Source organism: Bidens hawaiensis, unplaced genomic scaffold (assembly GCF_021521415.1).
Source record: "Bidens hawaiensis isolate Kalapana, Puna unplaced genomic scaffold, B.hawaiensis_p1.1 tig00032912_1, whole genome shotgun sequence".
Taxonomy (NCBI): Eukaryota; Viridiplantae; Streptophyta; class Magnoliopsida; order Asterales; family Asteraceae; genus Bidens; species Bidens hawaiensis.
In genome coordinates, this window is record NW_027495640.1 from 4673 (window position 1) to 76761 (window position 72089).

At 36.3% G+C, this 72089-nt stretch overlaps 4 protein-coding genes and 1 pseudogene across 5 annotated transcripts; 1 reads left to right on the plus strand and 4 right to left on the minus strand.

Annotated features, from left to right (window-relative positions):
- Positions 1–3362: 3362 nt before the first annotated feature.
- On the plus strand, positions 3363–4280 carry LOC143584318 (protein indeterminate-domain 14-like; annotated as a pseudogene).
- A 7902-nt stretch (positions 4281–12182) lies between these two features.
- Positions 12183–14766, minus strand: LOC143584319 (uncharacterized). 2 transcript variants are annotated; one of them, XM_077066399.1, is made up of 5 exons: positions 14254–14766; positions 13974–14122; positions 13818–13875; positions 13621–13695; positions 12183–12697 (listed from the first exon to the last, which is right to left on the minus strand). In XM_077066399.1, the coding sequence occupies exons 1-5, from the start codon at positions 14369–14371 to the stop codon at positions 12417–12419; spliced, it is 681 nt and encodes a 226-aa protein (XP_076922514.1). In that variant the 5' UTR covers positions 14372–14766; the 3' UTR covers positions 12183–12416. The 2 variants fall into 2 exon arrangements, with proteins under 2 accessions (XP_076922514.1, XP_076922515.1); XM_077066400.1 differs by having other exon boundaries at positions 12192–12681; positions 13608–13695; positions 14254–14746.
- Positions 14767–24525: 9759 nt separating this feature from the next.
- On the minus strand, positions 24526–29319 carry LOC143584315 (protein NRT1/ PTR FAMILY 8.3-like). Its single transcript, XM_077066396.1, has 5 exons — positions 29065–29319; positions 27811–27913; positions 27515–27732; positions 26372–26928; positions 24526–25499 (listed from the first exon to the last, which is right to left on the minus strand). The coding sequence occupies exons 1-5, from the start codon at positions 29116–29118 to the stop codon at positions 24677–24679; spliced, it is 1755 nt and encodes a 584-aa protein (XP_076922511.1). The 5' UTR covers positions 29119–29319; the 3' UTR covers positions 24526–24676.
- Positions 29320–33973: 4654 nt separating this feature from the next.
- On the minus strand, positions 33974–39580 carry LOC143584316 (protein argonaute 2-like). The gene is made up of 3 exons (XM_077066397.1): positions 39126–39580; positions 36899–38093; positions 33974–35749 (listed from the first exon to the last, which is right to left on the minus strand). The coding sequence occupies exons 1-3, from the start codon at positions 39520–39522 to the stop codon at positions 34315–34317; spliced, it is 3027 nt and encodes a 1008-aa protein (XP_076922512.1). The 5' UTR covers positions 39523–39580; the 3' UTR covers positions 33974–34314.
- An 18889-nt stretch (positions 39581–58469) lies between these two features.
- Positions 58470–58943, minus strand: LOC143584323 (protein argonaute 2-like). Its single transcript, XM_077066405.1, has one exon. It carries the CDS (start codon positions 58941–58943, stop codon positions 58470–58472), a length of 474 nt encoding a protein of 157 aa, XP_076922520.1.
- Between the last annotated feature and the right edge of the window lie 13146 nt (positions 58944–72089).

Here is a 72089-nt window from a genome sequence, read left to right on the forward strand (position 1 = left end):
TGTTTTTTAGCTATACTAAATGTATAGAATGGAATGACATGCTAGTCTCCACATTTCATTTCTATTCTAGAGAAGCAATGATGTGTTTGACTATTTTAGATGGTTGTGAGAGCATTCCAACCTGTATTTTTGTTAAAAATTATTTTTTTCTCTAATTTTTAATCATTTTTTAAAAAACAATTATTCCTATTTCTATTTCAATTATTATATAATACTTTATTATATATATATATATATATATATATGGGATGGTTCAAGAGAGAAATGATATTATTGCAAGAAATATAAGATATGAATATGGATCACTAGTTTTGTTTTAAGTTTTAAATGCTTAAAGCTAAATAAAGAAAGTATTAATTATTCTTTTTCTTCAATTAATATAACTAATAAACTATAATACTTATTTATTTAATTAATATAACTAATTAAATTATTACAATTAGAAAATATTAAGAACTTACTTATTTTTATAACTTACTTTTTGTTTCTTGAATTTTTATCCTACACACGTATAATTTATTTATACATTAAAATTTCTTTCTATCCAAAACTAATTTCTTCCAACTCAATATATTAATATTCATCAACACATACTTACATTATGATGAATAATACCAAAAAATAATTTTACATGTGCTTGCATTAGATATCAACAAAAAACATACAACCTACACAAAAACGTATAATCTACACTTGTTCTAAGAATAAGACGGCATATAACCTACACACGGAAAACATTTAACCTACACACAAAATTCATCATCAATAAAATACACACGCACACGAAAACATATAACCTACACACAAAAAACATATAACCTACACATGGAAATTTTAACTTTGTGTAGATTATCTACACTTGTTCAAAATAAGTGCAGGTTATAAAACTTTGTGTAGGTTATATAACTTTGTATAGGTTGTATATTTATTTAACTTTGTGTAGCTTATATGTTTTTATTGCTCAAAACAAGTGTAGGTTATATAACTTTGTGTAGGTTGTATATATATCGAACTTAAATACGTTGATATATGCTAATATATTGAGTGGAAATTATTTTTTTAATATAAAGAAATAGTATTATATGAATAAATTGTATTTATGTTGAATAAAATGAAGAATGTGTAAATAAAAAATAAAACTAAATTAGTGTTTTTATCTTTTTAATTATTATAGTTAAATTAGTTAGATATATTAATTAGAGATATTTATTATGATTATATTAGTTGTATTAATTGGAAAGAGAGAATGTATTTATTGTTGCATTTACATCTTTTTTATTTATTTTGAAATATTTAAAACCTAAAATAAAACTGGTGGCTCAAATTCATTTCTCTCATTTCTTGTAATAATTTGATTTCTTTATTGAACTTAAACCTATATATATATATATATATATATATATATATATATATATATATATATATATATATATATATATTTCACTTACAAAGTTTGAGAAAAACACATGATAAAGAATGAACATGAGTTCTTAAGATATAGAAAATGAAATCGTAAATTTTCACTCAATTATAAAGATTTGAGTTCTCTAAAACTAACTTTCACTAAATTTTCAACTCATGTTAGTATGGAGTGAAGACTTGGGCTAGAGACAACAAGGTCTCAAGTTCGAAATTGATCTCAACCGAGTTTTACTACAATAGGCTTTAGACGATGTGTTTGTCACGGAACATGAGACGACGGGCTTGAACTACCTAACACAGTGTGCTATCATGGACGTATGAGGTCGCCTTTTGCAATTAGATTGCCTCAAATAGATGAGCTACAATCATGATATATAGACTCCCTATGAGGGCTTTAAGAAAACAATTGTGAATTTATAAACTTGTTTTTATAAATAATTATTGGTCAATAATAATTTTATCTTTAAAAATCTCTGTTAACGGTCCAACCTTTCGACTATATTTCTCTATTATCGGCCAATACATAAAAGGTGATATTATTTATTTCCAACTTACATAAATATTCTGATGACGTGTTCATTTTTTATTTTATTTTTGTTTCAACTACGAAAATGAAATAGAGAAATGAGTAGTATATTTATTATTAGACTCGAATCGAGGAAGACTTGGGAATAATGATTACACCCCTCACTCACTGTGCCTGCATCTGTGAATCTGATCTCACAATCCTTCACCATCATGCCTTTCCTCTTTCAATCCTCCTTTTTCCTTACACAAATCTTTTTATTTATCAAATTAAAGTACATGCTGCACAAAAAGAACCAGAAAATCACTAGGGAATATATTTTTCACGTTATCTATAATCATCATATGTGAATCCTTAATGGCATATCCCATACATATAGGTTTATGTTATAGGTTAATTAATTACATTAATCTCATTGTCTTATATGAATTACATGAATGTACAATTGCGAAATCACGTTTTGCTAGTGTTTTATGTTAAGGCTATGTGCCGTGGGAGCTAAACCACGCCATATCCACGTCATTAGGTCGATCATAATTAGTAATTTTGGTGTATACATACGAGTGTATATATGAAGATTAGTACACTAACTAGCCATAACGGGTCTAATGGCGTGTTAATGAGTTGGTTTGCCCAAACTCTCTTTGAGTAATTTTGGTGTTAAACACATGTGCCCTTTATGCCATGGGCGACAAGGTGGGGAATTATCATGTGCTAGCGACATGGTGTTTATTAGTTCACTAATAAGCCTTAGTGTGGAATTAACATGTGCTAGTGAGATGTTGTTTAAATTACAAAAGAATTCTAGGTTCCTGAGATTGATCTAAATGTTTGTATTTTGGATCAATCCGTATTCAAAGAGCTTGAAATACAACTTGAATACTCGGATCTTAGGTCGTAGGTTGGAATGAGCACGAACGTTTAAGTGTATGTGTGTTTGAAGGTGTATATGAAAGAAAAAAAATGCAAGGCCTAGGGTATAGGGACTATAGGCTCTCAAGAAGTTATGATTAAGCTGAAGTGTATAGAATAATGAAAACTCCGTCTCTTAGTATATTAACGGTATATTATAGATCAACTATTTATTTGAGTTAATGGATATATATATATATATATATATATATATATATATATACATATATAAAGCTAACTTAATATGAATATAATTAGAATAATTACAAAATAAATAATCTTAAGATATTAATATCTCCTTAACAAAATCTGTCCTTAACTCAAGAAACTATCTTTTTCTATGATTTATTATATTTTGTTTGCTAGTTGCTAACCCTACACGAGAAAGCTTTGAATTCTTCATTTGATTAGATATTTTGTCGTATAGCCATTGATCTTTGTCTCCATATAATCATCTTTATGCATATAAAATCTTTTGTCTACTTTTAATGACAATTGTAAGCTGTTTTTAGTGTTTTTTGTTTTGACTCATTTGGCATACTTTGTAGAGTTGAGAGTTTTATTGAGCACCAAGATGCTTGCACCATTCGGCGAGCCCATCCGGACCTACCAACGTTCCAGCAGGCGTGTTCCTCAAGAACTGCGTCAAGCACAAGTCCGTCAAGTGACACGAATTTGAGCACCGTACCTTCATTGTTGCGGCGAGTGCCACAAATCCCACTTTGTGATCAAACTCCTTTGTTAAAAACTCAAGAGACTCAAAACAATTTGGAACTTCAATTATTACCTTCATCATCATTATTATTATGTGAACGACACAACGATGATCATCGAACAGATTTTGAAGCTTTCAATTGGGACGAGCTACTCGAAAGAAGAAGAAAATATAAAGATGATATTGGCTGAAAAGAAGTATGCACAAGAAGCTAGACAACAAGCAAAGAGGCAAATTGAAATTGCGGAACTAGAGTTTGCAAACGAGAAACAGATTAGAGTACAAGCGCAAGCGGAGTTGGAAAGGGCGAAAATGTTAAGAGAACAAGCTACAAAGAAAGTTAGTTCCACCATTTCGGAGATCACTTGTTATTCTTGCAAGCAACGGTTTCAGTCGACAACTAATACTGGTGTAGTGATTACAACCGATGAGATGTCATCGGTTGTAACAGGCGAAGGAGATTAGTTAGTACCGTGAATTTGGTGATAATCCTTTGTATTGTAGTGATCTCCTTTTTATTTTTGTTATTTTGCAATTGTTTTCTATGTGATATTGATCATGTCTTTTTTTACCTTTGGTCTTTGGAAAAAAATATATATGTACACATATGTATGTGACTATGTGTGTGTATTGATTTTGGTACTGTAATATTGCATCGGAAAGTCTACAATTTATGTAGATTTTGAGACTAATCTATATTGTTGGTTTGAAAGGTAATCAGATTTAATAATTTATGGTGATTCTTGTTATTTATTTAAAAGGCGGTATCAATGTTGTAAAAGTATAGATGACGTACTTCCCGAGTAATCGATACAAGGTATGACGACGAGGCAACTTACTTTAACCCTTCCTGGTTACTAATACTAATAATTGATCAAGGTAGTCAACTTTAGTCAAAATTAGTTCTAGTCAGTCAACATTGGCTGATTTTGACTTAAAAAAATAACATAATTTGTATTTTTATAGTATTAAAGAACAGATTTCATTTTTTTAGTTAATGATTAACAATTTTTTGAATAATTTAGTATTTAAAATGTACTTCTCTTATTTATATCGATATTCACCTATTATTTTTGTAAATATTAATAAACTTATGATATATGACACACACACACACGCACATATATATATATATAATATCCAAAAAATAATTTCCTTATATTTACAACATCCGAGTACTCCGAGTACACCCAACTCTCCAATCCACCGTCTATGATCCTCCTAGCAACTTTGCAGCCTTGAGCGGTATTATATAAGAAGGCAAACTAGCAAAGACTAGTTCTCCGACAAAACATTATAAAGAAACATAAAACTGTAAGTCTAGTACATCAAACTTACAACCATTTCTCTAATCAATCCCAATATTTTTTGACCTTGCCATGATTCATGTAAGTTGAGGTTTCTGCCTTAATAAGATATTATCTGAATCTTAAGACTTGTGTCTTTTAAGGAAGATATAGGAATCAAATATGCATGGTAATGTTTGCATTCTCCAATGAAGTATAAACAATGAAACATCAAGCAACCTTGGAATGCTTTAAATCATGATGCTAATAAGATGGTTCACATTAATATAGTTTTTTAATTACTTATTCAATGTAAAGGGTATATATAAATCATGATATATACACCAAAATAAATAAATAAATACATAACAAAAGAAAAAAAAAACACCAACAACTTATAAGGATATGTAAGGAATTAGCTGTACATATTTTAAAGACTTAACATATGATAGGGCAATATTGTGACTTTATATGTAAAATTGTTTAGCACGTGCTAGCAAGAAAACAGCAATGGCGAAAGAGAGAGTACTATTACACCAAATTGTTAATGCTAGGACTGGAACACCAATCAACCTAATATACAAAAGCATTTTAATATGTATTTTTACTTAGAAAAAAAGCAAGGTCGGTAGAGTACAATCCGGTTAGTCTTTGCCCTGGAATAAAATTATGATCTCTTTATATCACTACTATAAAATTTATCATTTGCGGAGTCAATGCGATCTCAAAACAATCATTATTCAGTTGATTCGACGTTGATAAATATGACTACCTGTTTATTGGTTAGATATTGATATGGATATAAATATAAATACCGATAATGATTTTTCAGATATTGTTTCCGTATCGAGATGGTATACATATAGATTGGGATTATACTAGAAGTCTAATTGTGCTTAACACTACTAGAAAATAGGGGTCACTAACGGAGGTATCCATTGAAATCGTCGATGTATGATGTTTCCAACGGACACTAGATGAATTTTACTGACTGTTCACTAACGACAATTTTACTGTTGGATTTTTGAAGCCAAAAATTTGACAATTCACCAGCGGATAGGCATCGGTAAGTAATCTTCTATTTTTCTAATAAAATCTGAACATTTATATATCTATATATAGGATTGATTTCTTTTAAGAACCGCTTTGAGTTTTAAGAACTCGAAAGAACTCAACGTAACAAATTTTTTTTTTGAATTTTTTTTACACATGTGTAATACGTAAGTGTAAGTAATGTACAAAAAATTACAGTATTTTTTTACACACCGAATCCACTTATTACACATGTGTAACCAACATTTAAACTTATGTAATCATAGAAAATACTTATTCTCTCTCCTGATTCATTTTTTAATTAAATTTAATCTCAGCCACATATTTTATTTTATTTAATTAAATGTGTGGTCCATATTGAGTTCTCAAAGTTCTAACAACTCAAGAGGTTCTCAAATTATCCCTCCCCTCTATATATATATAATTTTTTTTTTAATTTGCTGCAATATAAATATAAAATTTGAAATTTTAAGTTTTTTTTTTAATTTGCTTAAATAAATCTGAAATTTTCTATTTTTTTAATTTATTATGATAAAATCACAAATAAATCCGCAAATTATATTTATTTTCTTGAATCTAATTACAAATTATGAAAAAGAAAAACATAAAAAATCTGAAAATTTAGTACAAACTATGCCATGAAATGTAGAATTTAAAATTAAAAAACAAGTTTACAATAATTATACTCAAGTGACAAAGTTATTCGAGCTCGGTTTACGCACATTGCTAGTGACGAAGTTGTATTTGTTCGATTTTAGCACACATGTGCTGACAAAAGACTCTCGAGTATGGTACCATTAGTCCCGATGTCTTTCAAAGCACGGTATTTACTATTTGGAGACTCCATCTCTGGAGAAGCTAAATATAAACCTCGGTTTTGGTCCTCTAGTCTCATACATGTCACCAAAGTTTTCATGATTGAAGCAAATGTGCAACTGGGTAGAGGTCTGACCACGTTAAACCTGTTATATTAGAATCGATACACACAAATCACTAGGGTGTTATCTTCAATCTGTATTTTAACTCAATTTGCATCCATTTTATTTAGTGTACAACAAAGGTTAAGTTATTGTTGAATAAATAAAAGCAAATGTTAACAAAATTAAAACACTTAGTTACCAACAGTCTTATGTGTTGTGAAAAGAGAATAATGATCCAAGTGAAAATGTTTTTCATGACTATCTTAAACCTCAATAAATTACCATAAAACTTTATCATTTGAAATTTTATAAAGAAAATAAAGGTCCATCATGCCTGACGTTTCCAGGTTAATCCACACGAGCAGCTATCAAGTAACCAATATTACAGTCTTTGAGATGGCTAGAATAATATGGCCGGTAGAATAAGATATAATCATCTCTACTAATCTCACACGATCGAGTAACTATTATGATTACCGTCAGTAAGTGTCGAAATCTCAATGAGGTGATATATAGTTCATAAACCATACTCATCATCACTTGCATAGATAGTTCATGTTAACATTATAAATCTGATTAGTTGATCTAAACATTACAAATCAAACCCAAATAACTAGTTGAGTAGTTGATCAATAATTGTAAAAATGTCATTCCCTTAAATAGCAAATTGCTGGTTATGTTAAAAATAGAAGCTGTTACCACATTTCCCAACATAAAACATGTTGAATAGTTTACCATGTAATCTTATATAAATATAACTTTAACTCAAAAAATAACACAAAAGTATATTAATAAACGTTACATATGAACAACGATTGAGTTAAATAGGAGTTTGTATTTTGTATACGAAATTAATCAATTACAAAAGATGTAAAGAAAATAAGAAACCAACCTTGCACTTGTAGGATACAATATTGGTTTATTAACAAATCGTTGTTTACTGTATTTTACTCATTTCCACACTATCCGCAAGTTAAAGTCACTTTTAAAAAATACGGGCCGAAAAAATGTAAAAAAATCCTTTTGAGTCTAATACCGGTTTGTTGGTTTAAACTGGTATATAAAAAAAATGGTGGTACGATGTTCTAGCAAACTGGCAAAAAATACTGGACTCTAAATATCGGTTGCCTTATCAAAATTTGGTATAACCGGTTTAACCGGCTAGTACAAACCGGTTTTTATAACACTGATCCTAATTTTTAAACTTAATTCTCGTTTGCAAACCGATGGTGCTTGTATTTCTATATTTTCACATACACGTGAGGTTATGCTGTGTAAATACAACCATTTAACTAATTTGTTTATATATATTTTTATTTTATACTTAAACGTTAACCTATATGTATATGTAAGTTGTAGAATAGTATAAGATTAAATCTCATGGTCGGTGTCGCAAGGGTCTTTTTGAATATTTTTTGTTCTAACTATGTCAATTGACGAATTTATTTTTTGGATTTAGTTTAGGTACCGTGACGAACCTAATCGATACCGACCGAATTCGCGCCCACTCGCCACCGCAACGCTTTGGTTATACCAACACAAGGGTTAAATATGTCAATTGACTAATTTACTTTTTGGGTTTAGCGCCGGGTACCATAACAAATAATGATACCAACTGAATTTGTGTCGCTTTGATCATAAGATGTACTTATATTTATACTGCTTTGGGCGTTTATAGATTTATTATTTGGATTTAATGCTGGTGTCATAACGAATTTAACAAGTATCAACTAAATTCACGTCGCTGTTTCTTCTCAACGTAAAGGGTTTTATTACCTAGTTTAAAAATACAACCTATATAAAAGGAACGCAGACTTTGCGGTCATAAACGTTTTTAAGTGTGAAAACATCATGATTCTTAAATTAACTAATATTAATTAATTATTAAGTGTGAAAATTCTAAAATCAAATCAGCCCAAAATAAGTCACCGGAAAAAAAATCTATCCCTAGGCCCAGTTGTTGCCCAAAGGCCCAAATTAAACACGTCTTTTAAACATCATTCATCATTTTGTGATTATACTTTTAGCTCCGGTAAAAATTAGTTTCGGTGAATTGTTCGTAGGAAAGGAAGTGGCTTCATGTAAGTGCCTTTTTAACAAACAAAAAAACATGAACAATTTTTTATTTTTAAATTTAACTAACGAGCGTGAGGATTTATCTCATTCGTTCATTTGCATTCGTAAACGCTTGCTCAAGTTTATGTCTATTAAATAATCGTTAACTCATTACACATATTATTTTAAAATTTCGTTTTACAAAATTTTCATATTTTAGAACCCCTTTAGCCCATTATATGTCCAGATTAAAAAGGTTGACTTGAAGATTTGGAGTTTTATAGACATATAGCTCAGCCCATTTGTTCAAACCCACTTCAATATTTAAACAGTCAAACATGGGCCTACAGACAACCAGCTCGTTTATGCCTGTTGGGTTTTTTTTTCTTTTTTTTTTTTTTTGTAATCATAAACTAAGCAACATGACAGTAGTATTGAATATTAGTTCATTATCGATTGTACATTAAGGCTCTTTCCCATTTTCTGTAGTCGCAAATTATCCGCAACACAATAGAAAACTTGTAGGTGATTTGAAGTCACGAAGATGGTGTTCAGCGTTCTGTACTTATTTACTTAAAGTTACTTTCGAAATTTCGGATGTAACTATGATGGTTATGTTTGGTTATTCACATTTACTTTTAACTAGTGCTCGTTTTTGTTTGTTTATATTCATTTTTGCTTGTTTTCTGTTTTCCGTAATAATTTAGTGTTGTATACTTACTATCATGTATATATAATAAGTTTTGTATTTTATAAATTATAATCATATTTTCTTTGACCCACCTAAAGCTGTTACATTTTAGATATATATAAAAGCTTGTTTCGGGTATGAAAAGTCATGATAGCTATGGCACAAGAATGAGTTCCTTACATATGTATGTTTCTGACCGATATTATATGACATAAACAATTAACATCAACAATATCGTGGGTTGGACTCGTGATAATATTTTAATGATTGGGATGTATCTTATCATGTGATATCCTAGAAAGGTAAATGAAACATACACAAAATACAAATTTGTAATGGGTGATGGATAACCATCAACAATCCTTGTGTTGTATCATGTGGACATCAAATAATATTTTTATAATGATGATATTTTGGGTTATTCATAATAACTTTTTTTTTGTGCTATAATTTATAAAAAATAAATAATACTTGTGCATTGCCAATTACCATCATTAATTGTAAATTATTTCTTTGTTACACCATAATGAAAGAAATTACAAATAAATATTTTAATATAGAGATTATAGTGTAAATATTTTATATTTTTTTTGTATTGTGTTAAGTAACTATACATGAACAATACATAAACCTTAATTTTGGGTATTCCATAATAATCAACATGGTATAATCGGCTAGCACCTAGATCGGATATTTTTTTTCTCTTTAACACCCGCCGATTTATCCAGGGTTCTGATTCTCCTCTGTGTCAATCTAGTGTCCTAATCTTCCAAACGGCAACATATTGTAACCCGTTCTAACGTTGAAGCTAAATATCAAAGCACCCCAAATGTTGTTGCTGAAGCAGTCTGGCTTCGTAATCTACTTCTTGAGTTACATTGACGTTACTTATATTTTGTGTCAATGTTAATGTTGTGGAAATAGATTTTCACTTTGTAAGAGGAATCCTGTTGCCATTGGCCATGTTCGTATGTTACATGTTTAGGGAACCTTACGCTAGGACTATAAGGAGTGTGTTACATAATAGTAAATCTAAAATGAACTTACCTGTTTTTTGCCCAAAAAATTGTGTACGTATTATAAATTTACCCATTTTCAACAATAAAAAATAAAATTTTGAATTCGCTTTGACATGTTTTTAATCCAAAAAAAACAATTGAACCTTAACATGATCTTCCAAAGTATTTTCAACGGAATGCTTCGATCTATTAATTAAACCCACTTGAAATAGTAGTAACTAGTAAGTACTCCTTAACCATATCTACCATCTTAAAATCCTTCACCTATCAATTAGTTTTACTTATAATTTAAACATTTATGTATCTTGTCCCGTCTTTCGCTGACTTTTTATTATTTATAAAGCTCTTTTTGTCTTAAGAAAATAATTTTGAACAGTTAAAAGAAAATATAACATCGCTTTTGGGACAATTCTGTCCTTATTTTAGATGGCAGGAGGGCCATGTATTTGAGTGGTGTTTTTTTTTTCACTTTTACCATCTGAATGATCCTATATGTGACGTAAGATTTAATTATAAGTAACGATATTAAAGATTTAAATCTATAATTCTATATTCTTTTGACCGTAAAAACCACATAAACTCACATTATTTAATATACCCTCTTTACATGCATACCTATATATTGCATACAAACATATACTAACCAATAATGTTGGAAGCCTAAATCGAAATTAAATTTTATGGTCTTTTCTAAACAATTATGTTGAAAAACATAAAAAAATGTTGATAATCGGTCTTGAACTTGTGACCTACCCTAAGCAACACAAATGTTAACTACCAGAACTATAGTTATTTATTATTTCTAATCCACCGATTAAATATAATATATAATATATTTTTATAATTTGGATGTCTTAATTAAGTATGGGTCTAAAGATTTATTTTCGTGTGCCGGCCCTTTACATATAAATTACATACATGCATGCTTACATATACAAGGGTGGCTCGTGGGACAGCAAAAACAAGTTAGGACTTTATGCTCATACAAGGCCTCCAAATCCAAAAAAAACTTTATATATAGATATATTATAATGGGTAAATTAAACTCGAAGTAATGTATTGGTGTGGTGGCAGGTTTGGCTGTTACTAAAGTATAGGCTATGAGTTCAAAACTTGTAATATACAAAAAAAATTCTTAATAATTGTTATGAAAATGCCACAAAATTTTGTTTCGATTTAGGCCTCCACATTCGTTGAGCCGGCCCTGTTAACATACATATACATACATAATTTCAAGAGAGAGAAATAAATTAACATAAATTCCATCATTTTCTATATTTCAAAAGTTTAATACTAATTTAATTAAAATAAATAATCTATATTGTTGTACCTACTCTCCTATCGTATGTATTTCACCTATCTTTGTGCGTGTGTGTTTCACATTCAAACTTTATGATTTGAGAAAAAAAAATTGTTTTTATTGAGATGTGGACGTATGAACACATCTCCTACAGGAATATCCATCTTAATTAGTAGCATGTTCACCATCTTCACCAAGTCCAGTCGTTATCTCTTAACCCAATTGTCTTCATATGCTCACATGTGAAGAGATAACATATTGTCTTAATCATTTGTAAGATCAAGTACAAGAATATGTATATGAATATGAACCCCAGAACTAGGACCATATAACAATGTATGATGTTTGTGGGGCTAGCCTGCTTGATAAAGGCACATGTTCAATTTAAAAATATCGATGTAAGTAGAGTAGAAATAATACTTGTCGTTCAAAAAACCAGATATCGATAGATATTATACTTTATACAAGATACAAACATATATACAAATTGGGCATACATATACCTAACATATGAACCTTAGTTTTTGGTCCTAATAATAGTGATTGTGCCTCTCTCATGTGTTTGGATCCTTGTAAGAGCTACCACAACCTTTCCCGAGAGACCCGGTTTGTCTAACGAAACCAACGATCGACACGCAAAGTCTCCCACTGGATGCCGGAGTGGCCTCGTCGGCGGCATTAGGATTCTTTCATTGATGTCTTTTAGTGTCATATCCCCTTTGAATCCACCAGGCTTCACCAATGCAAATGGATACACCACTCTTGTTATCACCTTCTTTTTTCTCTCTTCAATTTCACCTATTATTATTATTATTATCATATCAAAATGGTTACTACTTACTAGTAAATAATTATTAAACTTTTCTGATGGTTAACAAAAGTGGGTAACTTTAACCGTGGTTAGATTTTATTCAAATGCATTACAAAACAAAATTTAAAATAATGTCATTGTCATATTTATATAATATTCATATTAATTAAAATTACCAAATCCGTTTACTTTTCTCTACAATTTTTAAATGTTGTCATCACCTTTTTTAAGTTGTTAAAACCTTTTGACTATTTGTAACATAATTAAATTATTAACAATTTAAGTAAGATTTGGGTGTAACTTATTTGCTTCTATCAATAATGACCATGATATTGTTTCATTATATTAAATTAAAAAACAAACAAACACACACATATATATATATATACATATTTATATATAGGATGAGTATCATTACAGAACTGCTAAATTATTTAAGAACTTGAAGGAACCCTTGAAAACTAACGTTTTTTATAAAAAATTTTGTATGTTAATGTTCTTTGAGAGTTGTTTTATCATTTTTATATATCTATATTTACGATTACAATTTTGAAAATTAGTTTTTATACATATCTATGTTTTGTTTTACACCTATGTAAATTTGTGAGTACATAAATTTTACATATATGTAAACTTGTGATTATTATATGTAATAAAAATTTTTATATAAAATATGATAAAACTACTCTTAAATAATGTTAATATATAAAAAAACTTAAAAAATTGTTTGGTTGTTAAGAGTTCCTAAGAGTTTTAACTTTTTTAGAGTTCTTAAATGATACCAACCCTTTATATATATATATATTTATGTATATAATTTTTAGGTAACAAAATAAAGAAATTCAATGACTTTTAATTGTTCTCCAAATAACTTTTGAGTGGTCAAATATTTGCTACTTTTTGAATGTACCTGTGACATGGTCTGGTGAGTGGGTGTTGATTGAACTCTTGCTTTGTGTGGATGAAGATGAGTTTTCTCCACTTACTACAATAACAATAATATATATATATATATATATATTTATATATATATATATATATAAATATAGGTTAAAGAAAATGATAATTCAACAATATTAACTTATTTTGTTAAACTAATAATCATACCTGTAAATGCACCAAAATTCCCAAAGTCTTGATCAGTATGACTGAAATCCCAGTCACTCTATAGAATTTAACATCAAGACATAAACTTTAGTTAACATTCATCATATAAAGACAGTAATTAAGTTATGAAAGTTAAAAGTTGATTAAAAAGGTTACCGGAAATGAAGGAGGAGATGAATTATGGTTCATTAGACGAAGTCGTTTCGGTCTAAATTCATATAAAGCATCCTCTAAGTAGCCAGATGAGTGATCCGAATCAAATAATGACTCGTCGTAGAATGGTGGATTGTTGTTTATCTCCATACCTGCACCAGCCATGCATTTTTTCAGAACGACAGCTATATTATAAAAAAAAAAAAAAAAAAAAAAAACAGACAGACAGTGACCATGCATTACTTTTTTTAGAACGACGACTATATTACTCTATTATAGTTACCGTGAAAGGTGTCCGTGTTGAGACATGAAAGATTATGAATATCCAAACACAAGGAAGGACCATGACTAATATTATTATTAAGATCACTAAAGTAAGCAATGGAGTGAAGATCACCCATTTTCTTGGGGTGAAGTGAGTGGATGATGATAATATGATGAATAATATGCAAATGTGTAAGTGTGTATATAAGTAGAGGTTGTGTTGCTAGTGAAGTTGTACTTTGTGCATGTTTAGTTGTGTGCCGTTAGCACTGTTTTCAAGGAACACAAAGGCAAAAGTAAAAGAGTGAAATAAAGAGAGTAAAGTGAGGAAGAAGTTGTCAGTGAACTGAGAGAGAGGAAAAAGAAAAAAGTATAGGGGGTTTATTGGGATAATCAAAATGTTGGGGGACTACTTTTGATCTTTTTGGGAAGGATGTGGGAGACGAAATAATTGCAGTGGTTATGATATTAATGATGTGTTGTTGGAGTTGAATAAGGTAAATCCAATATGCAAAGTGCAAAAAAGTAATGTTGACAAAGAACATGCTTACCAGACAAAATTCAAATTCTCTCTCTTTTTTTCTTTCCGATTTTGTTTTTAGTATAAGTATAGGTTATATTTAATATTAATGTAATTAGAAAGAAAATGTTAAACATAATTATTAATATATAGTAATCACATAAAATCTCATCTAGTCCAACCATATGTGTCTAATTGTACATACATTCACCTTAGTATCTTTATCTCTACTATCATCAGCTTTCACGTTTATGTCTTTTTGGTGACCCATCAATCGGTTTCTTATAATTTATCCAGTCGAACTACAACCCGACATAATTCTTATTTTAGTCTTATATATTGGGAACATATAACATCTTTCCACTTACACTAACACGTTTGAAGACTAGGCTACATCATTATCTATTTCTCTATTACTCGAGACAAACCATCGAAACTACCTGAACTTGACTATATGTGGGGACTACTTGGCCTTCAATAGTGTAGTGATTAGGGTGTCCTCCCGCTTACTCAATTAAAGTTACAATAAATGTACTATATTTTAGAGTGATTTATCATTAAATCTTTGTGTTCTATGGTTGCTCGTCACTCTTTTGATCTCTCGCTAATTCTCTAAAGTAATTATGCAAAGAATTTAGGGGCGTGAAAAAATTAGTCAAATTAGATCCGAAACGAACCCAAATTCTTCAAAGTTCCAAACTATAATATTTGAAAATTCATAAATTTAAAATGTTATTAGAAAAGTATTGAATAATAAATATTATAAAGTATATGCTTGACTTGTGAGTTATAAACCCAAAGTCTAGGCATCCAAAAGATAATAATAATAATAATAATAATAATAATAATAATAATAATAATAATAATAATAATAATAATAATAATAATAATAATAAGTTATAAACATTATTAAGTATATCAAAATGTTTTTAAACTTTTCTTTTGAAATTTTAGTATCTTTGTATTAATCCCAAAATTCGGATTCAGATTCTAATATTGAAATCTACTATTCGAAATGTTCGAACATTCGAATTTTAACACCCTAAATGAACTTGTGATACTTAAAGTAAAACATATATACTTAGAAACGAAGTTAAAATGAAGTCAAAGTCAAACAATTTAGTCTATGTAATGATTACATATGTTGGTAAAAAAAATGCGAATTATCGATTCTAGTTTAGTCACGTTGGTATACCACTGATGATTAAAGGAAGATAGTGTTAATTTACGTGGATGGTATTCATTGTAGGAGAATGTCATGTTTCATCATAGTCATCAAAAACATCCTTGAATGTCATAACATATTCTTCCATTGAAACTACGCAAACACTACTTAATTCTTTAGGATTTTCTCATAGGGAGTCTCAGGTTTGAATCACGCCTAATTTACCGTCTACGCCGTTAGAAATAAGCAGCATCACTAGGTTCGAATCACGGCTCATTTACACCCTCAGAAATATTAGCAACGTCATTGTAAGGGGTGTTGCATATTGTTGATGGTCACACAATTTTACTTATATTAAGATAAGAATGTTTTCACTATGTTAACGTTTTCACTATGTTAACTTTATTAACTTGGTGGACAAAGCTAACAACATAATGCAACTAGGTAGCACAACATTGCTTGGTTGTACTACATGTTTTCTATATTTTCAAAAACAGAAATATCTTAAAGGAGAAGACCAAAATAGTATGATGTCAATGTGATGTTATGTTATTCAAATATACATTAAGATTTGTTTGTCGCCGGTGTACGTTTGAAAATAATAATATAAAATTGTAAAGGAGAAGACAAAGGGCGACAACAACACTACAACTCTAAAATAATAATCATTCATCTGCTGACGTGACTCTAAGTGCTTTGAGTATTTGAGGGTTTTCTTCCAGAACCTTCTTATATCTATATCGAGAAACATGCAACATAACGTTTAAGCATTGTATGATGTCAATGTGATGTTATTCAAATTTACATTAAGTTATTGAGGCTCGAACAACATGTAGACAATGTTTTAAAAAGCGGTATTTTACTTGTACCGATTGGGCTAAAAAATGGTACAACCGGTTGAACCAGGTTATACTGGGAGGTTCAACCGGTTGAATAGTTTACCTTATAATTTCCTATAAATGTAACTTCAATAAAAAAATAGCCCAAAACTAAATGATTCCTATTACAAAAATAATCCAAAAGTTAATCCATATTAAAAATAATAATGCAAAAGCACTCAATTTAAAAAAATAGTCCCAAAGTTTATACGTTTGAATGTTAATTTTTGGGTTAAAAGTAATTTTGAAAAAAATATTGGTCACAAATATCAAAAATTTCTCGGGCTTAAAACCGGTTTGCCGGTAAAAACCGGTATTTTAGACAAAAACCGCCGGTACGATGTTCTAGCAAACCGGTTAAAAATACCGAACTCAAAATATCAGCTTATTGTGTTAAATCCGGTTTAATCGGCCGGTTTGAACCGGTTTTTAAAACACTGCATGTAGATGCTATTGAATTAATAAGATTAGAGCATGTAAACACCAACAATGTGTAGGCATAGGAATACATGTCTTAGGGAAACAAGGTAACTTAAAGGTATTCAATTGGTTATTACGGGATGTGACGAATCTCCATGGTGACACAGCAAAGGTCAATTAGAGGTCAGAATGAGTAGCCGACACATAAACCATCCGCTAGTCGTGCTCTCACTATATGGTAAGTTAAGAACATTGCGTACAAACATCGTGTAGTTGGTATGTCACTCACCATATACAGATTGACTGACGATACAACTCCTATAGATACTCCACAAAAAGAACATCATGGTACCCGAAAATTAAATCGACGGGTGAAAGAAAAACGTCTTATACTCGAGTAATAGTAATATGGGACTTGTAAGTCACTTAATCCCGTATATAAACATTTTATTTGAAATAGTTACATGACTATAGAAACAAATAGTATTCTTCTTGATTTTCTCTTAACTAAAAACATAATATTACCGTAACATTTTTGTTTCACATATTATAAATCCATGTTCAAATAAATGAACATACCAAGTAAAATTTCATCTATAGCAATACTATTGGTAATTAACTAATTTTGTATCCAAATTCTAATGTTGGTTTTTTTACACCTATTGTAATTTAATAATTTCGTATACAATGTATAAACTTTCTAGTTGACTCGATCATTGTTCATGTGTACTATTTGGTTCATTTGTGATATTTATTAATACACGTATGAGTTATTTTTTGAGTTAAAGTTATATTATATGAAATTACAAGATAAACTATTTAACCTGGTTATTGTTTAACCAAATCATCACGAGTAAAATATTGATTTTTAAAACATTGTTGTGAGTTGTGAGAAAAAAAGAGCGATATTAGTTTGACTAGTGATATAATACATTTGACTAGGTCACTTTACTTTATAATTGTTGAAGACTTGAAGGTGAATGATTAGAGGGGTGGTGTACTCTACTGGAACATTTTGTTCACTTTGTTGTGAGAATTGGTAGTGTGGGCCAGGCTTTCTTTTATTGTGGTGGGGCCAAATCTTCAGGACATATAGTGGGTGTGGGCCCAGGGCCCCCTCCTATATGCATGCTGGACTTGTTGAGAATTCTGGAAACAAAATCAAAGTTGATGGTCTTCGGTTGGTGCATGTGGGCCCACACCTTCCTAATTCAAATTAAACCTTTAGTCTAGTGACTATTGAGTAGAGGTGAAAAAAACCCGAACCCGGAATCGACCCGAAATAAATACCCGGAACCGGCTTTTTTAATACCCGGGTTTTTTATACCCGGACCCGTACCCGACCCTACCTGTAGGGTACGGATAGAGCATGCATTTTGGCACTAAAACCCGAACCCGAACCGAACCCGATTTGTAGCCGGTAATACCCGAAAACCCGATTTGTACCCGGTAATACCCAAACCCGAAACCGGGGTTTTTCCAATACCCGAAACCGGGTATTTCAAATACCCGATGTATACCCGAAAAATACCTTAAAAATACCCGAATAATACCCCTAAAAAGTGTAAACTTTTAAAAAATCCAATCTATACCAAAAAAATACCAGAAAAAACCCGTAAATAGGGTTTTTCCAATACCCCATAATAGGGTATTCAAATACCCGGTGCTATACCCGACCCGAACCCGATGCATAGAGTATGGTTTTTTAGAGACAATACCCTACCCGAACCCGGCCCGATTACTACCAATACCCGATCATACCCGTACTCAGTCATACCCGAACCTGGTTCTATACCCGAACCCGGGTATTTAAAAAACCCGATTTGTGCACCTCTACTACTGAGTACCGACTAGTGGTGTACACAGTGGCGGATCCAAACATTTAACTCAGTGGGGGTAAAAAATAATCAATAAAATAAATTACATGAAATTATAAAAACGAACTACATTAAATATAGCAAAACAAAATACATCTTAATTGCTTAAAAAATATTTCACAATTGTGGTTTCAACAGGTAAAACTAATTCTCCAAATGAACTTCATATTCATGAATCATCTGCATGTTTGTTTAACAATTAACATCTTTTTAATTGATCATTAAAAAGAAAGAATGAGTTTGTTTATCACTTTATAGGATCGGGAGAAATATATAGAATATTGAGCTAATTAAAACAAAAGGCATAAGGGGTCTTAATTGATTTTTTATTATTTTTTTTACTAAAATTACCACTACAAAACTTAATATAGTCTCATTAAATTAAATCTTAGTGGGTGACTAACCCCTACTGGGCTTGTCTTCGATCCGCCTATGGGTGTACATATTTGCTAACCTACTACTTGTTATAAGAGCACACGGAGTCGTTTCCATGGAGAGCCGTGTAGAAGTCGACGCCTGGCGAGAACACCACCCCCGGGTACCTTTTCACCGGAGAGTCCGTGGAGTATACCCTGTTTAGTTTCAATGGGATTCAGGACCACTCTGTGTGCTCTACGCTTTAGTAAACTTGTGAAGTTTAGTTCAAGTTGAAATAATAAATAAGTCATGGCTCAAACTTTACGTACCGAGTTCACTAGTTTCACGAGTCTATACCAAACTTATTAATATTATTGATATTTTTTTGTAATAGTTTAAACTTATGTAATAAATATATCACTAAATAATAATAATTTGTATAATAGATGTATAAATACATAACAAGTATTATTATATATAGTTATGATAAAAAAAGTTAATAATTTATTTTAGTTCATATATAAATTTATAATTATAACTAATGAAGAATATAACATTTAACCGATGTGCAATGCTAAGCTTGAACAAATTACTCACAAGCCAAACTTAAACTCTAATAAATAAAATGAATTGAACTAGATCTTGGAGGCCTATACTCCACACGTTTACGCCTCTAACAATGACTCCCTCTAAATCTTTATTGCGCAAAGTATACTTACACAAGAATAATTAAAATATCAATTCATTAAGGGTTGTACTTTTGCAAAAAAAATTATTGCTTACGTTTTCATATTTTAAGTGATCAACCCAAAATTTTACTTTATAAGAGCATAATGTTTGAAAGGCGGCTGTCTATTGCTAAATATTACAAAATTTTCGGTTCGGTTTGGGTTAGTTCAAATCGGGTGGTCGGTGAACCTGAGGATTAGTCCATGAAGGAGGCGGTTGGAAATCGGTCAAAAGCTTATGGATAAAAATATAGAGATAAGATAAAGAGTAGAAAGTTTAAGAACATCAAAGCATTCTCATCTCTTCTTTCATTTTCATTTTCAAATCTAAATTTACACCAAAACACATTATACTTTTCTCTTATTTTCATTAAATAATATTTTTATATTTTTATCATTACATTTTCTCTTTCCTCCACTTACAACTATTTTTAAAATATATTTAAAAATTATAAGAGATGAACAATAGCTTTTCTAATTTACAGAAAAAATACTGATTCTCTCTTTAATCTACACACAACAGCCTAAACTACTTCATACATTATAAAAACAACAGTCATTTAATTTAATTTACAGGATGTGAATGCTCTGAATAGTAATTATTCAAAGCAAGATCATTGTGTGGTATTAAAATATCATATTAAAAAAATGAGTAATAATAACGAATATTATATAATTTTAGTATACATAAAATTAAGTCATACATAAAAATAATCAATACCAAAATTAAAAAAAAAAAAATTTGTTTCTCAATTGTCCTATCCGTTTGTCTCAAAACAATTGTTACCATGTGGTCAATTAATAAATTAAACCCTTTCTCAAATTTTGATTTCACAGCTTCCGTTATCAAATAGAACTTTTTTTAACGGTTAATTTAAATATTTGACAGGCCATTTGCTTATCCGATCATATTTATTCCCTTAAGATAAAATAAATATTGATTGTTCTCATCTACTCTTACTTTTTAATCTGCCTACATTTTATTTCTTGAGAGTTAATATATTTTAGTGTGTTGTTGATCGAAGTCTCCAACAACAATCACCAACTCTTGATATTTTAGTTTTTGCTAACAAAAAAAATTAAAGTAATGGCGGAGAAGGGGCTTATTATAGACCCAATTGTCAATCTAAAAACGAGAATATAAGAATTGAATACAATTGGAATAATTGGATTCATATTAAAGTTATTATTATTATTTTACTTTGGTTTGATTTGATTTGGTTTGGTCTGGTTTGGAGCGCTCTCCTTAATCGATTGCCTTATTAGATGCGGTTTCACAACTCACAAGGGGCATTTGGATTTAAATTAAAACAACTTAGTAGCAAGAATCGGAAATGCAATATATATTTAGAGACTAGAATCAAGTGGATTGAAAATCCTTTGTTGTATAGGTAATGTTGTTTTCTAAATGCCGTATTTCGAAAAAATAAACAAACTAAATTTTATGGTTTTTTTTAGTAATATAAAAGTTTGATGCATTTAACGAAATATAAGACTCGGTACAAAATCAACAATTGTAGCTTTTCTAACACTTTAACACAAATTTAATTACGAAATTGTCAGGCTCCCGTTGCTCAAAGCCTTGACTTTCCTTCCAGATTTGCGTTGATCAAACACTCATATATCAATATATCAGATTCACTTCACTTCACTTCATGTGGTTTTTGAACTTTCACTTCTTATTTGATCGCAATTAGATTTTACAAACTTAGTTAATAATGTTTATTAAACTTTTAAAGTTTTTAAACGTTTTAGAACTACTTTCTATGTAATTTGAAATAATATTGTCAAATACTATTATACTAAAATAACTAAACACTTTGAAAGAAAACAAAAATATTATTAGAAAACTACGCCATCTTTAAAATTTTTAATTAGCATAAATACCACGTGGCATATTATTATACTGAAGTCTAGTTATTGTCTAGGAGTTAGATGGCATGTCTGGACTTGCATAACCTAAAGCTAACATTATTAGAAAATCCATGTCAAATAATTAACTAATCAATAACATAGGTCATGTTTTTTTTACGGCAATGTATTATAAAAATTATAATTTATCTTGCTTTTATCTATAGAAACGAGTTTGCAACTATTTTGTCCGATTAATGGATTTTAAATTTGTTTTAAGATCAACTCGTTTCTTGCTTTCCATATACACCATAGCGTCACCAAAGTGATTGCTGGTATTGGTTTCGACTGCCAAATTCCATTCACGGTCGGAAATGTGACAAGTAGGTGCTCGATACATTTTGACGCCCCCATTAAAATTTACACGACAAAGTGAAAGCATGTACATGTATATTCCTTTTAGATAACTTCAATCTTGTCTGTAACCGATTTAAGACGACTCCAACCAGATACATTTACTTAGATCGGTAACTAATTAACTCACAAGTGCGACTCATAAGCCGTATGCATAATAGATTTCCCAATTGAGGTCCTAAGATAGTTGACCCAACAATTTCCGAATGTATCCCCTAAACAAATCAACTTAGGAGCTGTTTGTTTACATCTGAATGGAACCATTCAAATGTAAACATCTGATTCATTCAGATTTCAGACTGTTTGGTTTCAAACAGGAAAACAAAAACATCTGAATGGTTAAAATTAGGTCTAAATCTTTCAGACATATTGTTGTTGCTGAATGGAACATAGGCTCATTCAGATCTGAATGAACCAAACAACCCATTATCTTTTCCCATCCGAAGTTATATACTTATGTAGTTATATGTCCCATGTAAGTTTTGCAAACCACAAAACTCTAATATCGATCAAACACCAGTGTCACATCAGTTAGTTTTAGTAAAGTTATACCAGATACTCAAGTCATACACATGATATGACGAACATGTTATATGACCCATATAACTTGTTAGTGATGTGTGGATAGCAGCAGTGGCGGAGCCAGGATCCTTTTGCTATGGGTTCGGGATTTTTTGGTGCTCGCTATTTTTCCGGCGTCAAAAGTTTTCGGGCCCAACTAGGTCGGGTCGGGTCGCTCATTCAGTAAGATAAATAAAATGCAATATCATTATTATAACAAAATTACATCGTCAACATTCAATAAAATACATAGTCATATTAAATATAAAAGAAAGAGTTGACCGACCGTTGTTTGGCTGAAGTCCGACATGTGAGGGTTGCGGCAGAGAGGCGTTTGTTGAAGCCTTTAGGCGAACTGGCAAAGGCAATGAGATGAGGCGAGGGCCGCACTCATCTGTTCGGTAGAAACATAAACTGATCCGTCGTTTTTGTATTTTTTTTGTAGTCATGTATTATCTTTTAGAATCTTAATTGGGTTAGGCTTATTTGATTAGTTCTATGAATAAGTTTGGGCTTTTTTTTATAATCTATACATGTGTTATTGGCCCGTTTATAATGATAGTAAATTTTATTGTTTTTTAATACGCTTTTTATATGTTATAAAATAAATATTCATTACTATAATCTTTTTTAACTAAATTTATAACAATCAATGGGTTCGAATATATATTTTTGAAAAGATACCGGGTTCGCTCGCTGAAAAAGAATGAGTTCACTTGTTAATTCGATATTATAAGTTAGATATAAAACCGAAAAAAAACCGGGTTCGGTCGAACCCGGTTGACTATATGTGGCTCCGCCACTGGATAGCAGTGTCGTAAAAGTCGGATTCCAATGCCGACTATTCGGTCCTCGGGCCCCTATCTTGGAGACATTTTTCAAGTTGGTCTGGATTAGTCGGAGGCGGTCAAAAGTCATGCTAGGATTCTCTAAAAGTCGGCAGAAAAATCAGACTAGGTGGTCAAAAGTCGGTCTGGTACCTTTTTGACTTGAATTTTGCTTATATTAACATCTAAATAATATTCAAATATTAATTTTCTTAATATTTGCCATTTCCGAGTACTCTCGAGTACTTTTAACTCCCCTGTCAACCGCCTAAACGACTTTTACAACCGCCTAAGCGACCTTTACAACCATGGCGGATAGTATGTCAATGATACCCATATAGCCTTCCCTTTTACTATTCAAAGTTTGTAAGAATTTCAATTTGTAGAATAACAAGAACCCACTAATTTATTATTGAATAAAACACTTTTCATTTCAAATAAAAGGATCCAACTACAATAAAGAGGCAGGTAAGCGGGTAACAAACTGCGCCGTCATCCTCTTTTGAATGACAAAACCGATCCTACTGAAAATAAATTTATCGTTCTTCGGCGTCGTTGAGTTACTGTGCACGACCCGCTTAACTCTTTTTAGAAACGTAGCAGCATCGGAAGCAAGAGACCCAAATGTATCAAAAGCAAAAGAAATGAAAGCGTGTTGATTCTCCACTAATTTATTCAAACTTAAAAGACTCCAAAACTTATTACTATCCAAAGTAGATGTCAAAACATAATAATCAAACTTTGTGTAAATCATAATATCATATGCACTTTTCAAAGTCAAACAAAAGAGAGAGCAATGTGCTAAAGTACAATATCAACAAATTATATAGCAACATTAATCTAATCAAGAAGCAGCCTTAGACTTATAAACCTTAGCACACACAATATAAACAAACATATTCAAGCAACTAAGCCCAGCCAAAAGCCAAAAGAAGTAATCAAGATGACCCTCGTTCAAATTATCCGGTATCCACCCGGGCTTCCCGCCTCGTGCACTAAAATAAGTAACGACCGTCAAAATAAACGAACTCAAGTAATTCCCCAGCGCAGTAGTCAGCAACGAAAGCGCGCTGCACAAACTACGCATAGCGTCAGGCGACTGGTCATAAAAAAACTCGAGCTGCCCAATAAAGAAAAACACCTCAGCAGCGCCTAAAAAGAAATACTGAGGCGCTTGCCAGAACACGCTTATCGGTACTGCAACGTTTTGGTTAACCAAATTAGAAGAATTTGCAACGTTGAGTCGCTTTATTTCTACCAAAGCTGCAGCTGCCATGCAAAATATTGATAGAAACAAACCTATACCCATTCGTTGCAGCTCTGAAAAGCCGCGCCCATTGCCAGTGAACTTTCTAGCGAATGGGACGATGAGTCTGTCGTAAACTGGGACCCAGAATATGACACTGAAGACATCGAAGGCTGAAAGTGTGGCTGCGGGTAGGGTGAATGACCCGATTGTTGTGTCCATTGCCATACCTTGTTCTACGAATAATGTTGACATTTGTGCATACACTGCAGAAAACACGATTCCCGTTGCCCAAATTGGGAACATTCGGATCAAGATTTTGAGTTCTTCGACTTGTGTTACGGTGCATAGTTTCCATGAGTCTGAGTAGCTTCTGGTTTCGTGCTCGGTAGATGTCGCTACCGCAGCTTTATCGAGATACCTGCAAAGAGAAGTTAAAAAATTAGTGACGCAAAGCGGAAGCAAGAAAATAAAGAAAAAAAATAATTCTCAATGAAATAAATGATTAAAATACTGAACTTAAAACTAAAACTAAGAATTTAAATTATGCTAATCGGTGAAAAAACGCGTAAAATAAAGAAAAGGTTCGAATATTGCGAAAATTCGGGAAAAAGTGTTTATTGGCGAAATTAGAGGCCCAAATGATGGAATTTGGGCCTGACAACTGGGCCATCAGGGTCCGGCTCGTTGAGACTTTTTCCGTTGACCGGTAATATAGTGAACAAGCCGAATCGCTCGCGAGTTACTCGGGATAAGATTGACAAAAAGCTTGAAAAGAGTTGAGCCTTATCAAACTCGACCCGAGCCGAGCCTCAAATAAAGCTTTTTTATTTACCTAGCCCGAGCTCGAACTTGAATTTTTTTTATATCAATTCTTTTGGACTTCTATGCATTAATTTTAAACTGCACAACCGAGCTCGAGCCGAGCTTAGGTTTGTATTAAGGTTTTGCTCAAAATATATAATATAATTGAAAATGTATACAAATTAATTAAAGGTTTTTCTTATAATATATAAAATAATTAAAAATGTATACCAATTAATTACTAAATAATAAACAAGCTGAGCCGGAGCCAAGCTCGAGCTATAGAAAAAGAGCTCGAAAAGATCCAAGCACGGGCTCGGCTTGGTTTGTCGGCACCCCTAACTGGTAATGGGCCGTCCGGCTGTGTAATTTCATTCGTAGCCAAGTTGGTCTAGTTAAGAGTCCGCTAACTCTTGAATCAGCTCCTTGTCAATTAAAGCATTACAGAATATACAAATGATTTGTGAATATCCGAGTTAAGAAAATTACTTGAGCTCATCAGTATGCAGGATTTTCCGACTACCACCAATTGCCGACACTTTATCGGTGGTTTCAAACAAAAGCGAGCTATCATCCGGGACCGAAATATTTCTCTTATGAAATGATGCAACTAAAACTTGGCACATTCGGGTAATCGGGCTACCCCCGGGTTTCTGAAACCTATAAAGCGGCGTTCCTATAAAGAAACTAACGATAGCAACGCCCATAAAGAATGCAGGAATCGCGAACCCCAATCCCCACCCTTTATTTTCTTGAATCCAAACAATAAAAGTACCCGACACCAACGCCCCGATATTTATTGAAAAATAGAACCAGTTGAAAAAAGACCCCTTTTTCACACGCTCGTTTGCATCCGTGTCATCAAACTGATCTGCACCAAACGATGAAACACACGGTTTTATCCCACCGGTTCCAAGTGCAATCAAGTAAAGCCCGGTAAACAAAAACGCATATTGTATAGGGGTAGCCTCAGGACAAACTGTGTCTATGCATTCGACCGGTTTTAAAAACGGGACAGAAGCAGACAGTGTCAATGTGCCCATTCCCTGTGAACAATAAGATTAATAATTATTTTAAAAAAATAAAAAGAATTTTATTATTATGGACTTATGGTATATTGGTTTTTATTAATCTTAATTATCATATTTCGGTCGTTGCCAGTCCCAACTAACGAATTGGTTGCTGACGGTCCCATCTTTTAACATATTTGTTACTAGCGGTCAGCGACTAACAGAATCCTAACGCCGTTACTTGCAGATCGCTAGAAAAAACGATTTTGGCTAGAAAAGTCACACTTTTGTCGAAAAACTCAACTTGAACACCGCCCCCCCACCCCACCAACCAACCACGTGGTGGTTGGTTGGTGGTGAGTCAGTTGGCGGTGGGCGGTTTTCAGGTTGAGTTTTTCGATGAAAGTGTGACATTTTCTGGCCAAAATCGTTATTCCAGCAACCTGCAAGTAACAGCGTTAGGATTCTGTTAGTCGCGGACTGTTGGCAACAAATACGTTAAAAGATGAGACAGTCAGCAGCCAATTCGTTAGTCGGGACCGGCAGCGACCAAAAGATGATAGTCGAGATTAATAAAAAACCAATATACCAAAGTTAAAAGATATGATCATGAAATCATTACAATGAAATATATAACAGAGAAGACAGCAATAGTCCAATATCTTCCCCAATAAGCATCTGCTAACAAGGCACCAATAAGCGGAGTGAGGTAACAAGTTCCTTGCCACGTCGTAACAGTGGCTGCAGCCGCAGCGTTTCCTTGATGCAACTTTTTGGTGAGGTAACTAACAAGATTAGTAGCTATGCCATAATAAGCTAAACGCTCACAACACTCGTTACCTGTTTTCAACTCAAAACCGTTAAAAAACCGAAACTGGCAAATATAGATGTTGTGAAACTAATAGTTGTGAAGAGTACCGAGAATAAACGGGCAGGCTTTCCAAGTCCCGGTATTGCTTTTCAAAACGGGTTGTCCTTTAATATCGACTGACCCGTCTCCTGTATACAGGCTGCTCTCATTCTACACAAACATGTAAACCTGAACTTAGTATTATATTAATATGTGTGACATTAATATATGCAAATAACGCGTCGTATGTTTGTATGGGTCGAACAAACAAGGATCGGGCTAATTATTAGAAGAACATAAGCGATCACATTCACTGTGATTTATATAAATGTTGTGTTTGTTTTTATATCAAATGCATTTGTTAAAAAATGTGAATGTTACTGATCCTTTGATATCAATAGTATCTACTATAATACATATTATTGCATTTTAAAACTCCAGTGAATATAACTATATAATAATTAGCGGATATTAATCAGGTAATTAACAGAGTGGTTATAAACTTGTGTTAAATTCATGTATCAGTATACTTTTGCGGCAAATAATGGCATCAATTTATCAATACTGTGAAGTAAAGCATAATAAAAGGGTTTAAATGACCAAAATGTCCATTTGACTGGTCAATGTCGACAATTTGACCAACCAATTCCTAAAATGTCCACCCTAAAATTCGTCGACCAGATCACTTTTTAAACATTTCTCGCTGGGATTTTTATCCAACTGGATTCAACCAGTTGTCCAATATATCTCGTCGGAAGCCAAAGAAACCTAGTCTGAGTCGGAAGCCTAAATAATTCCGAGTCCGAAGGTTGTTTCTAAAAAAAACTCATCGACCGAATCACTTTTTAATCATTTTGATGGGATTTTTAACCTACCAAATTCTGCCACTTGTCTAAATAATCTCGTCGGAAGCCATATAAATTTTGTAGGAAGCCAAAATAAATCTCGTCGGAGGCCTAAATAATCCGGTCGGCTACGACGAGTTTCTACAAATAAAAAACTAGCGACCCGACGATTTTGACCAAAATATTTTCAGAGCCCAAATATTTTCAGGGCCCAAAAATTTTCAACCTTAAATGGCAAAACCGAAAAAATCCAAATCCAAAAAACCCAAAACCCAAAAAAACTGAAACCGAACGGTTTTCAAAACTTCAAAACCAAACCGTGTACACCCCTAATAAAAACTAATACTTGGATCATAAATCAACAAACATAAAGTGCAAAATCATATATGTAGATTACTTCAAAACTGACTAATAATAAGTTTTGAATTGAAACTGAAAACTAATAATAATAATAATAATAATAATAATAATAATGACCTCAATGAGTGCATCTTCTAAGAGCAATACTTGTTCTTGTTCGTGAGTTCCCATGATGAGATCAAACCTCTGTGTGTGTGTGTGTGTGTGTTGGTAGTTCGGTTTTTAAGGAGACGTGTGTTTAAGGTTGAAGCACTTGTTTTGTTTCTTATTGGGTATCACATGAGATTCCCGCAAATACAGCAAGACAGGTAGATATTATTTTTATATAGGAACAAACAAGACGTGTCAAATCAACAACTTGTATTTAATTTGGGTTTATATTTATTGAATAACACTTATTTCGGTTATATCCGGTGTTACAAAAATCCCGACTAAGTGTCGATTAATTCATGATTAATCGCTGGTCTTCATTTCACTAATTAATTTTGGGCTAATCGGACAGTGGTCAAACCCGGCCAAAATCAGGATTAATCAGACTTTATCGGCTTTTTCTGATGAGGTTCTGGCCAAAATTGGTTGTTTCCAGCGAGATTCCGGACAAAATCGGCAGTTTTCGGCGAGATTTCAGCAAAAATTAGCGGTTTCCAGTGAGATTCCAGCCAAATTCTGGGCAAAATGTGTTTGTATATGTATAAAACTAAAAATTACATATAAAAATTCGTGCGCGTATTTGTAAAACTGGAAATTATATATTAAAGTCTGGTTCAATTAATCGCTAGCTCCATCCCACCGCCCAACTAACGACCGTTGATTTTATGACACTAGTTATATCTTAAATATTTTTATACTAAAATTTTACTAAGTTTAGATTAAAAAAAGTTTATGTGGATATTTGAAATTCAATAAAAAGAATATACTTGTTATGATGTTTATGTACTCATATTAATCAAACAAGATATGATATACATTGCGCGTTTATGGATAAGCAACAACCCGTCTGTTTTATGGGTTAATCATTAAAGATTTATTAATAAACTATAATCACCATTTATTTGGCAAAGTTTGTTATTTAAATTTTATTATCTTCTTATCATGATTCAACACTGTTTAAATTCTGGTTTGATTTGTTTTTGATAATTGAAATTAAGTTGTTTTCTCGTTCTTCACTTCTTGTTCTTGGGAGATTTGGTTCATCTCGAATAGAGCCATGAACATCGTCAAACTCAACCCTATATTTTTCTTAAAGTTATCATTACGACCCAAACTTGTTTCAACCGGTTACTACACGACCCGACCATTAAAGTTACCACATGTGGGTGATTTTTTTAGTTTTAATAACGAAAATTAATTAGAAAATAATGCATGAGAATGGTGATGACAATTGGTCAAGTTTGGTTTAGGTAATCACATAACAGATACAATTAATACTCGATTACTCGACTGCTTTGTGTTTCGAATATTTCCATCGAATTTTGGATTTAATTGTTGTCCCTAGATGAGAACATTGTTCTGAAGTCTTTCCTCCATATCCTCTCCTCTCATAAACGAAAGAAACTAAGATAAAAAAAATTATGAAGTTTGCTCTCTTTTTTCTATATTTCCTTGCCTTTATTTTTTCTATAGTTTTGTCTTTATTCTCTTTTCCATCAAGTTAACACACAATATCTATTAAAAAACGTGATATTGAAGAGTCAAAAACACATGTTTGAATAATGACTACGAGGAACACAAACAAGTTCATTATGAAATCAGAGAATAAAGAATATAGAGTTAAGAAAACATGTTATTCAAATTAAAAGATCTAAATAGGGGATAATAGTTCAATTAAACAAATATTTATTTTCTTTAAAGCAAACACATCACCTAATATACTTTGATGATTTTTTTTTTCTATATATTAAAATTTTGGTTCATACCAATATTAGGTTGAATTTTCGTATTTTATTAATTTTTTAATCATTATTTCCTTTTTCTTACCAATATCTATCACTTAAAAACACATTAATCAATAAAAAAACATAATTTTGAAGATTAACACCCATAGAAGAAGTATGAAAAGAATAAAGACAAGAAGACAGTAGATAACTAGATATATGTATTTGAAACTTTCACGTCTCAGGAATCTTGGTGGGCTCCCCAAAATCCCAACTATATATTTTTTAATATTTTACTTTGACTACAAGCATCCTCAAATTAAAAGGAAAAAAAATCAGAATATAATACTTGTACCGGTTGCATTATACATGGCTCTTTTCATCGATGCTATGGCGAAATTTCCTTACTTATCCTCAATCCAACTCCAATCGTCTTTTATATCCGACATGTTCACGTTTAAAATTAAGTTTTGAGAGATTCATCAATTCACTCGATTCTATTACATTCAAGGGTCTTTATCTCCACTTACAAATCCATGATTGAGAACAGACTATTAAAACGACTAGACACAAGACAATTTTTTAGCATACGATAGTAAATAATTAGGGAACGTATCTTTAAGCGGTTTTGGTCCAAGCCAAACTTCAATCCAAAACCTTATGTTATTATCGTTACCAACTTTACCCATGATCATATTTTCAATGTTAAGATTAGATCAAATGTAGTGGGCATTATATGCCCCCCAAAAGCCCTCATAGTGCCCGAACACACTGCCTCCATGGTGCTTTGGGGTAAATGTTGGTTTTGGGCATTTTCTACAAAGCGCCTCCCCCATCATTCATCCAATCTATCAGGTTTTTTCCACAACACTAACCAATCAATTTTTTTTTATTTTTATTAAATATAGAAAACTAATTCGGTAACGATTGAAGGTGCTTCATCCACCACACCATTTTGTTGTAGAAAGTTCGTATGGTGACGTAACGTCGCATGGCGTAAAACGCCCCTGTATCATTTTGATGACGTGAACTACTATTAAAATCCAATTTCCGAATAAAAGTCTATATTTTGAAAACTACTACACTTCAAAGGTGCAAAAAAGTCCAAGAAGTACAACAAATATCGTTTTATTATTTGAAAATGACAAATTACGGGAAAATGTGATTTAACAGTTTTAAAAGTATTTAATATGCATTGCAATTTTTCTTCTTTTATTTTACTCTCACTAAACCAAGAAGTTAACTAAATTCAATTAAACGAGTGTATTTCAGTATTCAATATTTGAACTGAGTTCGAAAAATTCAAGTTAAGAAAAAATGAAGCAGTATGAGTTACACGTCTGCCTTTTCTTAACTTATTGGGTTTACTTAAAGCAGTCTGAGCTCGAATCAAATTTGATTTTTTTTGTTATTTTATATCTAAATCGAATTTGGTTTCAATCCTAATTCAATTTCAAAATATCTCAAAATATCAATTCAAGAAAATTGAGTCAATAACACGAACGATTTACGAACGCTGATATGACGAGTGATCCATAATAGTGGAGAATGGGGGTATAACACATACCTTTATAATCAAGCTGGAATGAAATGGGTCCATCCCTAGCTATTGTGCCCATTAGAAATTCGAAGGACATACCCTAGGCATTATGTGACCCGTGGCGCCCAGTCAGAGTTATGGTTTTATACAAAAATAGAGTGTAGTCATAAAACCTCCATAAAGCTATAAGTGTAGTCATAAAGCCTCCATAAAGCCATAACTTTATTTTTTTATTATTTTTTTTTGCCTTCCATGCGCGTTATGTACATAACTTTGAACCTATAACTTTACCGCATAACTTTGAGGGGGGGCGGTGTAAGGGAGAGTTATAGGCCATAACTTTACCCATAACTCTCCCACTACACATGGTCTTATCATGACTCACCCAAAAAAAGTTTTAAAACGTACATAGGTATTCTAGCCCACATCGACCCTTATTGTGAACCCTAATTTAGTTTACAATACATTTAATTCACTAACAAGTAACAACAATCTTCGTTAATATGATATTATAATTATAATACGTGAACTCTTTGATTGTATTGAATTGGTGCTATGGGATTAATCTATGTGGCATCTAGATGATTAGTAGAGTGGTTCAAGGATAAAAATGAATGTTAAGATATTTAGCAATACTTTAATTTATATGGAGTAAAATTGAACATATATTATTACTTTTTACAACAAAAGTAAGACGAAAAAATTAGTATGTTAGTAAGACTGATTGTGATAAATATAGGCTAGTGAAAAATACGTGAAGTTATTGCAAAAACAACAAGAATAATAATATTAAGCAAATAACATGCATAAGTGAATCGTTAAAAAGCAAAAGTAACACGTAAATATAGATAGATTCTTTTTCGTTTCTCTCTCTTATTTATCTTACCTTTCATTTGCGAGACTCCAATACAAAGTGAAACACCTTCGAAGATGTTGTATGCAGCGTGCTTGTAGCTATGATCTTTTCTCAAATTAAAACACAACAAAATGATAAACAGAAAGACATATAACTGTATTTTGGACTCGTTAAATATAATTACACTCGTCTAGACAGATGGCTTAATCACCTGTATTTAACTTAACATAATGGAACCCGAAAAATAACGATGACGTGTTTTAGCCCTCTCCATGCTACATAAGCCTTTAAATGGGTCATCTTTGCGAATTGTTCTCGCAAGGAATAGTTTTGCTTTTCGCTTCTAAAACTTGTACATCACCAGAACATCCCGAACACAAAACGCAAAGGTTGATATGTTTGGTTACAAAGTCTAGGAACCATTTATGTCAAGCAGGCAAACTAATTTTCAAGGCCACACTGTTGCAACTTGCAAGTAGAGGTGAAAAAAAAAACAGTCTGGAACCGGTTAACTGAAAACTAAATCGAACCGTTTCACATCTAAAACTAAAACTGGTTTCAGTCAAACCGGTTCCCAACAGAACCGAACTGTCTGTTCGTGTAGCGGTCGGTCGTTTCATAGTCAAAACGGGTTTTAAAACCATTTTTTTAAACCGAACCGGTTTGAATCAGTTCGACTAGATCAATTTTGGTTCATAGAAAGTGAATAAAGTTATAAAACTATGTTCAAAGGAAGCAACCAAAATCCAACAATAATAACTGAACATCAGTAATCACACCATAGAATATAATATAACATAGCAGCAAACTGTCTCACACATTAAAACATAAACAAACTGTCACACATAAAAACATAAACTACCCTTCAACCACCACACGGAGATAGAAGGTAACACACAAAATAACCCAACCGAACCGACACAACAACTACAGATAACGAGATCTGTAGGTTTATTCGACACACATAGTACTAAAACAAACACTGAAAAAGAACGAAATGCATTTAGATTCACGCACAAACCCCTTCGCTAATCAAGTTTAGAAAGGACGTTTAATATGCGTATAAGGCACTTCGACCCCATCTCATAGTTATCGCTTTATATAAAGAACATGGAGTCCTTGAGGTTTTGATCAAGGTTGTAGATGTACTGACCAAACGAACCCGAACCCGAAACCGAACCAGAACTTGATGAACCTGAACCATTAGCTTCCATCATCTCCACCTCCTGAAACATACGACCCCTATACGCCACAAGATCCGCATAGTAAACAGGTGGGACCAAAGACACCGGTTTGGTGCACCGTGCGAAAGTATAACACAAGTCGTATATCATCTTTTGCATCTCATCGGAAGAGAACTTGTTCTCGTCCCAAATAACCGAGTAATGCGTAGGCTTACTCGTTCCCATACCCCCAAAATGACTGCAAAGGTAGAAATCGAAATTCGTCGGATGGACGATGTTCGTGTCCACCACGGTTCCCGGTGGCACGTTCCCGACTTCGTTCTTGTTATCTAGAAATAACCGAGTCGTGTGACGTTTTTGCGCCACGACAAACGTCACAAACGGGCGGTACTGTTCGGTGTAAATGGCTTGCTTCATATCCACCATTTCTTTATTCAGCACCATCTCAAACTGGTCATCACTCACACCGTCACGAAACACGATAATGTTATTCGGTTTGACTTTGTTGACTTCAACATACTTCTTGATCAGATCCAAACACAAGCTCCCAAAGTTAACAATCTCCTCTTTGCGGTGGGCTTGTTTGGTCACACGAGCCGCGTACTGAGTCGCTGCGGGCCAGTTGACTGAACCGACAACGGCTGCAATCGATGGAGACGATTTGTTCATTGCAGCAGGGTGGTTAACGTCAGCTCCGATGAACATGAAATGATCATTTGCATTAAAATGAGGAAACCGTTCAACGAGTTCCACATTACTACCGTCTAGCTTTGCATTAATCTTCAGGCCTAAATTGGCAAGAAACTGATCGTTATTTGACTTGTTGGCATTTTGAGATAAACAGCATTGAGTCATCACCCCGATATCGAGCTCCGACACATGTTTAATAATCTTGTAGCCATCGTGTCTCTCGGGCATCACACAGATAATCATTTGCAGTCGGCCCTTGTCTACTTTTCTACATTCTTCCACAAACCAATTCAGAAGACGACTAACTGCATTAACATTAGATAAATCCCGCATGTTGGTTCGATGCACATAAAGAGGTTCTTCCATAATTACCCCTAGATTTGTGCAACGGTTCTTTAACTTTGGAATGAAGTCGTCAAGGTCTATCCAATCCCGATGCCCTCTTGTAAAATCAATCAAACCCCACCTCTGCAGTGGTTTTGCAGTTACGAACTTTCCACGAAGAAGGTTGTATTGACATTTCTGTTTGTCAAGTGTTACAAAGTTGGTTTTGCCATTTGAGCTACCAAGTTTCAGTTTAGGCGGTTCCAGCACACGCCCATCAACTCGTGTCATCTCCATACTAACACTGATTCCGAAGTTTTCAATCACCTCCGCACTGCAAATGTAAGACAACAATATTAATTTCTGTTTAATCTTTAAGAAGAAACAAGTTTGAATGACAGCTCAAAAATCAATAAGCATGTCCTTGTAAAGTATAAAAACCTCCTAAATTACTCATTCGACTTATTAATTAAATATATCAAAACTAATATTTGTGATAGAAACTGCTGAAAGCGTTCTGGGTGAACGCAACCTGGCCCATTCGACCAGTGCCCAAGATGGTCCAAGATTTACCCATTTTGACATGTTGGTAGAGGACCAACGACCCGACCCATGATTTACTTATGAACGAGTTGATTAGAGTGGTGAGTCATCCATAAAGGTAAACAAGATCTTTCTCAATTATACTGAAACTGTGTTATTAAAAGTGTAGAACCTCCTAAATATATGAAATAAAAATTTAAATAAATAAGAGAATTCGGTATTTATTAGACACTACTTAGATTATGTAAATCTTTCTCAATTATAGTGAAAGTGTGTTACTAAAAGTGTAAAACCTCCTACATATATAAAATAAAATTTTAATACATAATAGAATTCGGTATTTATTAGACACTACTTAGATTAATAATAAAAATTAAAATATTTTAGCAGAAACATTCGAGGGTGACTCAACTGATCAACACGGGTAATTTTGTACGGGATAGAACGAACCGGGTTATGTTCACCTGGAATGGTTTTGATTGATTTTAGACCATGGCTATGTAGCTACTCAATATTTTTAAATTTTAAATATATAAACTAAAGAAAATTAAATAAGTAATACAATTCAGTATTTATTAGACACTACTTAAATTAATAAAATTAAAATATTTTAACTGATGCATTACCAAGGCAACACATCAAAACGGATAATTTTTTGTACGGTATAAAATGGTTTTAACAAATTTAGTATTAGATCTTCATGGCTATGTATTTTTTTATTTATTTAACTTTTATGCTAGATTTTTTACATGTTGCCAATTCAAAACAATGAAAAACCAAAATACCATCACGAGTTAAAGGCAACATGTAGAAAACCTAGCATTAAAAAAATAAAATAGTAGCAACATACCCATGATGATCTAACATTGTATTTTTACTAAAATGATAATAATTAAGAAGAAATTAACATAAAAAGTCAAAAAAGTAGTTAGTTGCATACCCATGTTTGCCCGGTGCATATTCATCATGAACCATGTTGAGTATCTGCCTCCTCCTATTTTCAGGTGCAAGAAGAGACTGCTCTTTAAGTTTCCTTGCAGCCTCCTTACCCAGATTCTCCTTCGGAAACCTTCTATCCTCCGCCAAGAAACAGAACTCCATGGGAACAAAGTTCGGTTTTTTCTCGTTTCCCACTTTCAAACACGGGATATGCTTATGCACTATTTCCTTACCCCACTTTTCCTTAAAATAGTCGGTCAACATAACCATATGGGGTTTCTTCTCACCTTCAATATCTTCCATCTCGAAAGATATGTCCTTCGTAGGCTTATCTGTCAAGCCAATCACTGTGTACTTCTGCTTTGTACGGCGATGTGTCACGCTCACTTTCAGCCCTTTCAAAGCGGCCATAACCTTGTTTCTAAACCTGTTGATGTCATCAACGGACTGAACCTCACGAATGTGTTCTCTAAGGAAGTCAAGAACATCAATTCGCTTGCGAAAAGGCATCACAGAATAATCTGTACACATTATTAGCCCGTTCGAAGTGAGCTTAAAGCTCTGCTGGAATCCTCTGTATGCAGCCACACCACAATGAAGGTCATCTTCTTTTCTATGCTCGCGTGGGTACATCCCTCGACCCACCGACACCTTTTCCCTAAAGAGATTCGCCTTTGTTGCAACTTCCAGTGCCTGTAAAACATCACGGGGAACCTGTGACGCGTTTCCTCTCACGAAATCATCGAGCTTTGAAAGGTTTAGCTCGTTTCCAAACTTGATGGTGAACAAGTAAGACCGGCCAAAAAAATCAACTTTGTAGGTGCCCGCTTGCAACACGATTGCACTGAATATATTCTTTTCACCATCATAACCGAGTTGTTGTAATGGAAACTTATCAGGATAATCCAAACTAAGCTTCTCTTGAATCTGTCGCAGGGACGATTTTGGAATTGCTTTTTTCAATTGTCGAGTGGAGGATGATGCTTCTTCCTCAGACTCTTGCTTAACGTCCACGTCGTAGCGCAGGATTGAGCTCGATGGATTGAACTTCACAGGAAAATGGTTCACAAGAAGCTTCACTGGGCTCATTGCAAGTGTACCACGGTCAGGACGCTTAATTGGTACTAAACCACCTTTTGAGTGGTCCGTAACACTAAGAGATGGCATCCGATTTGAAATTTCTTGAACTTGAAGATCTGAAAACAAAAAACAACACAATTAATTACTAAAATGAGTGGAAACAATAAATTCCTAAACTGGTTCAAAACTAGAGCAATAAAATTACTTAAACGAATAAAAACAGTAAATCCTAAATTAATTCAAAATAAATTTAGGGCTATATCAAACGTGTAGATACTGTAAATCCCAAAATTGATTTAAAAACAGGGCTTTATGACTACTCAAATCAAGTGAAAACTGTGAATTAGGGGTGTGTAAGATACCAAAAGAACCGATCTGAAACAAAAAAAATCCCCGAAAAAATCTAAACCGAATTTCTACATTTTAATTTCTATGTTAAGTAATTTATAAGAATTTAATAAATATATAACTAAAATATTTTTAGCCATTAGATAACAACAAACAGAATTATATATACCTAAATTCATCATTTTCAGCCTAATTTTGTTTTTGGCCTAAATTTTCCAAGATCATATGACAAAAACCGACAAAACCAAGGTTACAAAATCCAAAAACTGAGGTTTTTGGTTTGGTTTATAACTTAAATAATTTTAGCCATTGGTTAATAACAAACAACATTATTTATACCTAAATTATACCTAAATTCATTATTTTCAGCCTAGATTTTTCAAGATCAAATGACAAAAACCGATAAAACCGAGGTTTCAAAATCCAAAAACTGAGGTTTTCGGTTTGATTTTAGCCCAAAACCGCACCGCGCACACCCCTACTATAAAATCCCTAAATTGATTCAAAATTAAACCTACATGATTACTCAAAACTAGCAAAATAAAACTATAAACCCCCAAATTAATAGCAATTATTAAGCCTATAATAATTCAATCTCTCACCAATTAAACTTATTAACACAATCAAACAATAATTAATACACTAATTAACTACTCATAATAGATCATAATAAATAATAACTAAGCCTAAAATAATTCAATCTCTCACCAATTAAACTTTATTAACACAATCAACCAATAACTAATACACTAATTAACTACTCATAATAGATCACAATAAATAATAATGTCGATTCATACCATGTCGATTCGGAGTTAGGGTTTGCGAGTGACCCGAAGAAGCCTGAGATCCAACGGGTCGACCCGAAGCAACCCGATTCCACGCGCTAGGGTTTGCAAGAGGAGCCTGAGATCCAACCGGCTGACCCGAATTAACCCGATTCCACGCGTTAGGGTTTGCAGCAGGTGCCTGATAAGTGTGTTGACCACGCTGACCACCGGATTCTCTTCCTCTACCACCACCACCACCTCTGCCTCTACCATACTGATTACTGTACTGTTGTTGTGGTTGTTGTTGATTCCAGTTGCCACGTCCACCACGACCGCCACGTCCGTAATCGCCTCTGCCGCCGCCGGTGTTCCGACCACCACCACGGTTGTCGTAACCGCCGCGGTTGTTGTAGTTGCTACGATCCATTATTATTGGTATTATTATTTGAAATGTGAATTATGAAGAATGTTGTGACTTATGATGTGTGTGATGGATTGCTTATAAATAGGGGATTATTATTATTATTATTATTATTATTAATTAAATGTTAGATGTAATGTAGAATTACGATATTGCCCTTGTGGCTTGGCTACCAAGCAAAGACAGGAGTTTAGAATCTTCGGGGAAAACAAACGTGTGGGTCCACTTAGTTTACTTTTTCTTTTGAACGGCCAACTAAGTAACGCCGAATACCTCGTACGCGGCCCCCATTAGCTAAAGGTAGCCCGAGCCGGCCATTAGTCCGGACAGACGGAGCCCCTGGCGGTCCACCTGTTGAGGGATTCACCGGATAAAACCCGACCCCCACGCCCGCCAAACGGCACAACAACGAGGAGCCGGTAAAACCGGGTGAGATCAGGACTCGAACCCTGGCTTGCTCATATCTCCCATATAAGTTGGTGGTAGTGAGGTTTGATCCCCCTACCTCTCACTTGTAAAGTGAGTGCTCTACCATTGAGCCACAACCAACTTATAAAGCTATCCGTTTAGTTAATATCCATTGAGCCACAACCAACTAAGTGAGTCCACTTAGTTTACTTAATAGATTTGTACTTTGTAGATATATGAGTTTGATCTAAAGCTATCCGTTTACAGGTCGTGAACGGATGGATAACATCGCTTTGGGATAGTTCTAGCGTTCGCGACAGATAAAGTTGAAGGGGTCGGTGGCGTGAATGGCTAAGGGATTGAGACCAGTCAGTGTCATGTGACACAATACAAATGGCTAAAGGTTGTCACCAAAATGAATGTTTTATGAGAGTGAAAAGGAAGAGAAATTGCATTTGATTGATGATAAAGGTTTTGAAATATTCATTCTAAATTTGGTGAACTTGAGGGTTAAATATGTCAAGGTTTTATAAAGCTGTTATTTTTGTATACCGTCGGATCTTACTAATATGCAGTCAGATCTCACTAAATTATTGTCAGATAATATTTGATTACAAAGATATTGATTTATTAATTCTAAAATTGGTGAACTTGGCGGTTTAAATATGGCACGTGATGGTTTTTTTAAAGAAATTTTTTCCATATGTCATCGGGTCTCACTAAAATACAGTCAGATCTCACAGAATAACGTAGGATCTCATCGAAATAACGTTGAATCACATATAATCGTTGGATCTCAAAAATAATATTGTCGAATCATATTTGATTACAAAGTTATTGATTTATTTATTCTAAAATTGGTGAACTTGGCGGTTTAAATATGACATGTGATGATTTTAAAAAAATAAATGTTTTCCGTATTCCATCGGGTCTCACTAAAATACAATCAGATCTCACAAAAATAATATAGGATCTCATTGAAATAATGTTGAATCACATATAATCGTTGGATGACTGGATCTCAAAAATAATATTATCGAATCATATTTGATTACAAAGTTATTGATTTACTTATCTAAAATTGGTTAACTTGGCGGTTGAAATATGACATGTGATGGTTTTTTACAATAAATGTATCCCGTATGCCATCGGGTCTCACTAAAATACAGTTAGATCTCGCAAAAATAATGTCGGATCTCATTGAAATAACGTTGAATCACATATAATCGTTGGATCTCAAAAATAATATTGTCGAATCATATATAATTACAAAGTTATTGATTTACTTATTCTAAAATTGGTGAACTTGATGGTTTAAATATGGCACGTGATGGTTTTTTAAAAGAAATGTTTTTCTTGTGCCATCGGGTCTCACTAAAATACAGTCGATCTCACACAATAACATAGGATCTCATCAAAATAACGTTGAATCACATATAATCATTGGATCTCAAAGATGATATTGTCGAATTACATTAGTAATAGTTATAAATAATATGATACTTATGTTATTGTTGTTTTATTATGTACGAATAGTACGAGGATTGTAATAAGTATGACAGAATTAAAAATATATCCCTAGATATTACCGGTGCAACAAGAATATAAGCTAATAAAAAAATTACTAATGGTGTCATGGTGTGACAAGCTACATATAAAAGAAATTGAGAAAGTAATGAACATGTAGTAGTCGTTTACTTCACCTTTTGTGTTTGTTATTATTAAAAAAAAGAAGAAAAAAAGAAAAATATATATTAGGATGCAATATTAGTTCGCTAGTTAAACGGTTTAAAAGGTATCAGACGAGCGGTGCTTTAGCGGTACTCAAGTGACTTTCTTTTGGGAAGGTCGCCGGTTCAGGTTTCATTTTTGACAAATACCGTGCGTGAGCCATGAGTTTATCACAGTGGACATTTGGACGACAGGTATCCCTGAAATTAGTGGTAGACCGGGCCATCAGAGTTGTCTGCGATCAAAGATGTGAATGACATTTTACCAATAAGCATCCTATGTAACCGGGCTTTGTTGATCGATTGAAGAAAAATAACCAGCTTAGAAAATCATATAAAAGCACAAAGTTAATAGTATAAAAATATATGTAAGTTTTTAGTTTCATATTTTATTTTTTTTAGCAAATAAATAATAAAAGCCACTATATCACACTACTACAAATATGAAAATTTACAGCGTTTCTTAAATTACATATACAGCGGCTTAAATAAAAAACTACCGTTTTTAATTAAAAAATAATAATAACATATTTAATAACGTTAAAAACCGCTGTAAATGTATAATAAATTCAAAAAATTAATTTGGAAACCGCTGTAAATTATGATAACCGATGTATATGTATAATAATTAAAAAAACTAATTTGAAAACCGCTATAAATATATAGTTACGGGAATTTGAAATTTGTAACGTTATATGCCACTCTTCTTTGTTGTAGGTATATGGCTCATACAAATCTTTCACATTGTCTTATTCATCCACTCTTCTTCCATTTTCAAGCTTTCATTAATCATATTCATGGAGGTAAGAAAATTTAGGCTTTTTTTTATAAATATTAATATTATACTTACTCACTAACTAATCTTATAGCCCTTTAGAGTATATATCCGTCCAAAATTTATCTAATAGAGATAAATTTTGGATTGTCCCTTTTCGTGACTGCTTTTTGAATATTATATCTCGTTTAGGATGTGTATATATTTTAACGGGTTGACATTTAAGAAAAATCTGGTGATTATTTCCTTTTACTCTTTCTAGCTTGCGGTTTATACGCATGCTTGGGGAGTTAAGGGGAAATGCTGCCGATTTTTTCTTAAATGTCAACTTGTTAAAACATATACATGCGAGATATAATTTTCAAAAAGTGGGTTAGGATCCGCTGCCTTCTAAAACCGATTTACATCATATTCATATATTTATTTGTTTTTTTCAGATGGATCGTAAAGACTGGATGTACGGTCGTTTATCTACTGGCAAAACATATATAAATGGCGTTAAAGGTTTTCTGAAGGCTGCAAAAGATAATCAAGTGAAAGTTGGAGATAAAATGATTTGGTGTCCTTGTAGGAGTTGTGAAAACAACAAAAGATATGATGATATAAATGAAATAGAGTACCATTTGATATCTCGTGGTTTTAAACCTAGGTATACTTGTTGGTCAATGCATGGTGAGTCACTTGCTGATCGTGGCACGTCGTCAAATAAGGGCAATGATGATAAACACAATTTAATAGATAATTACGATGGTGATTTAAATGACGTCAATGACAATTTAAATGACATGTATAACGATTTTGAGACTAATATTGGTGACAGAGAACAAGACAGATTAAAACGTCTATTTGAAGATTCAGAAAAACCATTTTACACTGGTTGTTTGAAATTTTCGAAACTTAGTGCTGTTTTGAAATTGTTTAACACAAAGACTAAGTACGGGTGGAGTGATGTAAGTTTCACATATCTATTAGAGGTTGTGCATGAAATGCTTCCAGAAGATAACGAGTTGCCAGTTTCGTTATACAAAGCAAAGAAACTTATGTGCCCGATGGGATTGAAAGTGAAAAGAATACATTCATGTCCAAATGATTGCATGTTGTATAGAAAGAAGTTCAAAAATGATCATAAATGTTTTAAGTGTGGCGCTTTGAGGTATAAGTGTAAAACCAAAATCGATGATGTTGACGAAGATGTGAAGAATAGACAACCAGCTAAATTGTTGTAGTATTTGCCAATCATACCAAGACTAAAACGATTATTTTCAAATGAGAAAGAAGCAAAGTTATTGCGTTGGCATTCAGATGATCGTATAAATGATGGAAAATTAAGACATGTTGTGGATTCACCTCAATGGAAAAATATTGATAATATGTATCCAGAATTTGGCAGCAAGGTTAGAAACATATGATTTGGACTCAGCTCAGACGGAATTAACCCTTTCGGAGCCATGAGTAGCATTCATAGTACATGGCCGGTTATTTTATGCATCTACAATCTTCCACCATGGTTATGCATGAAACGAAAATATATAATGATGTCGTTGTTAATTCAGGGTCCGAAACAACCTGGCAATGACATTGGCGTTTACTTGTCTCCATTGATTGATGACTTGAAAACACTATGGGGCACTGGTGTAGAAGTGTATAAAGATTTATGTTGAGAGCCATGATTTTTTGCACCATAAGTGATTTTCCAGCATACGGTTGTAACACCCCGACCAAAGGCGGATTATACATCGGGGCGCCACATATTGTTTCATTACTCGTGACACTATTGGGTGTCAATATTTAATAAATACATTCATTCGCGCACGCGCAGAGTAAACACAGATAACATCATAAATCAATATATTATAATCATAATATTCGAACAGCAAAAACTTGTCTTGATACATTTTAATCTAGGTCCAAAATAAAGAAAACTTCCTATGTGTCCACAAGCTCCAGAACAGCTACTGCAAACCTGAACATGTGTTAAAATAAACGTCAAACACTTGCGTGTTGGTGAGAAATCAAGTTTAATACAATACATAGATAACAATAAATCTGCGCGCAACACGTGTATGTCTGGTGTTTAACAAGGGTGCAATCAGATTGTGATCAAGCCTAGATAGATCATAGCTCATAGTTCATAGTTCAATCCGTGCTCCCAATTGAGCACAAAAACGAGAAAACATCTGTGCAAGTGTAAACAAAGAAAACCGTAAACGATAGGTCTCCCGTGTTCATCTAATGGATCCATGAAAACTTCGGAATAGGCCGAACAAAGCGGTTAATGATACACACATACAAATAAACAGCCAAGTAAACGTCCTCAACACATGGGATACTGCGCGACTAAAGTTCATAAACAAGTTTAAGACTCTAAGTTTGTACGAACACATGAACATCCCAAAACATTAAAAGCAAAAAGGGATTAGGTACGAGATTACTCACATGATAAACGATGCGGTGTAAGATAAAGCAAGAACCAACTTTAAACAAGCACAAGTTAACCTATAAATAAGATTATTGTTTTAATGGTTTGTTTTAAGTCTTGATATAAGTTAGCATAATTAATAAGTAAATTATTATATATAATATATATATATTACCGGAAAAGCAGGACAGAACAGGGAGGAAGACGGAGGCAGAGAGGGAGGCGGCAGGGAGAGCAAGGAGAACAGGAGAGATTAAGTGTTTTGTGTGTGTAGTGTTAGGAGAAATAATACTATTATTTATAGGGAAACCCTAGGAGACACAATCCCTAGAAAAAGGGGAAAAGATCTCAAAAAGTAAAAGATTCCAAAAGCAAAAGATATCAAAAGATATGGCAGCAGGGAAAAAGAGAAAAAGCTGACAGGTTAACAGTAAAAAGGCATGGGCGGTTCAGAAAAAGGTACTGGTCAAGCATGGAGAAAGCAGATCTCAAAAGATAATGTCAGTCACTTTTTCTGCCAACCAATGGGGTTGGTGCGCATGCTGCGCCAAAAGTGGCTTTTCAGACATAAAGCAGATTAGGTCAACAGCACAAAAGATAAGACAACACAAAAGCAACGGCTAGATTAAACAGAAGAAAACTCAAAGGGTTTAGCGCGAGAAGGCTCGAGCGCGAAGGCAGACACAGAAGGTCAAGAGAGCGCGAGCGCGAAGGCAGACAGAACCAACCTTAACGCGTCGCGGAAAGAACTACATTTCTAAGCGCGCCGCGGGAAGAATCACATTTCTTAGCGCGCCGCGGGAGGAACTAAAATTCCTAGCGCGCCGCGGGAAGAACTATAATTCTTCGCGCGTCGAGGGATGAACTACGATTCTTAGCGCGCTGCGAGAAGAACTACAAATCCTTAGCGCGTCGCGGGAAGAACTACCGTTCTTAGCGCGCTGCGAGAAGAATTACAATTCTTAGCGCGCTGCGGGAAGAGTTCGTCTCGCGTATCGCTGAAACAGGTGGTCTTCACGCAGGATTCCTTGTAAGGGGTCTGGCGCGTGGAGCTGCGCAGACAACCTTAGGCGGGAAGGAACAAAGGACAAGCAAAGAGTTAGAAGAAAAAGAGGGAAACAAGGCGTAAGGGCGGGACGGCGACAAGAGGGAAAAGAAGGCGGAAAGAGAGGAGGAGAGGGACGGGACTGCGGAAAGAAAGAGAGGGAGAGGCGGGAAGGAAATTATATATTATTATTAAAAGTAAAATATAAGTATAAATAAATATTAAATCACAAAAGAAAGAGATCGGATAAGGGAAACGGGTACCTGGGTCGGGTCGGATCGGGTCAGATGTCACAGTCTCCCCTACTTTAAGAAATTTCGTCCCGAAATTTATCTCGAAGTAGGTTGCGCAGAGAACAGGTGCGGGTACTTGATCTTCATTTGATCTTCCCTTTCCCATGTAAACTCGGCTCCGCGCTTGGACTCCCAGCGAACTTTCACGATAGGGATGCGACTGCGCTTGGTTTGCTTAACCTCGCGATCCATAATCTCAACAGGCTTCTCAACGAAATGCATGGATTCGTCAACTTGAACTTCATCAAGTGGTATGTGAAGGTTCTCGTCGGCTAAACACTTCTTGAGATTGGATACATGGAACGTTGGATGCACATTACTGAGCGCGGGCGGCAGGTCAAGTCTGTAGGCAACTTTTCCTACACGCGCGAGAATCTTGAATGGACCAACATAACGAGGAGCAAGCTTACCTTTCTTCCCAAAGCGGACAACACCCTTCCAGGGCGACACTTTGAGGAGAACAAGATCACCAACTTGAAATTCGAGAGGCTTCCGCCTACGATCTGCGTAACTCTTCTGTCGGCTTCTGGCAGTCAGCAGATGATCACGGATCTTGGCGATTTTATCGGTTGTCTCTTGAACAAGTTCGGGTCCTGTGATTTGAGCTTCTCCCACTTCGTTCCAACAAATCGGGGAGCGGCACTTACGACCGTAAAGTGCTTCAAATGGGGCCATACCAATACTGGAATGATAGCTGTTATTATAAGAGAACTCGATCAAAGGCAGGTGTGAATCCCAATTACCTCCAAAATCAAGAACACAAGATCGGAGCATATCCTCAAGAGTTTGAATAGTTCGCTCAGACTGACCGTCAGTCTGAGGATGATATGCCGTACTCATGTCCAAGCGAGTTCCTAGCGCAGATTGGAGAGATTTCCAAAAGCGAGATATAAAACGGCCATCGCGATCGGATATGATGCTCAAAGGAGTACCATGGCGGCAGACAATTTCCTTGACATAAAGCTGCGCGAGATGCTCAACACGGTAGTTTTCACGAATGGGCAGAAAGTGAGCAGACTTAGTCAAACGATCCACTATTACCCAAATGCTATCATGTTTGCTTGCTGTCAAAGGTAACTTGGTAATAAAGTCCATCGCTACACATTCCCATTTCCACGTAGGAATTTCTGGTTGTTCGAGCAAACCAGATGGGCGTTGGTGTTCAGCTTTCACTTTAGAACAAGTCAGACATTTAGCTACGAACACAGCAATATCCTTTTTCATACCGGGCCACCAATAAGTAATGCGCAAATCCTTGTACATCTTATCAGCGCCAGGATGAATAGAATACCGAGATTTGTGCGCTTCACTCAGGATATCAGCGCGAAGATTCTCATCACAGGGAATCCAGATGCGATTAAGATAGCAGAGAATTCCACTCAGATTGGGCACAAAATGCGCTTCCGCGCCACACGCTAACTCGGCGCGAAGGTTACCATTACTGATGGATGCGCGCTGCGCGTCACGAATACGCGATTCAAGGTTGCTTTGAATCGGCGCGAAGTGAAGCTGGGTGCGCGGCAAGATACAGTTAAGTTGGCAGGGTTTTCGGCTGAGCGCATCGGCTACCACATTAGCCTTACCAGGATGATACCGGATCTCACAATCGTAATCGCTGATGAGTTCGTTCCATCGGCGTTGCCTCATGTTGAGTTCCTTTTGATCAAAGATATGCTGAAGGCTTTTATGGTCAGTGTAGAGGATGCACTTAGTACCATAAAGGTAGTGTCTCCAGATCTTCAAGGCAAAAACAACTGCACCTAGTTCGAGGTCGTGAGTTGTATAATTCTTTTCGTGAACCTTAAGTTGCCTTGATGCGTAAGCGATAACCTTGCCTCGTTGCATAAGAACACAACCGAGACCTTGGTTGGATGCATCGCAATACACGACAAAATCATCATTACCCTCAGGTAGCGCAAGAACAGGAGCTTCACACAACAAACGTTTGAGCGTCAGAAAGGCTTCTTCTTGCTTCGAGCCCCAAATATACGGTTTACCCTTGTGCGTTAGAGCTGTTAAAGGCAAAGCGATCTTCGAGAAGTTCGAAATGAAGCGCCGGTAATAACCAGCTAAGCCCAAAAAGGAACGGATCTCGGTAGGAGAGGATGGCGTAATCCAGTTCTTGATTGCTTCAATTTTGGATGGGTCGACATGAATACCCATCTTGTTAACAACATGACCAAGAAACTATACTTCATCAGACCAGAATTCACACTTGGAAAGCTTAGCATAGAGCTGCTCGGTTCGAAGCTTTTGCAACACCAACCGAAGATGTTGCTCATGCTCGGCCTTGGTCTTAGAATACACCAGAACATCATCGATAAACACGATCACGAATTTATCCAAGAAAGGCCTACACACCCGATTCATTAGATCCATGAAAACGGCGGGTGCGTTGGTTAAACCGAAGGACATGACCAAGAATTCAAAATGGCCATAACGAGTTCGAAAAGCAGTCTTCGGAACATCTTCATCGCGGATGCGCAACTGGTGATAGCCAGAGCGGAGATCAATCTTCGAGAAACAAGAGGCACCTTGGAGTTGATCAAAGAGGTCGTCAATACGCGGTAAGGGATACCGGTTTTTAATGGTGAGTTTGTTCAACTCGCGGTAATCAATACACATGCGAAACGATCCATCTTTCTTTTTAACGAACAACACCGGAGCACTTCAGGGCGAAGAGCTAGGGCGAATGAATCCTTTAGCAGTCAACTCTTGAAGTTGGCTTGCCAATTCTTGCATCTCAGCGGGCGCAAGACGGTAAGGAGATTTAGCTACGGGGGAAGCACCAGGGACAAGATCAATACGGAACTCGACTTCACGAGCGGGAGGGATACCAGGAAGATCATCAGGAAAAACTTCAGGAAAATCACGCACAACAGGGATATCGCGAAGCTTCTTTTCTTCAGCAGGTTTAACCACATGAGCTAAGAATGCAATACACCTTTTTCGCATGAGTCTTCGGGCTTCGGCGCAAGACATAAGCTTAAGACCGCGGGAGGGTTTTTCGCCGTAGATGTGAAGATCACCATTTTCTCGAGGTATGCGAATCAACTTCTTGGCGCAAATAACTTCGGCGCGATTATGCGTAAGCCAGTCCATACCAATGATAACATCAAAGCTTCCAAGAGGCATGGGGAGGAGGTCGATCAGAAAATCGTTTCCGTTAAGGTTAAGCGTGCAATTTTTAATCACAGAGTTAATTAAAACAGTTTCGCCATTAGCCAATTCAACCGAAAAATTCTCTTTTAAATCGTTGCGCGGTCGCGCAAGCTTCTGTTCAAACGCGCGAGAAATAAAACTTCGATCGGCGCCAGTATCAAAAAGTACAGAAGCATAAAATCCGTTAAGCAAAAATGTACCATTAACTACGTCATTATTCGCTTGCGCTTGGTGCGCGGTTATGTTAAAAGCTCGTCCACGCGTCACTTGGTTTGAAATCTGGTTCACCGGATTCGCTTGCGTAATTTGCACTTGTAGTCTCGGGCACGCGTTCCGGAAATGACTGGGATCACCGCAGTTAAAGCACGATCTGGGTCGTGGGTTTTGGTAGGTTGGTTGTGGGTTCTGCGGGTAGACTGGTGGTATTGGCGCAATTGGGTTGGCGAGAGGGACTCTACAGTATTCGGCAGAGTGACCAACGCGGCCACATCGGTTACATTGCCGACACGGGGTTTGGGTTGGGTGGTGAAGTCTACAGGTTGGGCAAAAGGGTTGATTTCCTGTGTAAGGTTTCTTAGGTGGCGGGGCAGGGAGTGCGGGATTGGTTAAGGCATAGTTATGGACTACAGGAGGTGTTGGGTAGGCTGTCAGAGGGTTAGGCGCGTAAACTGGAGGTTGGTAGCTGGGTTGCTGGACAATGGGCGGGTTGGTAAGCGCATAGGCCTTGCGCCTGCGCTTGAGGTTGTTACGGTTTGAGGGTTCAGGTTTGGTTTCTGTTGGTTCAGGGGCAGTCTTGGTGAGTTTGGTCTTTTCTGTTCCCCGCAGGAACAGGGTTCCTGCTCTGACATGGTTGTCGCTGAGCACAGCGGCCAACTCGATGGCGTCAGAGAGGGTTACTGGGTTTCTGGCCCATACAGAATCTTGAATTTCCATGGGGAGACCCCCAAGGAATTTCTCTATGGCTCGGCGGGAAGGGGTAACAAGGTGAGGGACAAGCAGGCTTAGTTCATGGAAGCGCGTCGCGTACTCGCGCGCTTCTCCGCTGTACTGCTTAAGATTCCAAAATTCTTCCTCCAGGCGCTTAACTTCGTTGGGAGGGCAGAATTCTCGCGTCAGAATTTCCTTGAATTCCTCCCAGAGCATGCTAGAAGCAGCTTCTGCGCCACGCGCATGAGCTACTCCATTCCACCATGTAAGCGCTCTAGATTCCAGGACACTGGAAGCATATAGGGTTCGTCTGTCTGAGGGGCATTGGGTGTGGAGGAAAGTGTTTTCTATTTTCTCAAGCCACTGGAGCATCACGGTGGCTCCTTCAAGACCTGTGAACTTTGGAGGGTTACCCGCGTTAAAGGATTTAATGTTGTAACCAGAGGTGTTGGTATTGTTTTGGCTCAAAGCTTGGGCTATTGCGGCGGCCATTTCCTGGGAACGTTGCTGCGAGCGTCTGCGCGCGGCTTCTTTCTTCTTGAGATGGCGAGCTGATAGCGGAGGCATTCTATAAAAGTTTTAATTTTAGTTAATATCTTGGTTTTAGCGCAAAGTATAACCTCGAAAAGCTTGGTTTCGCGGAGTCAGTTACTGTCAAAAGTTAAAGTAAAATAAATGACCCTAAATGCAGACTTAATAAAGGTAACAAATTCGAATCAAGAATCGACAATTCATGTATCACCATGACTTTCCGAATTCCCAATTTAAAATATACGAGCAAACGAGTATTGGAGATTGACGATTCATGTATCACCATGACTTTTCAATCTTCAATATAAAATATACAAGAAAATGAGTATTGGAGGTTGACAATTCATGTATCACCATGACTTTTCAAGTCTCCAACCTCAGTACATAATCGTAAATGGAAATTGAAAATCAACTATTCATGTATCACCATGACTTTTTCGGATTTTCAAACCCAACAAACGAATATGTAAGTAAAATCAATAAAAATCGAAATTCAACAAGAATCGAAATATCGCGAAATAAAACATAAAATCATATACTGCGCAAGCGCGAGCATATTCATAAATAAAGAGTAATTAACAATAGGCGCGCAAACATGAGATTTCTCTCATGCGCGAGAAGGGACTCTTAGGTATTCTAGGCCGTTACGTCTAACCACCTATCCTAAAGTCAACGAGCTCTGATACCAATCTGTAACACCCCGACCAAAGGCGGATTATACATCGGGGCGCCACATATTGTTTCATTACTCGTGACACTATTGGGTGTCAATATTTAATAAATACATTCATTCGCGCACGCGCAGAGTAAACACAGATAACATCATAAATCAATATATTATAATCATAATATTCGAACAGCAAAAACTTGTCTTGATACATTTTAATCTAGGTCCAAAATAAAGAAAACTTCCTATGTGTCCACAAGCTCCAGAACAGCTACTGCAAACCTGAACATGTGTTAAAATAAACGTCAAACACTTGCGTGTTGGTGAGAAATCAAGTTTAATACAATACATAGATAACAATAAATCTGCGCGCAACACGTGTATGTCTGGTGTTTAACAAGGGTGCAATCAGATTGTGATCAAGCCTAGATAGATCATAGCTCATAGTTCATAGTTCAATCCGTGCTCCCAATTGAGCACAAAAACGAGAAAACATCTGTGCAAGTGTAAACAAAGAAAACCGTAAACGATAGGTCTCCCGTGTTCATCTAATGGATCCATGAAAACTTCGGAATAGGCCGAACAAAGCGGTTAATGATACACACATACAAATAAACAGCCAAGTAAACGTCCTCAACACATGGGATACTGCGCGACTAAAGTTCATAAACAAGTTTAAGACTCTAAGTTTGTACGAACACATGAACATCCCAAAACATTAAAAGCAAAAAGGGATTAGGTACGAGATTACTCACATGATAAACGATGCGGTGTAAGATAAAGCAAGAACCAACTTTAAACAAGCACAAGTTAACCTATAAATAAGATTATTGTTTTAATGGTTTGTTTTAAGTCTTGATATAAGTTAGCATAATTAATAAGTAAATTATTATATATAATATATATATATTACCGGAAAAGCAGGACAGAACAGGGAGGAAGACGGAGGCAGAGAGGGAGGCGGCAGGGAGAGCAAGGAGAACAGGAGAGATTAAGTGTTTTGTGTGTGTAGTGTTAGGAGAAATAATACTATTATTTATAGGGAAACCCTAGGAGACACAATCCCTAGAAAAAGGGGAAAAGATCTCAAAAAGTAAAAGATTCCAAAAGCAAAAGATATCAAAAGATATGGCAGCAGGGAAAAAGAGAAAAAGCTGACAGGTTAACAGTAAAAAGGCATGGGCGGTTCAGAAAAAGGTACTGGTCAAGCATGGAGAAAGCAGATCTCAAAAGATAATGTCAGTCACTTTTTCTGCCAACCAATGGGGTTGGTGCGCATGCTGCGCCAAAAGTGGCTTTTCAGACATAAAGCAGATTAGGTCAACAGCACAAAAGATAAGACAACACAAAAGCAACGGCTAGATTAAACAAAAGAAAACTCAAAGGGTTTAGCGCGAGAAGGCTCGAGCGCGAAGGCAGACACAGAAGGTCAAGAGAGCGCGAGCGCGAAGGCAGACAGAACCAACCTTAACGCGTCGCGGAAAGAACTACATTTCTAAGCGCGCCGCGGGAAGAATCACATTTCTTAGCGCGCCGCGGGAGGAACTAAAATTCCTAGCGCGCCGCGGGAAGAACTATAATTCTTCGCGCGTCGAGGGATGAACTACGATTCTTAGCGCGCTGCGAGAAGAACTACAAATCCTTAGCGCGTCGCGGGAAGAACTACCGTTCTTAGCGCGCTGCGAGAAGAATTACAATTCTTAGCGCGCTGCGGGAAGAGTTCGTCTCGCGTATCGCTGAAACAGGTGGTCTTCACGCAGGATTCCTTGTAAGGGGTCTGGCGCGTGGAGCTGCGCAGACAACCTTAGGCGGGAAGGAACAAAGGACAAGCAAAGAGTTAGAAGAAAAAGAGGGAAACAAGGCGTAAGGGCGGGACGGCGACAAGAGGGAAAAGAAGGCGGAAAGAGAGGAGGAGATGGACGGGACTGCGGAAAGAAAGAGAGGGAGAGGCGGGAAGGAAATTATATATTATTATTAAAAGTAAAATATAAGTATAAATAAATATTAAATCACAAAAGAAAGAGATCGGATAAGGGAAACGGGTACCTGGGTCGGGTCGGATCGGGTCAGATGTCACACGGTAATTTGTCAGGATACACTACCAAAGGTAAGTTTGTTTGTCATGTTTGTGAAGAGCCATGATTTTTAGCACCATAAGTGATTTTCCAGCATACGGTATATCCTACTTCAGCTGATACACTTGTACATGACACACTCATAAAAGAGGGTTGTTTAAAAGTGCAAGTTGATTATGTTGTGCCAGAATACATGAATTTATCTGTCCCTAAGGAGTCCCGCACGGCATGCATTGCAAAAATGTCTCAAATCAAGGGTTTTGTTCAGTGGCCTAAAAACGCATTGAAGGTATGTTTGGCTGATTTATAAGTTGTATACTTGTATATGGGGGTGTGCACGGTTTAGTTCAGTTAAGGGTTAGGTTCTGTTAATTGGTTTTGGCTTAACATAACCATCTGTTAATTGTTTGGTGTGTGTATATATTATTGTATTAGTTATTAATATATATTATTTGTTTATTCGTTTTGTCTATATATTATTGTAATAGTTATTAATATATTATTTGTTTATTTGTAGATTTTAAATGTTGAATCACCCAACAAATCAACAAGTGGCTCGAGAAACGGCCCGAATAATAGTGCACCGAGAAGCAGTGATGACATCCCATATGTACCATTTCCGCTCCAAGACGATCGACTTGAAAATCACTAGCATTCATGTAACTTAAATATGGATAATGATGTTGTCAATTCATTGGTAATTACTCACTTCACTTTAGTAATATGTGTGTGTGTTTATAATATAAAAAATTTCTTGTTAATGTAGTGGGCTGATCTAGAAGATAATCAAGTTGAACGACCTCAAAAGGAGCTTAGCATTGAACAACCAATAATGAACAAAAGCATTGATAAAGATGAAGAACAACCGGACAAAAAGAGATTAATGTTGTGCAACCAAAGGTGGAGAAAACCACTAATAAGGATGAAGATGAACGTAACAAAACGATAGATAAGGCTTTGAAGGTAATAAGTAAACGAGCTAAAAGGATTAAAGATTTGGTTGATGAATTGCATAACCACTTTACACGTGAATCTCGTGCGTTCTATTTTTCTACACCCGATGGTATGTTTCCCAGCATCTTATTTGATTGCTTTGAGTATGAGCTGCTTATACAAGTCTTTGCCAAATGTTGGCTTGATACTGCACTCGTTAATTGGTTTTCAATGTAAGTTTGTTAGTTTTTGTATTTTGTGCAATATACCCGTATATATTTTTTTAATTTTATTAACTGTATCATGTTTTTTTCTTCTTAATTAAGCTATTTTTATGAGGAATCCGTTCGTAAAGAAAGGCCATTGGGTTTCTGTAGTGTATCAGCGATATCCGAAGTTGCATGCCGACTTCGACCCGAAGAGGTTAAAAGTCACATTCTTGACATTTTAAGTTATCATAGTAATAAAGAATATATTCTTGCACCATACTTGGCAAGGTAACGCATATTTTGTTTTTCATAGTCTATTTTAATAAATTTTTATATTTATTTCATTATTACATATTATTTAATTATTATATAATTTGTGTTTTGCAGCGGTCATTGGATCATATTTATTATTTCCCTCAAAAATAAAGAAGGATTTATTTTAGATTCTATAAAAGGCATAAAAATAAAAATAATTATCTTTTTTCGAAAATATTTGAAGACGCTTTCGGGGAAGGAGCATTAACGTGGAAAATGGTTAACGTAAGTTTTATAACTTGCTAGTTCATTAGTTTCTGTTAATATTTTTTCTAATTATTTATATAAAACTGTTGTAGTGCAAACAACAAAAGGGCTATTGGGAATGCGGTTACATGGTTATAAAACATATGTTTGAATTTGTCCACAATCCTCAAAATCAATCTCCCGACCTTGTAAGTAGTTTTTCGTAAGCTTATATGTTTGAACTAGGGGTGCCAAAAAAGCCCGAACCCGATTAACCCGACCCGAGCCGAACCCGAATAAGCTAATTAGGGTCGGGTTATTCGGGTTAACCCGAATTGTTAATAGGGTCGGGTTTGAGTCGGGTTGTATGGATGTCGGGTTAGATATAGTTGGTAAAAAAAGCTTTTAAGATGTTCTTTTTGGATATTATTAAAAAAAATGTGCGGGTTGTTCGGTTTCGGGCTTACATGTGAATGAATAAAAAATGTTCGTTTTGGATATTTTTATTTTCAGGGTTGTCGGGTTTGGGTTAGTTCGGGTCGGTGTTCGGTTTTTGTTTTTATGGTTCTTGTTGGGTACTTGTTCGGTTTGCTTTTGCGTTAGTTTGGGCCGGGTGCTTATATTTATGGTTGTGGTTTTCTCTTGCTATTCTAACTTGTATTTATCATTTTTAGATTTGGCAAGACTCGACATTGGCGGATCTCGACGATATGATTACGAGATTAATTCCAAAACTTTTTGATAGATTGTTTGTATGGGAACAATGATTCTCAATTGATAATCTTGGATTTATGTATTTTTGTGTTAGTACTTTATGAAATTAGCTGCATATTTATATTTTTGTAGCTGGATAAATTATGCTTCATATTTAAGATAGGAAACATATTATAAAGGGGAAAGCTGTAAATATATAATGCTAATACAAAACCGCTGTATTTAATTAATCAATAAAACCACTGTATATATTTAAAAAAACCGGTGTATTATGACACCGCTGTATATGATGACCGCTGTATAACAAAACTTTAAACCGCAGTTTATTGACCGCTGTATATGATGACCGTTGTATAACAAAACTTTAAACCGCTGTATAACAAAACTTTAGACGTTATCAGGATTTAGTCCAAGTTGATTGTTCTTATTCCACATATTATGAATCGAATGTTTATTGTTTATTATTTTGAATATAAACCATAATAAAAACTAATTGTTTCTTGTCAATCCATATGGAGAATACTTATTATATGTAGTAATGAATTTAATTGGAATAAACCTATAATTTTAATGTCATATATTGAAATGACTTAAAAAGAAATGGACTATATATGAAAATTGGTTGAAAAAAGATGAAGAGAACTATGATATTGACAAGTGGCAAAAGTGGTAAGCTTTTATTAGAAGAAATATATAATGAAAATCTTGTTATAATCGTTATTATATTGAACAAAAACACATTCGTCCACGTCACTTAAAAGATAAGATAAATACATTATTATTATTATTATTAATTAATAATAATAATAATAATAATAATTAATAATAATAATAATAATAATAAATAGGAGAAAGTGGGGTTATTATTATTATTATTATTTACTGTTTGATGTAAAGTATAATTACGATACTGCCCTTGTGGCTTGGCTACCAAGCAAAAACAGGAGTCTAGAATCTTCGGTGAAAACAAACGTGTGGGTCCATTTAGTTTACTTTTTTTTAACGGCATTTAGTTTACTTATTAGTGTGCGTATATTTTGGGTATTTTTGTTCAAATTAGCTCGTGATTGTAATTGGTTTGAAACTAATTATGTAGTGATTAGTTTGAAAACTGGTTGGTAATTTTCTTCATCAAAATCAGTTTAAGACAGGTTAATTGAATCGAGACGAAAACGAAACCGATTAAAACCCGAGTGTAAAAGATGTGCTTTTTTAACATTGCATCGACCTCAGTATATAATAAAATAAAATTAACAAACTAAGAGGTAAATCCAGCATCCATGTGAGCTCCATTTAGTGACTATTGTGGACTTCCTCTATTAGACTTGGTCTACTAGCCGCTTTATTATCGAATGAGTAAAGTAACCTGCAAGAATAACCAGTAAGATAATGTAAATGCTAGTTCATCATACCAAACATGTTATGGATCCCGGATGGCAAGTTACGACTCATAATCATTATCAAGATTTTGACCCACAATAGTGCCTCACTACGTATGACCTTATACAATGGCATGAGTCTGTCTCGTTTATGTGAAAAGTGGACCCCAAAATAATAAAAAAGGTTTTTGGTAATGGGTAGCTGATGATGTGAAAATGAAGAGGCTAAGGATATTTGTAGAGTTGGAAATGGAATTGAAGTTTTTAATAATTTGCAAACGTATTATGTGACAGATGACGTGACAGTTAAGGGAATAAGGGCGCACACAACATTGCGAATAGTGTAAGAAAGCATTTACACGTTAATTTTAAGTATGGTTAACTAATACCAAAATACAAAATGACTTATATTATCACATTTTTTATAACATAAATAGTACAACGATTGTGACCCATAACAGAATGAAGTATAAAAGGAGCTAGGAAGGACTGAAGAAGCAACCAATTAAACATTGACTCAACTTTATCCTTTAAAATATTTTATTATTATTTTCTCTAAAAGCTACGATATGCCTATATCAAATTTAAATATTTACATAAACATGGGTCAATCATGACTATAGATATGTATTTAATTACATTTATAATTTTGATCAACTCTAAATCATTTGTTTTCTTACGTTGCATAAACAAAAACGTTTCACCATATTAATAACTAGTACTCCCTCCGTCCCATTATAAGTGTCATAGTTTGATTTTTCAAGTCTTCCTTGATTAACTTTGACCGACAATATTTTTTGTTTGTGTTATATAATACTTGATGTAAAATATATGAATAGATTGGGTTTTAAATTTATTTTACATTGATATAATTTTCATCAAGTATTATATGACACAAACAAAAATATTTACGGTCAAGGTTGCAAAAGAAAGACTTGAAAAGTCAAATTAGGACACTTATAATAGGACGGAGGGAGTATCATTTGTTCATTCTCAACAAATTTGGAGTCGTGAATTATATCCTCTCATTTCAATCATGTCTAAGATTCAATCTTGGCAATAAACAACCGTGTCCTTCTCAAAGTGATTTATTCATTGACAATGAATGAAAACAAATAAACCTCTAGTTCTTAGTCATCCCTGATGATGATCTACATATATATATACTCACTCAATCGTTATTTCTCACCATCCCAGCTTAAATGAAGAACTTGGAGTCCTTAACATCTTCATTAAGGTCGCCAAAACCCGAACCCCTTTCCAACTCTTGAAGCATCTAACCCCTATACGCCACAAGATCCGCAACACAGGTGGGACCAATGATAACATATTGGTGCCACGCACAGAAGCGTAGCACAAGTGGTACACCACCTTCTGCATCTCATCGGGTAGGAACCCGTTCCCGTCCGAAATAACCGTGTAATGTACAGGCCTACTCGTTCCAATGTCCCACAAATGGCTGCAAAGGTAGAAATCAGGATTAGTCGGATGGACTATGTCAGTGTCCACAATGGTTCCCGGTGGCACGTTCCCGGACCTTTTATCCAAAAATAAGCGGGTCGCGTGTCCTTTTTGCGCCACAACAACCGTGAAAAACGGACTGTACTCTTTGGTGCAAATGGCTTTCTTCATACCAATCAATTCTCTGTCCAGCACCATCTTATACAGTTAAATTGCTCATCGCCCACAACATCACGAAACACGACGATATAGGCCGGTTTGACTCCGTTGACTTCATCATACTTATTGATCAGGCCCAAGCACAGACTCCTGAAGTCAGCAATCTCCTCCTGGCAGGCTTTTTGTTTCACCAAGTTTCAGGTTCTTCAGTTTTCTGATGAAGACTTGGTGGTCGATCTGATTCTCACGCCCTTCAGTAATATCAACCAGTCCCTACCTCTCAAGTGATTTTGCGGTTACAATTTTTTTTGTAATAATCTTGTCATCTTTTACAATGTTGGTTTCACCAAGCTAGGAAGCACGGAATCGCGAAACAGAGTGGAGTCCCCGTCCCGGGACGGCGTGGGGACGGGTTGTCGGGGAAACGCCGCCGAAACGTTTCCCGGCCGCTTCTAAAAATCGGGGACGGGATGTTATAAGTTTTCGGGCTTGGGTACGGCATCATAGATGTTTCCGAAACATTTCCTTGAAATTTTAGGGCTTTTAATTAATTTTTCAAATTCCTAAAATAGGTTTATAAATTAAGTATAACAGGAGACATTTGAGTTTAGTTTGACGCCATAAAAAAAGCAAACAAACCGTCCATATTATATGATATATCTTCTCATACTCCATAATATCAAAATCGTGAGCAGATCTCTATACTGTATTTTTTAAAAAAAAAATATTTTTTGGACTTTGTTTAAATCTATTTTTGAGTTTATTTTTATTTTTTTGGGTCGTACCCTTGCTGTACCCGTATCTTGGATTTTTGATTTTTGCCGTTTCCTGTACCCATAACGTCCCCGTTTCCTGGTCCTGTACCCGTTCCCGTGCTACTTAATCACCAAGTTTCAGTGTAGGTCATGCTAGCACACGACCGTCAACATGTGTCATGTCCATACTAACACTCATCTTAATGTTTTGAAACACCTTTGCACTGCAAATGTGAAACAATAATATTAGAACCGCAAACACAATGGCAATCCAAAACACTCATGGACTAAAAGCAACATATAATGTTGATAAAGAAGTTACATACCCATGTGTGCCTAATTCATACTCATCACGAACCATGCGGAGGATCTGCTCCCTCCTAATTTCTGGTGCAGCAAGAGACAATTGTTTTAGCTTATGTGCTGCTTCATGACCCAATTTATTGATAATAGTTTGAGAGGATCGACTAGTCAGTCTTGAATCCGTCTTTTACAACACTGGTTGTTATTTGAAATTTAGAGCACTAATATGAAACACACAGCAAATAGAAAATTATTGATGTAGTTTGAGAGAGGATCTCAAATTGAAATAATGAACAAGGAGAATGGTTTTTTGTGTTCGTACCATCATCTAGAGGTAAAGGAGAGAAAGAGAAAAAAGAGATGAATGAGAAAAGAACAATGAAGGTAAACTTATGGAGCAAATTTTGGAAGTATTGCAAATGTTATGTTTTAAGTGGTCAAGAAAAAGTTGTTTGACAACAAGAATAAGATAGGTATGGCCTTATTACTATAGACATGTTGGGAACTAAAATATTTTTGGACAAAACTTTTACTTAAGAGATGAAAATGGGCACTTTCGTAATTCTCATAAGTTTTAACGGTTTATGGGAAATTGACTAGGATTGGCTTATTTAAAACCATATACTCGTGCAAAAAGTTAATTCTATCAACTAAGTCCCCTAATTTCCCAAAAAGTCATGTTCTTCCTCAAAAAGAAGTAGCAAAATAACACATTTTAAACTTATATAATAAGTTAATAAATAGTTTAAATAAGCAATCCCAAATTGTAAGAATAAATATATGGATATGTATATTTATATATGGCCATCATTATCATTTATATAATAATTAGATCAAAATATTAATTATACCTTATAATTATATTAGCTAGGTAATTGTTGATGGACCAAATTATCCTTTCTTGCTAATCAAGGATTCCCCCTTGGGTGTATATAAATATATGGAGAGGCTAATTAACATCACATAACATAACCTCACCTAATATTTTCGTGACTGAAGAGGTAGGTCCTCGCAAAGCCCAGTTGGACCCGCAAGACACACCTTAGAGGTACGTCTGCGCAAAGATCAACTGGTTCCTCAGGACCCACCATGCTCAGAGAGATGAAGTGTCACACCCTCAAAATCCACTAACGGAGTTTTACCGTCAGAGGGTGTGAACTAACAGGATCGGATTCATTAGTTATAATCAAACCATAAAAACGTTTACGAGTAATTAAATGCGGAAGCGTAAAACCATAGAAAACAATGTTACGTTACGCAGGACGACTTAAAACCCAATGACAACAGTTAAAAATAAGTTTGCATAGTTAAAAGTGTTTCAAGCAATGCATGATCCTAAACCGCGCGCCCGCCTCGGCTACCTGAGAATAACATACTAAAAGTGTCAACACAAGGTTAGTGAGTTCACAGTTTATATAAAATAAAGCGTTTAGCGTTTGCGTTCAGCGTTTTGCGTTACAGCGTTTTGCGTTACAGCGTTTTGCGTTACAGCGTTTTGCGTTACCAGATAGTGTTATGTCAATTATATATCTATAGGTAGCTAGCCTATAAAACAAGTATCACTAAGTGTTCGACACCGAAACTGACTGTTTATCATTTGCCTTGCTACCAGGTCATCCAGACCATGGTATGTGTTTAGCCAAAATTACACCCACTCGACCTCCAGCTGAGTTTAGCGTTGGGTGGGGTTTGTCAAACCCAGTAGTACTACTCAACAATGACTCGCTATTATCCAATATTAAACGGTTCGATGTGAATGAAGGACTTTAGTTAACGCGTTTGCCACTTAGTCTTTACAAGTGATATATAATCTATATTAACAAAATCTTAAATGCGTTTCGGAGTATGTTATCTCCCCCAAGTGAAAAGCGTTTAAAAAGTTTAAAAGGGGAAAGTGAAACTCACTGTTTGCGAAGTATTCCCAAAATAATTCACCAAGATGCGCGTCACAGAAAAACTCTCTCTAGCGTTCTAAAACAATAAAGAGATTTTTCTAAGTGTCGGAATATTATCGAGTCTCTAGACCCGGCACATAATACCTATGCACACAACATGTTTCGTGTTTCGTTTGTGAATCGTGTGTGACTTTAACAAGTGTATTTGTGATACGTTACATGTGTAAGCAATTATTTACGTATCATGTATTCATAATGAACATCACTAGCAATTACTCCCCGTAAGGGCAATTTGGTCAACACATAACAATTAACTAGCAATTATTCCCCACGAGGGCAATTTGGTCAAATCATGACAATCAATTAGCAATTATTCCCCGCAAGGGCATTTTGGTCAAAACACGACAACTAATTAGCAATCATGTTGTTTCATGCAACTTTCACAAACTCAGCAGCTAGTTTCTTAACGACGGAATTCTACTTGAAAAACTAGTCTATTCCACCGATCATAGCATCACAATTAATTTACCAAAAATCATCACAAAAGCATATATGTCTTAGGTTTCCAGAACATATTTTATTATATTTTTATTCCACATATGTTTCTCACAATGATCAAAACATTACAGCAAACTCATAACAGTCAAATTCATGCGCAACAGAATGTTATTTGAAATTCCCGTTAAACTAAAAATTCAACAAATGCAAGACAACTTGGGTTAGGTTACTAACTCAATAAGTTAACTTCCAGAAGTGGAACCAACTCATTTGGCCTTGTAGTTCATGAGTTATGATATTTACAAAACAACCTAACAGCAGGTCTCACAATTCAGATTTGCACTTCAGTTTTGTAAAATAATAAAAGTTAACCTTTACTTGTCCAAAAATTATAAGTTTGGACTTTATGAAAACTAGACTCAACAAAGTACCCTGTAGTGTTAACAACCTCAACCAATTTCCACATTAACATTTATTTACAGTCGTCTAAACATAACTTACAATCTGTCCAGTACCAGTTTTGACCTTTAATCATAATTAAAGCGTTTGACCAACCAAAACACCTCCAAATTTGGCGTGGTTGGACTTTCTGAAAACTAGACTCAGAGTACTACTTTGTAGACTCATAATTTGCTCAGTTTTCTTTTATATTCAACAACTTACACATCATTCAATCTTAACAATCACTGTTGTCAAAAACTCAGCAAGCCTATACAATCATCTAACATGCATCCTAAGCATACGACATAACCCAAAACATGTAATACACATAATTAATCATAGAAAATTAGTAGCAACCCTCTAGGGTTTACAAACAATCAACGATTCATCAATCTTTCACCGTTCAAAATCACATATGATCCTCAATATCAACAACCAATACATAATCAATCATAAGAACACTTAATATGATATTCAATAGTTAGGGTTTTATACCTTAAAACGCAGAAATAAACCAAGGGAAACGTGAGGGGTGCTTAGAAACGAGTGTAGGATGCTCCGATTATGAAGAACAATATCAAAACAAGGTGATATGTGGGTGTGTGTGAGCTGCCGATCGCAAGGAGAGGGGAGGAAGGGGCTGCCGATCGGGGTAGAGGGAGAGGAGAGAAAAAGTGAGTTTGGGTTTAGGTTTATTATTATTTATAATAATACTATGTTACACTTAAGTCCCTCAACTTTCGATTGTTGCTTTTCTAGCTTAACTAACTAGTTCTAGTACATTGAGTTAACGTTTATAACGATGTTATCACACAACACATAAGTCTAACACATAATTATCACATAATTACTGTTTTGACGTTTTTCGTTTATTCACCAATCATTTGCGTCAACTCGTTTGCGTTTCGGTGCAATTCCCGAAAGACTACACATGTAGTAAGTGTTAAGCGTCATTTAAACCCTAGTTTAAATGTAATGAGGTGTGCGTTATAGATTCAGTGATCTTAAGTTTGAATTGACGGAGTTGAGTTAACGGAGTTAACCTGAAATTGACGATTGTCACATGAAGACCTTACACGCAGTAAGCCAGCTGTTCCCGCAGGAAAGCCTCCCAGTGGTACAGTACCCCGCCTGTTCCCGCAGCTGCAGATACAAGCCATGAGGGTAGGCTACCCGCACTAACAGTAAAGCTACACGCATAAGGCACTAACTCAATACTTCAGTAATGTCACCTGAAGAAGGAATGAGCAAGGCGGGAATATTCCCGCCCAAAAGACCCAGTCCGTACGCTTCCAGAAGATCTTTTGTACTATACCTACCAGGATATGGACAAATAGACAAGATCTGACTAAAGCGACCCATGAACCAATCACATGGTGACAGCTCATAGACAATAGTACCAGGAGGAGCACGCTCCAGTACAAAATGTCACTATCAGCCGCTGCCTACCCACCAACTCCCATCGTGGCACGAACATAGCCCGTAGTTGGTGGAAAAGGAATATTATACAGCTGGCCGTACCTGCTTGGAAACCTACCTTCGGCTATAAATACTCCAACACCTTGGAACGTATCATCATCTCATATTATCTTATCTTCTCTCTAGCTATTTCTCTCAATATACACTTATATTCAGAGCAATCTAGTCTGATTCTCACGCCGGAGGGTGGTCACAAGGAGGAACCCCCCCCCTTCTCAGTGACGAGCTCACGGTGTCTGTTTTGCAGGTCAAGAAGAATAACCATCTTTGCCGGACCTAACCCTCGTGGGAAACATATACTTAACCCTAAGATTATCCGTAATCTGCCGGGGTCACTTAGTGTTTCTTCATTGGCGCCATCCGTGCATTAAGCTAGAACTAATTCTCTTTCTCAGTTTATTCAAACTTCTGGGAAGATGGTTAAGGTTACTCAGATGCCAAGGCCACCGAGTGACCAAGAAACTCCGGTAACCACAACCCCAGCCACTGGGGGGAACACCGGTGAATACACGATTTTTACGAACACTACCTCGGCTACCCAAGCCGGGACAAGTGCAGTAAACAATCCTCCCTTGGGATTCATTGATACCCAGGTGGAGAAGCAACAGACGAGGCTTCCCCGCCAAACACTAGATCAAGTTAAGGCCTAGGCGGAAGCATGTCAGAAAGAATTCCTAGCTGAGTTGGATGAACGTTTACGTTCACTCCAACAGGCCAATGACGAATTCGGAAGCACTCGACAACAGCTCAACATGAGCAATGATTGCGAGTATTCGGATGATGATTGGGAAGAATCTGACAGTGACGCAAACCCTCGTCATAAGGCGAAAGGGAAGCGTAAAGAAGTAGACTTCCGCTCGAAAAGAAATTTTGGAGAAACTTTCAAGCCAAAGAGCGCAGGGGGAAACCCACATGACTTCTCCAAAACTTTCAGACCGACTGTTGCAAATGCGGGAACGTCCAAGTTTGCAAGAGACATTGCGGAAGCAATTGCTCCAAAAAGTGCCAAACAGATGTCCAACATAGGCACTTACGATGGCGTATCCGACCCAGACGATCACTTGAACAGATTCATAGCGGGGGCAACCGTCAGTAATTGGACGGAACCCACATGGTGTTACATGTTCCAAATGACACTCGTCGGGGCAGCCAGAGCATGGTTTGATCGTCTACCGGTCCACCACATCTACGATTGGGCAGACTTCCAGCACAAATTCAGCCAGCACTTCAGTCAACAAAGAAAATATACTGAAGAGCAATGGACGATCCTCAACTGCTTCCGAGAGGAAGATGAGTCTTTGCTAGACTTCATCACGCGCTTCAACTCAAAGAAGCTAAGTCTGGGCACTATTAGCGAAGATCTTGTTCGCGCTGCTTTCATCCAGGGCGCTGAAGACCCAGAGCTCATCCGCACCTTGACGGGTAAAGACGGCATGCCATCCACGTGGGATGCCATCATGACGGCAGCTAAACGCTTTGCGGAAACGGAGAAGCAACTGGGTAGAGATCTTCCCCAGAGCACAAACCTCTACACCCAGAAAACAAGAGAAAATAACGTCCTTACCGCCCGACAAAACAAAAAGAGGAAGCTTGGTATTTGGCAGTCAAGGGTAAACTTTGACACCTCATCCGGCTCTCACCCTCGGTTAGGCGGAAGGGACAACATGCAGTCGAACCGGAATCCCAGATGGACGCCACTCACCAAAAGCGTCACCGAGATATTTGCCACCGAAAGGCTCCCATGGCCAGAGGCTCCAATAATCCGACAGCGTCTAAACGCTGATCAAAACAAATCCTGTGACTTCCACGGGACAAAAGGCCACACCACGGAGGAATGCATATCCTTGAAGGACGTCGTCGAAGCATTCGTCAGAGATGGGAAACTCACACATCTCGTGGCGTAATGGATGCTGAGCAGGCTAACGCGTGTAGAACCCCAGTTGGGGAAAACATGGGTGAAACTGCAACTTCAATGTCGGAGACTACATACTGCGTAACAACGAGGTTCCGAACCAGGCGCATACCGGCACGAAAGGCTCGATGGCACCGCCATCCCAAGAACTTGGAATGGAGCTCAATTACGCAGATGCCACATGTAGATCAATTTCAAACTTGTAAAGAAAAGGCCTAGAGCCACTTCTAATGGAAATGATTCTCCTTATCACATTGATGTTGATAGCCTTACCTTTATACTTATGAACTGACCACACTGATATGCCGGTATTCACCGCATAAATAAGTGAGGGAGGAAGTAAGTCGTTGCATGTGGAAAGCGGCAAAACCCGCATAAACACAAACGGTAGAAAATTTCTAAAAAAAAAGATGAGGAAAACCTTCACGCAGGTCAGATATAGGTGAAGTTTGGTCATCCTACTAAGTGAAAGTGACGGTCCTACCCGCACAATCATGATAGAGGAAATTGAACATTAACCTATTATCAATCACGCGTCGAAAGGTTAACTTATTCAGAACACTTAGAAAATTTCTAAAGAAAAGATGAGGTAAACCTTCACGCGGGTCACATATAGGTGAAGTTTGGTCATCCTACTAAGTGAAAGTGACGGTCCTACCCGCACAATCATGATAGAGGAAATTGAACATTAACCTATTATCAATCACGCGTCGAAAGGTTAACTTATTCGAAACACTTAGAAAATTGCTAAGTTAAACTAAAATATGCATGAGCAAATCACGGCAAGGCGTTAACAAAATATTTATATCACAATAAAAATTCAAACATTACAAGAATGGCTAGGTATCTACCCGCCTACAAAAATACAAATCTATCCTAACGGTTGGAAGGGATCTCAAGGTTCAAGCTTCAGGACCACTCCCTCCAAACCCACTCGAACCCGCACCATCAGTTGTCTGCGGCGGTTCGAGGAAAGCCTTGAGAACAGCTAGCCCGTCATCAGCAGCTGCAATTTCGTTCACCTTCTCCACAATCGGATGCGGGAAGGCAGCATACTGGTTCACAGCTTGGTCGTAGGCAGCTTCAGTGTCTACATCGTGTAAAGGAAAGTTGGAAGGCGGGATGCCCTTCTCTGCAAATCCTAGACCAAGCAGGAAACCAGCTTTCTCCCCATCCTCACGAGAAGCGTTGAGGGCTGCACTCATGGCATCGTCATAAGATGTGTTCGCGAAAATCCGATGCACAACCTATATATATATATATATATATATTTATATATATATATATATATATAAAGGAACTTTTCTAACTATAAAGAAAAGCGTAAAGAAATTATGGAGCTACGCGTACCTGCGGCAACGCTTCTCGTAGAAGCCATTCCTTAGTGATCAGAGCTTCTTGAAGGGTAGCTTGAGCTTGATCGCGGGCACGTTCGGCTTCATTCTTGTTGAGGTTGGCAAGCAACACATCCTTAGCAGCAGCCTCTTCAACGCCCTTGAGCTTGCGCTCAGTGCGATCAAGCATACCCTTCTGATCCAGGAGCTCTTGGAGCTTCTTGGCATCTTCTAAAGCCAAAGCATCATGAGCCTGCTGAAGCTTCTCTAGTTTGGCTTTGAGCTCTTCGTTCTCAGTGCGCAGAGGCTCAGCAACGACTTCAGCTTTGGTGGCCCTCTCGGTCGCATTACGCGCAATTTCCTTGGCCAACCTAAGCTGTTCGTTAACAGCTTAGGTAGCCTTGGAACGGGCCTCATGCCTAGCCTGAATCTCGACCTCAAGGTCCTTGAAGGCCTTCTCCTTCTCCGTGGCGGTGGCAGCAAGCCTCTTGTTCTCCTCCAGCAATGCTCGCGCCTGAGCCACTTCCAGGCTACGCGCAGTCTTTAACTTGTCGTTTTCACGACAAAGTAGCTCGACGCGCGGCTGCATCCGGGCAAGGAGGATTCGGAGCTCGTTGGACAGCCTACCCTCCTAGTAGCTGGCCATTGCCTCCCCCAACGCACCGCTTGGAGCGGCATGGCGCGCCTAGTCGACGCAGTCCGCAACCGTTCGGAGGGTCGTTCCCCGGCGGATATTCCACCGTGGAGCGTACACCTCATTGGAATCCGAAACTACAAAAACAAAAAACAGTTTGGAAAAAAAATGACAAAAATGGATAATAGGCCCAAATAACCCCACGCACCTGTAGGGTCGATAACAGGCCGGTAGCCGCCGAACCCGTCACCCGAACCTAAGGGATATCCATCCAAGAGGTCAAGGAGATGGGAAGGAGGCAAAGATAGGCTAGAGGTCCCAACCCCGAACATACCTGAAGAACCGGCCATGGACGAGATAGTCGCTGACGCCGGAGGGGGCATGGTAGAAGCCATCGTGGTAGAGACCATCGGAGGTGAACTCATTGGAGATGAACTCATAACCGTGGTCGGCGCTGCGGATGAGCTTGCAGAAAAAGTCACCGCCGGCCCAGTGAAGGATGTGGTAAAGATAGCACTGACGGCTGGCGGAGATGAAGTCATAACTGGAACAGTTGACTCAACAGTATGAGCAACTGAACCAGCACCGGAAACAGGCGCAGCCGCCTGGGTCATCGCCTCGGATAGATTGACCAAACCTATCGTCGTGGGTCCTGAACTGCTTCTTCCCGCACCACTCTGGAAAGCGGATACGTCCACCCCTACGTGAAGACAACAAAAAATATTAAAAACAATGGCGAAAAGAAATGCGGGGAAGGTAAAAAATTATACTTACGGGTTTTCTTAATCTTGAAAGACCTGACGGGCGGAGACGAACCAGATGGAACTGGCCTCTTCACGCCAGTCACCGTCGCAACGCTTGGTTGCTCGGAGGTGACAGCCGTCTCAACCTCCGAGACAATGGTCTCGCCATCACCAAGGTCCCCCGCCGCCTCCTCACTCTCAGTCTCGGAATCAGACTGATTCCCCAGGTCGACGACGGAAGCAACCTTCGCCTTGCCCTTCCCGCCAGCAGCCTTCTTCTTCCTCACAAAGAAGGGCCCATCTGCGGATTCCTCATCAGAAGATGACAAAATCAGAGGAATTCCGGCAGAAGTTTGAGCATGAAGAGGACGAGGGTTGAAGAACTTATTACCTGGCCGAGTGGCGCTTAGGATCTCATGACCTGCCGGATAGACTTCTGCGAACCTATCCGCAGTTTGCTCCAAGATGGGCAACTCGTTCTCGTCAAGATCACGAGTACCCAACCGTGCGGGACCACCAGTCTCCCGCGGATACAGGAGCGATTGTAAGTCGTTCCCCTCTGAAATAAGAAAAGATAACAGTTCGTTGAAAAACCCTAAATCAACACAAAAAATGGAGCATACCGTAAGGAATGGAGCTCAAACCGTATTCAAGGACGATGGGTATTTGCGGCATCCCAGACCCGGCATCCTTCCACACGCGGCTCATCCCGAGCATCACCATCCCAGACTCCGCGAAGCGATAAACCGGGGTCTGGATTGTGACATCTGACCCGATCCGACCCGACCCAGGTACCCGTTTCTCCGATCTGATCTCTTCCTTTTATGATTTAATATTTATTTATACTTATACTTTATTTTTAATAATAATGTTTTCCTTCCCGCCTCTTTCTCTCTCTTTCTTTCCGCCGTCCCGTCCCTCTCCTCCTTTCTTTCCGCCTTCTTTTCCCTCTTGTCGCCGTCCCGCCCTTACGCCTTGTTTCCCTCTTTTTCTTCTAACTCTTTGCTTGTCCTTTGTTCCTTCCCGCCTAAGGTTGTCTGCGCAGCTCCACGCGCCAGACCCCTTACAAGGAATCCTGCGTGAAGACCACCTGTTTCAGCGATACGCGAGACGAACTCTTCCCGCAGCGCGCTAAGAATTGTAATTCTTCTCGCAGCGCGCTAAGAACGGTAGTTCTTCCCGCGACGCGCTAAGGATTTGTAGTTCTTCTCGCAGCGCGCTAAGAATCGTAGTTCATCCCTCGACGCGCGAAGAATTATAGTTCTTCCCGCGGCGCTCTAGGAATTTTAGTTCCTCCCGCGGCGCGCTAAGAAATGTGATTCTTCCCGCGGCGCGCTTAGAAATGTAGTTCTTTCCGCGACGCGTTAAGGTTGGTTCTGTCTGCCTTCGCGCTCGCGCTCTCTTAACCTTCTGTGTCTGCCTTCGCGCTCGAGCCTTCTCGCGCTAAACCCTTTGAGTTTTCTTCTGTTTAATCTAGCCATTGCTTTTGTGTTGTCTTATCTTTTGTGCTGTTGACCTAATCTGCTTTATGTCTGAAAAGCCACTTTTGGCGCAGCATGCGCACCAACCCCATTGGTTGGCAGAAAAAGTGACTGACATTATCTTTTGAGATCTGCTTTCTCCATGCTTGACCAGTACCTTTTTCTGAACCGCCCATGCCTTTTTACTGTTAACCTGTCAGCTTTTTCTCTTTTTCCCTGCTGCCATATCTTTTGATATCTTTTGCTTTTGGAATCTTTTACTTTTTGAGATCTTTTCCCCTTTTTCTAGGGATTGTGTCTCCTAGGGTTTCCCTATAAATAATAGTATTATTTCTCCTAACACTACACACACAAAACACTTAATCTCTCCTGTTCTCCTTGTTTTATGTTATCTGTGTTTACTCTGCGCGTGCGCGAATGAATGTATTTATTAAATATTGACACCCAATAGTGTCACGAGTAATGAAACAATATGTGGCGCCCCGATGTATAATCCGCCTTTGGTCGGGGTGTTACAGATTGGTATCAGAGCTCGTTGACTTTAGGATAGGTGGTTAGACGTAACGGCCTAGAATACCTAAGAGTCCCTTCTCGCGCATGAGAGAAATCTCATGTTTGCGCGCCTATTGTTAATTACTCTTTATTTATGAATATGCTCGCGCTTGCGCAGTATATGATTTTATGTTTTATTTCGCGATATTTCGATTCTTGTTGAATTTCGATTTTTATTGATTTTACTTACATATTCGTTTGTTGGGTTTGAAAATCCGAAAAAGTCATGGTGATACATGAATAGTTGATTTTCAATTTCCATTTACGATTATGTTCTGAGGTTGGAGACTTGAAAAGTCATGGTGATACATGAATTGTCAACCTCCAATACTCATTTTCTTGTATATTTTATATTGAAGATTGAAAAGTCATGGTGATACATGAATCGTCAATCTCCAATACTCGTTTGCTCGTATATTTTAAATTGGGAATTCGGAAAGTCATGGTGATACATGAATTGTCGATTCTTGATTCGAATTTGTTACCTTTATTAAGTCTGCATTTAGGGTCATTTATTTTACTTTAACTTTTGACAGTAACTGACTCCGCGAAACCAAGCTTTTCGAGGTTATACTTTGCGCTAAAACCAAGATATTAACTAAAATTAAAACTTTTATAGAATGCCTCCGCTATCAGCTCGCCATCTCAAGAAGAAAGAAGCCGCGCGCAGACGCTCGCAGCAACGTTCCCAGGAAATGGCCGCCGCAATAGCCCAAGCTTTGAGCCAAAACAATACCAACACCTCTGGTTACAACATTAAATCCTTTAACGCGGGTAACCCTCCAAAGTTCACAGGTCTTGAAGGAGCCACCGTGATGCTCCAGCGGCTTGAGAAAATAGAAAACACTTTCCTCCACACCCAATGCCCCTCAGACAGACGAACCCTATATGCTTCCAGTGTCCTGGAATCTAGAGCGCTTACATGGTGGAATGGAGTAGCTCATGCGCGTGGCGCAGAAGCTGCTTCTAGCATGCTCTGGGAGGAATTCAAGGAAATTCTGACGCGAGAATTCTGCCCTCCCAACGAAGTTAAGCGCCTGGAGGAAGAATTTTGGAATCTTAAGCAGTACAGCGGAGAAGCGCGCGAGTACGCGACGCGCTTCCATGAACTAAGCCTGCTTGTCCCTCACCTTGTTACCCCTTCCCGCCGAGCCATAG

Bases quoted from the DNA above. Each gene is read 5' to 3' on its own strand.
- LOC143584319 (XM_077066399.1), bottom strand. From the start codon at position 14,371: ATGGGTGATCTTCACTCCATTGCTTACTTTAGTGATCTTAATAATAAT. The intron at 13,876-13,973 runs GTAACCTTTTTA...TAAATTCTATAG, and splicing joins CATCTCCTCCTTCATTTCCG to AGTGACTGGGATTTCAGTCA. The intron at 13,696-13,817 runs GTATGATTATTA...TTGTTATTGTAG, and splicing joins GAATTTTGGTGCATTTACAG to TAAGTGGAGAAAACTCATCT.
- LOC143584315 (XM_077066396.1), bottom strand. From the start codon at position 29,118: ATGGGAACTCACGAACAAGAACAAGTATTGCTCTTAGAAGATGCACTC. The intron at 27,733-27,810 runs GTACTCTTCACA...AGTTGAAAACAG, and splicing joins AGCCTGCCCGTTTATTCTCG to GTAACGAGTGTTGTGAGCGT. The intron at 25,500-26,371 runs GTAATTTTCTTA...TTCTCTTTGCAG, and splicing joins CTGCATACTGATGAGCTCAA to GTATCTCGATAAAGCTGCGG.
- LOC143584316 (XM_077066397.1), bottom strand. From the start codon at position 39,522: ATGGATCGTAGCAACTACAACAACCGCGGCGGTTACGACAACCGTGGT. The intron at 38,094-39,125 runs GTATGAATCGAC...TTTTGTTTTCAG, and splicing joins CCTAACTCCGAATCGACATG to ATCTTCAAGTTCAAGAAATT. The intron at 35,750-36,898 runs GTATGCAACTAA...TTACATTTGCAG, and splicing joins TATGCACCGGGCAAACATGG to TGCGGAGGTGATTGAAAACT.
- LOC143584323 (XM_077066405.1), bottom strand. From the start codon at position 58,943: ATGGTGCTGGACAGAGAATTGATTGGTATGAAGAAAGCCATTTGCACC.